Here is a 72,089-nt window from a genome sequence, read left to right on the forward strand (position 1 = left end):
CTTTAGAGAAGCCAACCATTCTACTATTTTTTGGGGTTTTTGAAAGAATGAGAAATGCTAATAGAACCTAAATAAAGATCATAAGGCAATGTGTCGAGATTGTAGGAGTGATCAACCTCCCAAGACTTGCAAACAACTATAAACCTTCACATGAGAGAAAATATGCTTTACCAATAGATGTTTGTATTGAGATTGAGATATTTATATAATGTATATAAACCTCCTTGTATAGGGAAGGCAAGAGAGGTGAGCACCAATAAGGTGCGAGGGTAAGTATAACTACTTGCCAACTAATGGCACAAAATACTAAAAGTAGGTAACTAATAAAATAATATCAACCTTACCTAACACCTAGGAGATGGTAATTTTACTAAGTAAACTTAAGCTATGAGAAAATATAATTTACCCTAACAGCCCCCCTTAAGTACAATTTAGGGAGAAGATTATTATGCAATATGAGTAAGATGCAAGATGGGTCTCAGCTACAAATCCATTTTAGGTACCCATGTACAAATGCAAATAGAATGCAATGAAATGAATCTCTCATAATTTATGGAGAAAAGGAGAAAGCCAAATGGGGAAAGCTCCTCTCCAAAAGAGAGAAAATAAACTAGATGCATGGATGGAGGACTCAATCCCACCCCCCAAGGACTACATACATCATGTATATACAATCAACGATCCCCCCTTAGGAAGGAAATAAAGAGAATACATAGCCCCCCATAATGGGTAATATCCTATAGAAATGGTGAGTGCTTAGAGACAAAACATAGTCCAATGCCTACAAACTACATTTCTCCCCTTGGGAAAAAGATAAACCAAGCACAAATGCAAGAATGATTCCCAATCTAAATAGGAATTAGGAAGTGGAATCCAAATGTAGAATGATGAAGTCTATAAAATATCCTCATATGTTGCTTTTTCCTTGGAAGATGATATCACAAACCAATTAGGTGCATATCCAATCATAATATAAGGTGGCAAATTGTAACGTTGAAAAATGGGATCAAGTAGTTTAGGACCTAACCCTACTTTCCTCCACACATTAGAGTATGAAAGCTCCTAAGGAGATGATTCAATTTGACCACTTATTGAGAGAGAAAGATAGGCTCAAGGAATATCTTTAGGGTTTCTATTCCTTTACTACAAATGAAGAGGAGATGTACAAAATAGGATGCAATGATCAACTATGCTAGGAGATGAACAAGGAAGCAAGTATAAATTAAAAATGCAGAAACTGAATGAACTAAAACTTAGAAACTGAGCATAGAGTAGGAAGGAGAATTCTGATGTGTACTTGAGATTGAAATTGGGGCCTGACTGAGCAAGACCAAGGCATAATGCCTTGGTCCCTGATGTTACAGAGGGCTAAACTTCTGGATCTGAGATTTTGAGACACGGAAAATGCAGAACTACCAAAAATTGATGCAAAATAGGGAGGACCAGGTCGCCATGCCCTGGTCCCTAGAAATTGGGATATATCTTTGAGACCGAGTCTGCACCTATGTGTTCTATCAGTCCCTAAATTCGACATTCATTGAATTTATATACCTACACCTGCAACTTGAAAAGTGATGACTAGGTGGCTATAGGCTTTTGCCTTAGTCAAACCCCTTGTTTTGGTGGTTTCCACCTCCACAAATACCTGATAATGTATTGAAAATGCGTGTGCAAGAATCTTGTGTGTATGCAAGATCCTAAATGAAAGTGATAAAGAATCTAGAGTTCTACCCTACACTTTGGAGAGCAAACCCTAAACACTTGTAAATGCAAATGTAAATAGTTAAAATCACAAATGAAATAATGGATCTAAAGCATGATAGTAAATCTGAAAATGAATGTTGTGAAACTCATACAAAGACATAAAAATAAAATGAAACCATACCAAACCCTAAGGGAGAGGTACTAGCCAATCAACAGTCTGTGATCTCCTATTATTCTTCAATGTCTTCAAAGCTCCTAATTGATGTTGAAGATGATTGATGTAGACTTGATAAATGCTTGATTTGCTTATTGTAGACTCCACATAACCTATACTTTCACTTCATAAGAGGCTCCTTCAATTCCTTGTATATGGATCCTTCAAATGAGGAAAGGAAAGGCTATATGTATAAAACCCTAACTTTGATTTTGACTTTAGGCCGACCTAGAATCAATATTTTTTCACAATCTTGGGATTTAATAATTTAAAATACTGCCAAAACATGCTCCCAAAATTCAGGGAGAAAAAGTCAAGACCAAGTAGCTAGCTATCTAGTCTGAGCACATGGTCTGACCAACTTTTCATCAATTTTTTTAGGATGTAAGATATTGTGATTTTAGAGCTAATTCCAAGAGTATGTTAAAATTCATGATGTCTAGATGTGCAAAATCAGGCCTTGAAGGTCGAAATATGACATAATTAGGGCTTTTGACGAAATAATTAATTGGAAGAATAAAATAAAAGGGGGCACACTTAGGGTTAAGGGCCCATTTTTATGATGTGTGGAGAGATAAAAGAAGACTTTAGATTTAATTAAATTAATTAATTAAATGCTTAAAGAGAATTTTAAATGCAAGATGCAAACACACTAAGGTGGGTGCTAACCTAAGTGTGGAATTGTACCACCCAATTAAGGGTGTACAATTTACAATGCTACACAAACAAGGAACCAATGGTAACTGATCTCAAGCAAGCTCCAAAGACAAAGATGAATTGATAACACTAGTGCCACTACTATCATCAAATAGGAGAGATGCCTCTGAAAATTGAATATAAGTGTCCAAGCACAAATAACCCTCCACATACTTATGATCAAACTCAATCAAGGAATGTGAGAAAGAAAGTGAATGAGGAAACTCATGAATATCAATCTCCCAAGTTGAATCATCAAAGAGAATGGACATCCCCTCAAATGTGTCCTCCAAATCTGAAATGTGAGACTCGACAAAAAAATGAACCAGGGTGAACTCACAATACTGGTTCCCACTTTTTGACCAACTTTGACACTTAGATGAACATTTTGCAAAAAACCTTCACTTTCTGACACCTATAACTTTTAAATCGTTAAGAATTTGAAGATGATGTAAACTAGTGATTTGTAACATCCTTTTTGTAGATTCTAAATATATTTTTTTCAAATTTTTTTGAATAAAATTTTATTGATTTTTCCATCTCCCTCAAAAGTAGTTTTTTACAAAAAACAACATTTTTTAAGAGTGATGTGCATCCCGAAACGTATAAATTTTTTCTATAAATGATAAAAACTTATCTCTTTTAAATTTTGGTTTGTAACATCAATACCCAGGGCATGCAGTTGGTTTGATAGTGATATGTTGAATATTTTTTATTTTATTAAGTTTTGAAGTCCGACTAATTATAATTTAGATATAGGTGTACGTTTGAACACATAACTTGCTCTATATATATCAAAATTAAGTTTTATTTTTTTTGTTAGAAAGAAGACATCAATACCTAGGGCATAGATATTTTTTAGAATTTTTTTGAATTAGTTTGCTATTTTTCCCAATGCATTGAACAAAGAAGTTCATGGTCGGTGAAAAACCTACATTCATAAAAAATAAAATAAAAATATATTAATAAACTTAAATATATTAAAAATTATACTATTTGGAAAGCTTATAATAAGGACTAAATCCTCAAGAAAACAAAACTTCTAAGTGAATTCGTTTGACCCCTCAAAAGCGAATGTAAAATTGGTTTTTTGTCAACATTTGATAGATGCAAAGGAGACTCCATTTCAAGTATGATTTAGAAGTAGAGAGGTTCTATCCAAGAAATTTTGATCTAAGAGCCTTTGATCTAACTCTCTTCAATTAATTACTTCAAATGGGACCTCTTAAAGCTTAAATAATTATATTTTCCAAAAAATGTATGATTTCAGCAAAAATCAGGATGTACCAAAAAGTGGGAACCAGCTTTGTGAGTTCACCCACCAATGTTTGACAAATAGGAACCCCAACTAGGATACCAATTGTTGAGGAATGATAAAAGTCTCTAGTGAAGGCGAATAAACTACCTCCAATGAGGAATCAAGAACCTCTAAAGAATCTGCAACCTCATCTAAAAAATTTAAATCCTCTAAATAAACACAAACATGAGTTATTAGCTCTAAAGAATGAAGGGGTACACGAGAATCAAAATGAGGGGCATCAAGAGATTGAAGAGTATCATCATCACCATATAATTCCCAAATATGTCCAAAGATAATTGAATAAACAACTCTAAAATGTCATCATTTACATTTTGAAAAATAACTCTAAAAACTCTAGCCCTAAAGCCTTCCCAAATTCTATACTCACAAGGTGTGCTAGGATGAGGAATTTCATTATACAAATATGGCAATAGATTACACTCACTAAGACAAGTGATAATAAAATCATGCCATTGTTGATAATTCCCCCTCTCCAAAAAAAGAAAAACCCATTATAGAAATTCTTCAAAATATTGAAAATAATGCCATCACAAATAGCTTCAAAAAAATGATAAACCTAATATGTATTAGAATGATGGTGGGGTCAAATGACAAAAAAAAATATATTGGTGGTTACATGCATCAACTATCCAATAATCTCCACTAAGAAACAAATATCAAGCAAGTTTCAAGTCACCATGAAGCACAATGTACACACAAGAAGAGAAGCACAATGTACACACAAGAAGAGGCATAACACCATGAGAGCCTAAGATTATGATATATAAAATGACAGACCAAACTATAAATATTGTATAGTTCCCAAGAACAATGGATATGGGACTAAAGTCACAAGGAAAGCCTCCCAAGCCCTACCAATTGCTTTGCCCAATAGTGGAAAGAAAAAGCCTAGCACAGAATGAAATATTTTGCACAATACTTTATAAAGTGATAAAGTACATACCAAATACAAATAGTAATTAGCCAATAACCAACAAAAAATGTTTGCAAAATATACAAGAAGGGAATGCCTCCAAATGTTTGAAAAGTAGTAGCCTTGGTCAAGGGATATTTGTGATGGTGTACAAACAAGCTTGGTAATCAATGAAACTAGCTTGGCACTAGTCCACCACTTGCAAAGTTTGCAACTTGTTGATCAACACCAAGTCTCAAAGGGAATGAACCAATAATTTCCAATGAAGGAAGAACCGCTGGTGAACAAAAATTGATCACGAGTACCCTTTGAACATGCATTGTGAGTAATGATGACAACAGAAACCACTGATCTGAATGTATTAAGGCTCAAACAAATCAGATACAATCTACTAGTCAAGATAAATAGTGTTGATCTAAAGTTGAATGCCAATAAAGAAAATGAGAACCAAACAAAGGTTGATCTGCTAATTACAAAAACTCCACATAAACCAACAATAAAAATGGGAGCCCACGGTAGAAGACAAATCCATGGCAGCTAGATGAAAACTTCAAGCAACCAAATTGAAGAAAAACACTTCAAATAATGTTATCAATCAATTTGAAATCACGGTCTCCAGAAACAAGTGAACCACTCAAATAGGAAAGACAGTCATCCAAATAGGACTTCAATGCTAAATAAATATCGAAATCCACCAGGAGAAATAGAAAATTTTCAAATGTCGGTAATCAAAAAATCAAGAAGAAAGTATTAGATCTCCAATTGATTTGGGGGCATGAACGCTTCAACTACATATCCACTTTCCTCAGATCTGACCTCAAAACCTCTTGATGAAAATCCTCAAGATTGGAAGGAGTCGCTAGATGTTAGCTCTAACACCATGTAGGAGTGATCAACCTCCCAAACAAGAGAAAATATATTTCACCAATAGATAATTGTATTGAGATTGAGATGATTATACAATGTATATAAGACTGCTTATATAGTCAAGACAAGAGAGGTAAGCACCAATAAGGTGTGAGGGTAGGTATAACTACCTACCAACTAATGGCACAAAATACTAAATGTAGGTAACTAATTAAATAATATTAACCTTACCTAAACCTAGGAAATGGTAATTTGCCTATGTAAACTTAAGCTATAAGTAAATATAATTTACTCCAACAACGATTAAATTGAGATTCCTCTAACAAAAACATAATGTAATCCATAAAAACCATTGAATTAATAGCAATCTTAAAGGAGCATAAGAATAATTTAAAATTTTGATTAATATTGAGGCTAAAACTTAAACAACAAAGAACAAATGATTTGAGATAAATTGAGCACAAAGCACCACAAACTCTTCATTAATGGAAGGATAAAACAATACAAAAGTCCATGATGGCATAGAGTACAATATTCAAATCCTCCCATGAGAAACACTCGTTAGGGATTGTTGGAATTAAAGTTTCTATTATCTCTCAAAAAACTAGAATGTTATTAATCCCCTATTACATTAAAAACACATCATTTTATAGACCAAACAATGTTATCGTTTTGGTAGAGATATTAAGTGAATTAGGGACTCGACTAAAAATTCACATTGCTTTTGAAAGAATAGGCAAACATTTAGTTTAAACCACTATCAAAACTCTTAGTTGTCTTTCCCTTGATTGAGGCATGTGTCATGTAGAAACCATAAAACAAAAGAATTAATTGTGCAACTCCAAGGAACTATCAAATCCTTCTTCACTCCCAAGGAGTGATATGTTGACACAAATCTTCTTGTGTTTCATTCTATGGTGATCCCACTTGTTAGCTCTTTGAACTATTGCAAATGGGAAGTTGCTTGATGTATCAGTATGGTTGTCATTGATCTCAATGTAGTGATTCTATGTTTCAGTAATTGGTTTTTCTCTGCATTTCTGATTTGTTGCAGATATTATCATGATGTGGTTACATGTTGTTGGATATTGCCTTGAGATTCTACTTTTATATTTTGTATTTGTGTTATTCATGCATGTATCCCTATTATTCTGATTTGGCACGTGTCGGTGTGCTCTGGAAATATATTTTTAGCTATCTTCTTTCTCGGTTTAGTAGATTCTAGATGCTCTGTCTTTTGGTTTGGTGATTATGGTGTTTGGGTAATGTGTTGTTGAATTGTGGTGAGGTCCACTTCTCATTCCTTTCCACTATGGGAATGCTTAGTGAAAACCTATTTTTAATTGTGTTTTATTATTGTTGGCTTTAGATTTCCATTGATGTCAACAATTGAGAAGATGCAGTGGAGAGATAAGATAAGATGAAATGGACATTCAAATTGACAGGTTGGCAAAAGTATCGTATCACACCGTGTTATATGCACAAGGAGATACAAGAGGATTGCATGAAGCATGTCATTATGGCATGAAAATGGACAAGGAGGACACAAACAATTGTGTTGGAAATGTACTATGAAATCTAGTTTGACTCTGAAAAAGTTAGTTGCAGATGTCAGTAACATGTAGATTATCACATGTAGTTACAGGGAGTATCAATCGCAGTTGTCAATAACACATAGGTTATCGCTATCTACAAAGCTGCAAAATGTGACTGTAGATGTCAATATCATGATAGGTTAGTTGTGTTGGTCTATCGAGATGTCAATAACATGACGGTTATGTGGCCCCCACTATCCCGCAGCAAGAAACACTTAAGGCAAAACACTCTGCGGGCTAGTCGCTAAAGTGTGACAAAGATATTAATAACACGCAAGTTATGCTACTCATCTTATCCCACGACATGTTATTCACTATTAGATAACCTTCCAAGTTAACACTTAAGTGAAGCAAATAGTGAACCTCGTTATCCCGTGGCATGTTATTTGTTGTAAGATAACCTTGCAAGGTAAAAATAAACAAAGGTAAATAAGGCACCCTGTTATCCTGCATTGTGCAAACTTGGAGAGAGATGGTTGTGTGGGGTAAAAATATCAAAGGGAATAGATGGATCTTGTTATCCCATGTGGTAAGAAGGTCTAAGAGGAAATGATGCAAGATAAGGAAATTGGTGGAAAGTGCATTATCCTTCCAACTCACAGGAAGGTTTGGTTGTTTCACGATGCGTATAACACATGTGTTATATGACCTACGGAACTCATTTGCACAACTCATGAATCCAATGTGGATTTTCTTTCACACGTGGATCCTTTGTGAGATGAGATTTTTGTTAATGGGTCCCACCATTCACCAAGTGGATGAGTGACAAGTAAATGTTAGGTGGAAAATAAAATATTTTTGATTGGTCGATGAAGTAAAACCATACGTATCAGATAAGATTTTCTAGTCTGAGCAGCACACAGAAACAAAAATTAATGCTGGGAAGAGTGGTAACTGAGGATATGATTGTCAAAATGGGGGGGTTGAGTGCATAATCAAATCTGATTGCAAAGATTATGGTACTCTCAAACAAATATGAAGAGACACAGGCATTTAATGTAGACACATACTATAGAAGGTGGATTAGCTCCAAAATCATCTAGAAATATTTGAATGGATTGGAAAATTCAAGATTACTAAAAATAGAAATCCATGCCCAAAGATACAATCTGATTTCTAAAGGATTCCAAGGGGATCATTTATTATTCACGACTAGTTGTCTGGAGAGAATGTTCAAAGGATCAAATCAACTGGCAGATTGGTTTTCTTAGAGGTCAAGAAGATTAATTTTTAGTTCATTTTCTTGGAGGGGAAATCTTGTTGTATGAAGATTTCTACCAAGTGAAATAAGCGTGAAGTTGAAGTGATTGTTGAGTGTGAGGAGGAGGTGTGTAGATAGTGGAGCTCTACAAAAATAGAGAAGGTGGGAACATAAAGTAAAAAAGAAGGTAGCAGAAAGGTGTTTTCCGCAGGTGTCAATAACATTACAGAAAATATTGCTAACAAAATACTCAGAAGTTAAAGAGAAGATAAGTGGTAGCAAAAGGTCTATGTAGAGAGAAAAAATAAAGGATTAAGAAGGTGAAGTAGACAAGGCAGAAAGGTATAGCAAAGAGGTGAAGAAATTAGAACTAGAAAAGGGAAAAGGTATACAAAAGTAGAAAATTCATAGCAACATCCTAACACAGTAGCAGAACATGCATAACATTTTGTGAGTAGGCAGCTAGAAATTTGTAAGGTGTTACAAAGATCATTTGTAACAAGGTCTCTATAGTATCAAATTGTTTATTGAATCATTGTAAATCTCTGAGTGGGTGCTCAAAGAAGGGGTAGGTTCTCCTTTGAGTAGGTGCTCATAAAATCAAGGGTAGGTTCTCCTTTGAGTAGGTGCTCATAAAATGAGGGGTTGGTGCTCCTTGGGTTGGTGTCCTAAGACATATTGTAATAAGTTTTTCATTATGAGGCTGGATTGAAGCAGTAGTCTCCAGCAACATTTCTCATCGAGGTTTTTCCCCACCGTGGGTTTTCCTCGTATATCTATGTTATGTGTCTGCATCTTGTTTGCAAGTGCTTTGATTAGTTCTCTTATTTGTGATAGCGCAATCTGTTTTAAAGTTTTAAATTTCTTATTATCACTGATTCACCCCCCCTCTCAGTGATCATTTGTGTTCTTCAATTGGTATCAAATCACTAGGTTCCCTTGTAGTTAAATCTTTCTCTATCTTGGGTAGATCCTTCTTTGTGAACACAATGGCTATAAATGAATCCTCTGCTAATGCACCAAAGTTTGATGACACCAATTAAGCCTTCTAGAGTAGAAGAATGGAGACCTACTTATCTTCCCTTGGATTTGATGTCTGGATGTCTGTGGTGAATGGATACATTGTTCTAGCAACTCCTCCTACCGATCCAAATTCCAAGAAGGATTATGAATAAAATACCAAAGAAAAGAATGCTATTCTTAGTGGTCTATCAGAAACATAATTTCTCAAAGTTATGCATTGCAAATCTGCCAAAGAAACTTGGGACAAGCTGCAAAGAATATATGAAGGAGATGTCAAAGTGAAGGAAGCTAAGCTGCAAAATCTTAGAGCTCAGTTTGAAGGTCTGAAAAATGAAGGAAGAAGAGAAGATAACAGATTATTTGTAAAGGGTAGACTAGACTATTAATACCATAAGATAACTCAGAGAAGAAGTCAAAGGTGAAGTTATTGTCAAAAAGGTACTCAGATCTCTCAATCCAAAGTATGAAACAAAGGTCTCTATTATTGAGGAAGCTAAAGATTTAAAAACCTTCTCTATGGATGAATTATTTAGTTCCTTATCAACATATGCAATGAGGATGGTAGGCATTGAATCTTCAAAGAGAGAGGCTACATTTACTTCCACAAAGAAAGCGAAAGCACAAACTACCAATGAGGAAGAAGATGAATTAGATGTTGCTAAAGTTAACTTTTTTAGAAATCTCAAGAAAGGATCAGGCAAGTATAGATGAAAACTACCTTTCAAATGCTTTGACTATGGTAAAATAGGACATTTTGCTGCTAAGTGTCCCTATAAGAAGAAGGAAAATAATAATGTGGAAGGTGTCAAGGATAAGGGTAAAAGGTTTTATAAACCAAGAAGAAGAAACTTTGAAAAGAAGAAAGTTCTTTACTCAATTGATAGTGATGTCTCTGATGATGAAAGTTAGTCAATTGAGGAATATAGTGAAGATGAAAAACAAACTAATGTCTTCATCGCTCAAGAGATCCATAATGAGAAATATAGTCGTGGTCAATATGAAAATTTAGATGACAATGAGGAAGAAGATGCAGATGTTGTGGTTGAACTTGAAGGAGAATTGGTTTGTGCTCTTGAAGAACTTGACAAAGTAAGAAAAGAGTTCAATAAATACAAGGAGTTTGTCATAAAAGAGCATGACTTACTAAACAAGAATATTGAAGAATCAAATAGCAATCTTGCTGCCATATTTACTCAATTGAAAGAAACCAAAAGAATGTATGAAGTGACAAAATTAGATTTAGAAAACAAAGAGACGGAGTATCAAAAGATAGAGAAAGAAATTGTGAATCTTAGAAAGGAACTTGAAAAGTGCAAAGATGAACTCAAGGTGAGAATCAAGTATGAGGGCAGCACTGAGGCATTGGACAAAATCTTGGACAAGCAAAAGTACTCAAAGGATATAGAAGGAGTTGGATTTAATGTTGATCAATGTTCTACTAGTAAGGACTCAACAAATAAATAGATACATTTTGTCTCTTCAAGTAAGCATGGAAATTCACTATCAGCAAGCCCACTGAGAAGAAAACATATGTTGTTGTTACAAAGAGTAGTCATGTTGATCCAAAAGGAAAATCCAAGATGGATGATGGAGGTTTCACAAGAGTCAAGGATACAAGCAAGAGATTGAGAAGATCGACATATGCTTCTCCAAGAAGACCAATGAGAAATAACTTCAACAATGATTAGTATGTACCTCAGTTCCATGGCTAATGTTATAAATGCAATACTTATGGTCATAGAATTGTAGAATGTAGACTTATGCGTAGGTCCCCTCCTAGTTATAAAAGTAGACATGTAAATGTCATTTTCTTTCACTGCAATGGTGTTGGTCATAGGAGCTATGAATGTAGGAGAAATGTATCTCAATCCTACAATAATTTTTCAAATTCATCATTCAATTTAAATTTAAAATGCTATTTGTTTCATGCTTAAAAATTATTAATGTAGAAATAGGAAATAAGGACGAATCACCAAATCCTTAACTATCAAAGCAATTTCAAACATAAACCAATAGAAATTAACACAAGATAAGAATAAATTCAAATAAATGAAACTCCCTCATCCTGCATCTTTCCTTCCATTGTGCTTCTTTGAATTGTGTTTGTAGGTGGCTCTCAAGTATTGCACTGGGATTCCTACATAGATTAGACAATTGTTTGAAGACTGTGATTCTATCTTGATTCAGAAAATGATGTTGTTTATATAGATTTTCAACACAGAGGAGGTGAGAAATAGAACTCAAGTCTTGATTGATAGTAAACTGAGATTGATTGATTAGTGAACTAGTCATCATTGATTTGTTAACTCATTTGATTGATCTGTTAACAGGATTGATTGGAGAGTGAACTCAATTGATTAACTAGTAGATTGAATAGACTAGCTAGTTTACTGAATTGATGGATTAGTCATAAAAAGCTAATTTGGAGTGGAAAGGGGTGATTGAAGAGTTAACTGAGTTAACTAATTAGTCAACTAATTTGATCATTCAGTTATGATTTCAACATGTGTTGTAGGATTTTGAAATTGAATTTTATTTTCATTTTCAATTTGGATTTGAATTTGGACTTTCGAATGCTGAAATGCACATGAAATTAACTGAAATTCAAATTTAGTGAAATGTGAATTTGATGATTTGGATTTAGATGAAAATAATTGAAATTTGAATTTGGGGAAATATGAATTTGAGAGAAATGAAATTAGATGGAATTATTTGAAATTTGAATTTGGGGATTTGGAAGAATAATTTAATTAATTTAAATAATTTAAATAAAATTATGTAAACATTAGAAATGAGCTTAATTAAATAATAACGATTATTTAGCTAAGGAATAAATCACAATTAATTAAATATTAATATTTAATTAATATATGAAATAGGGTTAACTGGTTAAAATGATTTGAGAATAGAAATAGAATAATTAGAACTGTTGAAGGGTGATGATTAGAAGAAATAGTTAGTTTAATCAAATAATTAAAGAATTACTTAATTAATTAGAAGAATAATTATATATGATTCAAGAGACATTTTTAGGTGTCTACATTTTCCCCTCTTTGAGAAAATATCAAAATGACGTTGTTTCAAAGAAAACAAAAAAGTTTTCCCTAGTATGCCTTGGTAACACTGGGGTATAATGCCCCCTTGAGAGATTGTTTGTGCATTGAAGGCATAAATGATCTCTCAAAAGAAGAATAATGTTAGATGAAAGATAAAGAATGGTTAACTTGATGACAGGAATGAGTTTGATTATAGAAATATGGTTGAAGTGATTTGTAGATTGATTGATTTGATAGGATTGAACTGATTGATCTAATAAAGATAAAGTCTGGTTTCAGGAAGGACACATCTTGTATAAAACAAAAATGTTCAAAACCTCTGGTTTCGAGAAAGATACATCTTGTATAAGATTGATCTATCTGGTTTCAGGAAGGATACATCCTGCATAAGACAGAGATAGATGATCATGTCTAGTTTCAGGAAGGATACATCATGTATAAGATGAAGATAGATAAAAATTGGATGAATGATAAAATATGATGAAGGTGAGGAATAATTGATTGATAGATAGAATAGTTGATGTGAGGAAATGAAAGAATCATAGATGAAAATATTAGAATTAAGTGATGAGAGAGATCATGTTAGATGAAAGAATGATAGAAAGAATCATCAAGTTGATCGAAGAAAAGATGCTTGATGAGAGAGTGATCTTGATTGATACAATTAGCATGATGAGATCAAAAACAATTGGTATGAGTTGAAATGATTGATGATGAATAGTCTTCTTGTCTTTATTCATAGTGCAACACATTATCATCATTGAACCTTGTTATGTAACAATGAAGCTTAGTACACCAGGGTATAAGGAACCAAGATGTATAGATATCTCATTGCAAAGAAACAAACACGTAGCAGACAAGGAGTGAACCCAAACCCTCCATTCTAGGAATAACAATAGGGGTCGAGGTATGTGTGGTAGTCACAAGCATAGTTATCCTTTATGGGATACTTTTCGAATGAACGTACCAATCATAGACACCCACTGGAACTATTGCCTTAGAACTTAATTGGTTTACACCACAAATAGAGAACAAAGAAAAGGATCATGCCTATCACGACTTCTCTAGTCACTTGTTGGACATCCTTGAGTAGCTAAAAGCAATGATCTTCGCCAATTTGATAAAAGGATAAAACCAACTAGAACAAAAATGTAGCAGTCATACCGATTTGTGTCTTTTCTTTGAAATGTTTGATGTGATTTTGATAATGTCTAGTTTCAGAAGTTTTGGACCTCATTTAAGACTAACCTATCTGGTTTCAAGTATACAGATTCTGTTTAAGACAATATGTCAATCACCTTGATAGTTTGATAGTGATTCGATAGACTAGACAATTGATCAGCTTGATTGCAGTTGTTTTGACAAGATAGTTGTATCCTTTGTTTAACTTCATGCGAAGTGTTTTTTGGATATCTGCTAGGTTGTTGGATTCTTGTGAGGCAAATTATTGCAAGTTTTTTATGTTTTATAATTTTTTAGTTTGTTTTTGAAGAGCTTTTCGATCTTTAGGGGTTTTTGGTATTTTCTCAATATTTTTGTATTTGATTTTGAGTTTTTTCGATGTTTTTTTTAAAGACTTTTTCGAATGTTTTGGTATTTTTATGGTTTTCAAAAGTTTTTAGTATTGATGAAACATGACCTGCCATTAATTGATAAAGATAAGACTAGCTTGGACAAAATCCAGAATATACTAATCTATGTCAATGTTTTGATTTGTGTGATCATTGATAGGAATGTTTGGTTTCAAAGAGTGAGTACCCCATATAAGACTAATCTGTCTGGTTTCGAGTGCACCCTTCCTTGTATAAGACATGTTTATGTTTGATAGAGTTTGATCAATAGATTTTTTAACAAGACATGTGATCAGTTTGATTGTAGACTTTGAGAGTTTGTCTATTATTGATTTGATTTGATGGATGGCCCATTTTTTCTTGCTTTGATTTTTTTATTTTTTAAATTTTTTTATGACATTTTGTGAATGTTTTTGATTGATTTTTTCATGACTTTATCTATTTATTTTTTATTGATTTTTTCTGGACTTTTTATGATTTTTAGATTTTTTTTCAGTTATGCCCCCAAGTATGTAGACCTGTGATGATAACATGATGATGCATAATGTGGTGGAGACAATGAAATTTTTATATGAGTTATGCTAATGCAGGATACATGACAAAAATACAGTTCCTATTCAAACAAGGATGAGTATGTGTGTCTTTCATTTTGAAAGGCACTAATTGGATTAAAGGTGTGAAACATTTCAAAGATAAGAGTTCAATCCATTCTCAAAAGACTTAGACCATCCAACCTAACACACTATGTAACCAAGATTTATGAATGGAGGCACGGAAAAATTCCCATCAATTCTTGAAATTTTGATCTTCTTTTGCCCATGTGTATGCAATTGAGTTCATTATAACTTTTATAACCATCAAAGACACTTGGAATACTATGTGGCTAGCTACATGAGTTATTCTAACTTCAAAAGAAACCTAGATAGAGCCTCGCTGCTAGCAAGCTTTTAGGGCTCCGGTGAGGTTATGCACTATAATCTCTCAAACATTGCTCCATTTCCACTAGGCATCCATAACCCTGATGGAGTTACTTGTATGTTCCCATAGTCAATCTTTTTTTTGTCACACTTGTATACGTGATATTTCAGTAATATATCATTCTTTTTGTTTTGCCTTGAGATTGACATAACACTTTTTTCTTTTATTTTCTTGCCTTGACTTGTAAGTAATGAAACCTACTTGGGTATGACAATTATAGTGGCACTGAAGCATAATATTGGATTTTTCACTAGCCACATGACCAACTAGGTATCTGTAATGACTTGGAGCTTTTGATTAATGTTTGAGATATATCAATTGATAGATTTTGGGTAGCAAGAATTGATAGTGAAACTTCTACCCAACCAAGGATAAAGCTTAATCACAATGTGACATTGAAGATGAATGACTAAAGGCCTCCTAAAGACTTCATGAACAAGTATCTAGGAAATGAGACAACCTTCATTCCTTCTAGTGGAGACAGGTGAATAACTCAGACAATCATCATGTTTTATTGATGCAACTATATGAGAAAGAAATAATGATATGCAACTAGATGTTGTGCAATGGTGATATGCAAGCAACTATATGATGCACTCTGAAATGGAGATATGTAATGCAATAAAAAAATATGAAAATGCAGTTCTAAAAATTGAAATGAACCCACCCTTAGATTTAATGTCTTTTTAGGTGCATGTTGTTGGCAAATGCACACTCCAATGAGACATTGTAGATGATTGAAGGTTTTGTCATTGATGGCAACCTTATGATCCCATGACACCGGCAAGGCATTCCACCAGAACTAGCAAGATCAAACTCTACACCGACACTCAGGCCACTGGCACCAGCAGAGAAAGGAAGCATACCGGCATAGAGGCTGATAAGATTTTTGTTGTAATATATTTTGTTTATTATTGTAAAATCATTGTAAGCCGACTTGGCAAGTTGTAAAATGACTCTTATATAAGAGAGATCATTGTAGAACATTTAGTGACAAACAAAAGAAAATATATAGGTGAAATAAGGCAGACCTATTATGCGAATTATAGGTTGGGTTTATGTAAGAAGTAGAGCAAAAACCGGTACTGGATCTGGCATTATAGATGCTATTTTAAAGCAGTACAAGATACTAGATTTATATAATCCATTTTGTAAGTCAGTGAGACTTCCTATTTTGTAATTGAGCAGTGAGCCTTAGGCTCTTGGCCTTCCTGCATGTACAGGCCCCTATTGTAGCAGTAATATTCTCTTATTGGCTAGTAGATGAATATTGTGGGTCACAAATCCCAAAGAGGTTTTTTCCACATCGGGTTTCCTCATTAAAATATTGTGTTATGGTGTGCCTTTCATGTGGTTTTTGTTATCTCTATTTATTTCATTACTTTATATTTACCAGTATACAGTATTAATATGTTCAGCATGTTTTAAGTTAAGAAATTGCTCTAACTGGTCAGATACTGATTCACCCCCCCTCTCAATATCTGTGGAAATCCTAACAATTGGTATCATAGTGTGGTCCTCTATTTTCAGAAGCCTAACAGCTTGAGGAAGATCTTGACATCGGTGGAGATGGAAAACTTGATGAAGCAACTTGAAGTAGCTCTCTTAGACTATGATGGAGAAAAATTGAAAAATATCAAACTTGAAGATGATCTAAAAAAAGCTCAGGATATTATTCAAGCACTTCAAGAAAATCTTACTATTGCAAGAAACAAGAGAAGAGAACTTTGTGAAAAGATGCAATTTGAGAATTATGAAAAGGAAACTCTTAATGATATGATAAACAAGTTGAAGAAAGAGAACATGACAACAAATAATGAGATGTAGGACATGACTATGAGATTTTGTAAGGAAATGGAAGATAGAAAGAAGAATGAAGAAGATTTGACTAGAAGACTAAGTGATGCTGCAAATGAAAACACAAGACTTAGCTATGAAAATTATTTGTTGAAGACAAATCTGATGCACACATAGAATGACTCAAATGAACTGATGAGGTAGAAAGAAGTCTTAGAAAGAGAACTAGATACTGCAAATTAGCATAAAGAGAAATTCGAGAAAAGGTCAGAAGAACTTGGTAACTTGTTGAAGAATCAAAAACCTAAAGGTGACACTTGTGGAATTGGCTTTGAAGTTGGAGAAAGCTCTGGTACTACAAACACACAGGATCATAGCAAATCGGTAAGACAACCTACTGCTTATAAATTCAATGGAAAATGCTTTAACTGTAACAAGTATGGTCATAGAGAAAATCAATGTAGATGTAGAAGTAATCAGAATACTAATGCACCCACCGGTCAATGTTCAAAATGCAACAAAATTGGTCATAACTCTGAAAAATTGCAGAATGAATGTAAGCTATTATGTTTGTGGAAGATTTGGACAGTTATCTAATCAATATAGAACACAAACCAGCATAGGTTATGGGAAGGCTATTCAAAAAAATAATGTGACTTGTTATGCTTGTAACAAGATTGGACATATTGCAAAATTCTGCAGAAGTAAGGCACCACCGACAAACAACAAAGGTTCTAGTTTGAAAGGAAAAGAAAAAGTTGAAGAAGTTAAGCAAGAATTCTCAAAACAATGGATTAGAAAGTCAGACCTAAATGGTGTTGGGAATACTCCTCCACCCGTAGAACCAAGCAACACTCCACCAACAAAATAGAGTAGCACTCCACCGGCAGGAGTCTCTTCATCTAATTGAAGAAAATTCTTTTGAGGGTTTAGCAATCAAATGTGAAATATGCTATTATTCCCTCGGTTGATGGTGAGAAGTAGAAAATACTTCTATACCGGCAAATAAAGTTAAGTGACTACTTAACTAGCATGCATTAAATGTGGTAGTTGGTGAATTAACATTATAAATTAGTGATTTTGGCTCCATTTTACTTCACCAAGCATTCAAACATTCGAAGAGCGCAAAATTTCTAGAGCTAAGGCATTTCAAGCAAAGAGGCAAAGCATTTCAACAATCAAACTTTCCAAAGGCATAATAAGGTATTTATAATCATGGCATCCTCTTCTGTACCTAAATTCATAGCAAACACTACTATAGTTGAGGTAATCAAATGCCCTAGGCCCATATTTTAGCTAGTTCCCGAGATAGTTAAAAAGGATGATAATGTTGGTGCATTTTCCCAAATCCCCAAAGGAGTTGTTTTTGCAAAAGACCCTAGAATGTACATCCATTGCCACATAGAAGAATTAGGTGATGAGGAAATCAAGAACATGTACAAGACTATTATATGTGATGATTTCGGTAATGTGAAACCTGAACACAAAATTATTGAAACCCTAGGATTCACTAAAATCCTCAGCATTTCGGATTTCCCTAAGGAAGTTATTAGGATAGTATTGAGCAGGGTACATGGCGCATTCTTTTGGCTAGATTCGGTTCATAAAATTACCAAGGAAGCTATGAAAGCTATAACAGGGTTACCTTCCACCGATAACAGACCAGACAAGACAAAGAAGGTCTCAAATGACCTGGTAATGAACCTAATAGGTGCAACATCTGACAAAAGGTCTTTAAGGGTGAATGATGTAACTGACATAAATGTGAGATTCATTAGCATGACTCTAGGTTACAAAATAACTCATGCAAATAGACTTAACTCAGTTTCCAGCTTATGCATAAAAAGTGCTCATGATATGGTTAAAGATAATGTGAAAATTGATGTATGTGAATGGTTAAAGGATGAACTTATTAACAATCTAGGAAAGATCAAGAAGGATAAGAAAGGGACATTTAAGTTTGGCAATTTACTTTCATGTTTATTGCTACATATAACAAAACAGGTGCTCGGTATAGGCAACAAGAATCTTGGATTTGACATACTGGTAGGGAAATAGTTATCTGACTTATTGAACAATATGGGTGAAAACAAAGAGAAGAATATCAATGAGTATTTTCTAGCATTGAAGGCCCAGATGAATGCTAGAGTCAAACTGTCACAGGAAATTGTAAATAAATACAAGGATGAGATATGTTTTTTCATCAAGAAGGATGAGATTTGGATGGAAGTAGTTATCCCAAGAATAATTTGGGTTACTGAAATGGGTTATGAGACCGACGACCACATCATTGAAACATATGCAAAAGCCCTTCTGGAAGCACCCAAGGAACCTAAGGAAGAGGTATTCGGTAGTGCTGAAACCATTGAAAAATAGATCCAATCAAAGAAAAATGTAAAGAAGGTTGAGGCAACAGTAAGAAGGGGATCCTGGTAGGCAAAGGCTATAAAGGAAGATGTACTCAAGAAAACTGACATCACTGAAGATGAGTTAGAAGCACTGCAGCCTGAAACTCACCTTTCACCGATAGCTACTTCTTCAAAGAGTGATATGCCTGCAACATTTAAAAGAGTTGTAAGGAAAAGGGAACCTTCACCAGTATCCACTCCTTCACCTAGAAGAACCAGGCAAAAACAACAGGCAATGAGGCCCCCGGTCAAGAAGTCTACTCCTAAGAAGAAGAAGTTGACACCAAAGAAAAGGACTCAACAAAATATTACTCTGATTGACAGACTGTTGGATGAAATCACAGAAGAAGACAAACTTACAAATATCAACAAACTATATGACTCACTATCAGTTGATGATAAAGAAAAGGTTGAAAACAGTGTTATTTTACACTTGGATATCTACAAAAAGTTCTTGATGCAAGTTGTAGATGAACTACCAGATGAACTATTCAAGAGACTGGAAGCAAGAAGAAAAGCTATTGTAGAGCTTGACAAGAAAATAAAAGTTGAAAAATTTCTTGTTGTCTACCTAGTTAACTCTCCGAAAGAAATAAATGATCTAATTGCAAAGGCTAACCGGTCAGTATTCTCTACTCCACACCGGCATATTGCACTAATGGTTGGAAGAGTAAATGAGGTTGCAGAGGAAACTAAAAATGCATCGGACATATTCCTTGTTGAGAAAGAAAAATAGGAAGAGTATAGAAACCCTAAACCAATCAAGGTATATTAGAAAAACAAGGATAAGGGAAAAGGAAAGGTTGGTGGACCTCCAAGCATCAAAATAAGAGATAATTTATCCCCACTGCCTCTGGTTACTCCACCGGTAACAACAATTGAAGATCAATTGACTGATGAGAGTATGGATTTATCACAAGAGGATAAAAATCCTAATTTTGAGGTACTATACATAGTTGATGTTGATACTCAGAAAGTCAACATTATGATAGACAAGGACACAACCGGTATGACAAATATGGCTAGTGAGTCATCAGTAAATAATGAAACAGATAACACACAAGGAAAACCAATAGATGGTAACATAGAGCGATAGGCTCCCTCTCAGCAACAGGTTCATGTCGAAATAGTGCCACCAGCAACAAGAGAACAACAAAAACCTTTTCTTAAGGATATGGAAACACAAACTAACCTACCAGAGGTCACTACAAGCAAGGATATTGCTCCCACTGGCGGAATTCAGAGTGTTGACCCTTCAACTATAGGATCTAAATCAACAAATGTAACTAAAGTTCTTTTACATTCTATAAAAAGAATGTAGTACCCCTACCCTAGTCATCTTTGTAAAATTGGTTTGACCTTGGTTGACTTTCTATGTGGCAATCTTGAATGGTTGAATTACCATGAGGTAATGTTTAGTCAGATATTATGATTATTGTGCATATCTATTAATGTGCTTTCGCATTGATTCTTATGTAAGTTTAAACTGTCCTCTTGATTCTTGTTATTAATCTCAAGCTAACATCTTCATTATATATATATATATATATATATATATATATATATATATATATATATATATATATATATATATATATATATATATATATATGTATGCTTGTCTGACTCTTGGTTGCAGGAGATTGTAGGTATAGTACCCCCTAGGTGTAAGGTTCGTCTTCACCTGGATTCACAAGGTTGAGTATACCTCTTTCATCCTTAGAATTTGGGTTAGGTGGTCGTAAAACCTTCAGTTTACCCTAGTCATACTCAAATGAGCGTCGCTTGTGTTCCGTCAGTTTTCTTTTCATTTGGGTTTGCGGGTCGAGTAATTGGTTGGCCTACTTGGTTTGCGTGCTTGGTGTGTGGTAAAAAGAGTATTTAACCATAAGTATTTATTTTGATTTAATGTGTTTATTTACGCATTAGTAATTGAGGAATTAAAATAAATAGGTTTCTTTTATGTAATTAATCATTAATTAAAAAGATCGCCCTATTTATGTTTGTAGTGAGTTTAATTTAATGGTTAATTTTAAATAACGAATTTATTCAGTTTATGCATTTTAAAAAGGAAAGATTTATATTTATTCGAAATAGAAATAATTTAATCTCTTTTGCTTTTTGGAATAAAAAGATTAATTTTAATTATTTAAGAAAATCAATTTTGATTAGAAAAGTGAGTTTTATTCATATTTATTTTATATAGTGTGTAAGATTGATTTTGAGAATTTAATTTAATTAAAAATATTTTACACTCATTAATATTGTGAAATGCAACTATTAGCTTTGTTAATTAAAAATTAAATGAGGGAGAAAAGCATTTCTTTTAATTAACTAAATTTATAATCTCAATGCATAAACAATTCAACTATGAGATAATTCCATAAACTTAATTAATTAATTAATTAAATTAAGTTGCAAGCTACATGATATTAGAAATATATTTTTATTTAAATTTTAGTGGAAAAATAAATTAGATTAATTATAGTTATTGTTCCTAGAATTTTAAATAAATAAATAAAAGAATAAATAAATAAATAAATAAAAGAATAAATTAATAAAAAAAATGAATAAAAGAATTAATTGGAATTAAAGATTGTTTTAATTCTTTATTTAGAAAATTAATTAATTTGCATGAGATTAGAAAAGAAAGAATGATGATTTTTAATTATTGCATGTTAGCTTATCTTTTGTTATAAAATTAGAAAATAAAATAAAAGTACTTTTATTCTAAATTTAGGTTTTTTGAGAAAAAGCTATTGAACCTAGAATTTTAGTTTAAATAGGGAATAGGTCTTTATTTTAGATACATAGGAAACAGGTCAGGAATTTAGGTGAAGAAATTTATTGGAAGTTTATTGAAAAGATTAGGGCTCTTTTATAGATTTCTTCCAAGAAAGCTATACTAGGTTGGGTGGCTTCTTTGATTTGTTGGTTTTTTAAGAAAATAATTCTATTTTTCTCTGAATGGTGTGTGTGTAAATTATTTATCAGGTCCAAAACCCTCTTCTGGTTAATTTAGGTTTTGATTTAAAATTCTCGCCTGATGTTAATTTTCTAGTTAATGGAAGCAATTTAATTTTGAGAAAATTAGGGAAATTATTATGAAAAAAATTATTCTCTCTTGTTGATTTGTTTTGAAAATCCTTTAAATAAATCTATGTGAAATTAGTTGATTTCTTTATAAATAAATTTAATTGTGAATTAAATTTATTGGTTTATCTAGTTTAAAGAAAAAGTAATTGGAATAAAATTCTGTGAATGAATTTTATTGAGTTGGGAATTTTATTTTTATGTAAATTTTGTCAAAGGGGTTTTAATGAATTTGTAAATTATTTACATGTTTTAAAAGATAATAATAATAATAATTAAAAATAAATAAATAAATAAATAATAATAATAAAAATATATATTATAACATATTAAATTTAAAGTGGGTTTTAAAATGTTTAATTGTTTTATTAAATATTAATTAATATATTTGATTATTATATGTTAATTATTAATTATTAATTAATATATATTTTAAATATATTTTAATCATGATAATTTATATATTAATATATATTAATTAATACTTAATTCGTTAATATTGTGTATTATTAAATTATTAATTATTTATATTTTGGGGGGATAAATAAATATATAATAATTAATATTTAATTTTGGTATCTGTTTTATTGAGGAATTATGTTTTTAGGAAAAAAGATAAAATATTATTTTATTTGGAAAATTGTTGAAATGAAATATATTTATTAAATTGATAATTTTTAAATAATATTTTATTTAGGAATATATTATACGATATGCTATTGGAATTATTGGAAATTTAATAATGTATCATTTGGAAAATTGGTAAGTTAATGAGATTTTCATTTAGTAAAATAAATGGTTAGTTTATATTTTTTCTCTGTATTGAGACATAGACAAATGGACTATTGCAATTGTGGTATTGTATTCCCCTCATTATGGTGATTTTTCTGTTAATGTATTTTGAAAACTTAGATCATTTAGAAAACTTGATCGACTTTTATTGTTTAAACCAATAGGAAAGAAGATTGTCCTTTTTTGGTTATTGCCTATGCAAGTTTAATTTTTGTATTCGCTTTTGTTTAAAGTAATGGCAAGGCCTTGATATGTTTGTTTGGACCTTGTCATTTGGTTGATATGGGGTACCTGTTTATGTCTTCAGTTTCTAGTTTGGTTGTTGCCTTGTGATGGTGTTTTAACTAGTCTTGTCCTTTATGCGGGTGTCAAGTGGTGATTTGTGGTTGGCCATAGCGGGTCAGGTCTCTAGTTAGAGTACTATTGGGCAATGGACCTTGTATTAGCTTTTGATATGTTCAGTTCGATCCGTTTCTTTGTAGGGATCATTTATGTAATTATTGACCGATGTGGTCGGTTGTTTGTTGGTATGATTCGCCTTGATGGCAGGGATGTAAATGATATGAAACTTATGTACCCTTAACTTATTTAATTATTAGAGGGGTCTTGCAGTTGAGCAGACCCGGAGATGTAGCCATCTAGGGTTGAACTCCGAGATCATTTTGGTGTTATGTGTTGCTTTTGTTCTTATGTTTCATGTTTTAGTGTTAGCATGTATGGATGGAATTTTGATAGAATGTGTAAGTGGATTAGATGAAATTAATTGTAAAGCATGTTTTCAGTCGTCTCTTTATGCAGTAATGTGGTTCATGAAAGAGTGTAGTTGATTTGTAGAATGTATTCTATAATTGTTAAGGAAATTAAGTATGCATGGAAAGATCTCATTAGTTTATGATGAAATTCAAGTGTGTTATTAAATTGGATGCAAGACTAAAATTTTAATGAAAAGTATGGATGAAGGCTATGAATAAACCTTAATGGATGAAATTTATCTTGTGATCTATATTTTGTCTTGCTGAAAGAAATTATCCTTGTTTAAGAATTTTCTTGTTATTAAGACAATCGGCTTATTGGATTAATTAGTATAAGTTAAGTTAAATGTGGAATTAAGTAATCGCGTTGGGAAAACTCTTTAGGTGATAGTTGATGTCTTCCGCTGTGTAATATGTACTTTGATATCTTATTGTATCTTTATGTTGTGTCTTATTTCAAAAAAAATTGTTGCACTCCATTTGTTTGTTTTAGCTTTATCCCTTTGGGGTTTCCTGGCGGGGCATTACAGAGAATAACAGATTGTAGTTCATGGGCATATAAAGCTATAGATGACACAATTTCAATTTTGAAGATGATAGCTCCAAAATGCAATGTAGATAATAAGGATTCTTTGAGTCAACTTGACACTTTGTCTAAATATATTACTAACAACACAATGAGAGTTGAGAAAATAAAGGAAGAAGCATTCAAAGGGAGGTTAGAAAAAGAAAAACAAAAATTCTTTGAGGAACAAATAAAGAAGTGTATAAGGTAGTTTGACACACTTCTACCAGAACTATGCAGCACACTTAAGGAGTTCAAAACTTTGTACAGAGACACTTGTAAGAAAAACTTTTTGACAGTTGACATAGACAAGAAAATGAGCAAGATACAGGAAGAAATTAATAAACTAGCTGACAATTTTATTAATTCATCTGATTCATTATCATTTTTTGAGCAAAAGATAACAATTTTTGAGGAAGAGTTACTAAAGCTAGAAAGAGAAAAGGAAAAAATAAAAAAGTAAGGCTAAGGATCTGAAATGGAGATTAAGTCCAAAGTTGGACTACCTCACAGGTTTAAGGAAAGAAATATCTGATGCATTAGTTCAAGGACAGAAAACACCGGCAGAGAAAATGCAACACCTCACTGGTACAACTCAAAGAGTAGAGGCAACAATAAAAGACAGTAAAAAGTTTCTTGAAAGCCTAAATTTGGTTTGGGGGATCTTTTTCAAATTATAACCACCTGGTTACAAGGTTGAAACAGGAAATCATACTCTATTGACACTTTGACAACCTTTGTCATTGATGCCAAAGGGGGAGTAGTGGTATGAGAAAATAATTAGCTAAAGACTCATCTGCTCAGGGGGAGTTCACACATTTTAGTTCACACATTTTTAGTTCACACATTTTTGGTTCACACATTTTTGGTAACATATTTTTGGACTACACTTTTTGAATTTTCTCATGAGTGTTGCCATCAATGCCAAAGGGGGAGATTGTTGGCAAATTCACACTCCAATGAGACATTGTAGATGATTGAAGGTTTTGTCATTGATGGCAACCTTACAATCCCATGACACCGGCAAGGCATTCCACTGGCACTAGAAAGATCAGACTCTACACCAACACTCAGACCACTGGCACCGACAGAGAAAGGAAGCATATCGACACAGAGGCCGACGGGATTTTTGTTGTAATATATTTTGTTTATTATTGTAAAATCATTGTAAGCTGACTTGGCAAGTTGTAAAATGACTCTTATATAAGAGAGATCATTGTAGAACATTTAGTGACAGACAAAAGAAAATATATAGGTGAAATAAAGTAGACCTATTATGCGAATTATAGGTTAAGGGTTTATGTAAGAAGCAAAGCAGAAACTGGTACTGGATCTGGCATTATAGATGCTATTTTAAAGTAGTACAAGACACTGGATTTATATAATCCATTTTGTAAGTCAGTGAGACTTCCTATTTTGTATTTGAGCAGTGAGCTCTAGGCACTTGGCCTTCCTACATGTGCAGGCCCCTATTGTAGCAGTAATATTCTCTTATTGGCTAGTAAGTGAATATTGTGGGTTATAAATCCCACTAAGGTTTTTCCACACCGGGTTTCCTCATTAAAATATTGCGTTATGGTGTGCCTTTCATGTGGTTGTTGTTATCTCTATTTATTGCATTACTTTCTATTTACCAGTATACAGTATTAATATGTTCAGCATGTTTTAAGTTAAGAAATTGCTCTAACCGATCAGATACTGATTCACCCCCCCTCTCTGTATCTATGGAAATCCTAACACATGTTGTTATTGAGTTGGTATGAACTTTGTGTAGATAAATCATTGGTCTTTGTTTGAAGAGTTGGATGAACCTGTCTTTTTCAATAGGATATGCAACTGGGAGTCTTTCATGTACAGTTTCTGCTATAGCCTCTTTATTTTCAAACCAATTCAGTCATGGTAAATATTCTTGCCCCCAGTCTTTCAAGTGTGGGTGTATGAGAAAAATATATTTTGGTTTCGAAGTTGTCACATGAGTGGGTGCTATGCCTATTTTTATTGATGTACTTGAAGAGTATGATGAAGCCAACCAAGTGTTGATCTCACTAGCTTGTGTTAAGCTTATGCTTGAAGAAGATGATGTAACAATATGGGTGTTGATTTCATTAGCTAGTGTTATGCTTGTTTCTGTTATGACATTGGCATTTGATGATGTTGCACATACCATTGTTGACAAGTTGTCATGTGTAGTATGATCTAGATTGTTGATTTTATTGATAAGGGGTTCATGAACAACTTGTGTATTGGAATCATGAGAGAGACAAGGAGAAATGATTATGGGATCTTGTTTAGGAGGTGGATGTTGGATGGTACTTGAAAGAACATCTTGTTGTTGAGAAACAACGGTGTTATTATGAGTGGAAAATAAAAGAATGAGGGGATCATCATAAGATTATTAATAGGTGGAGTCTTCATAAAAGACTGGGTAGGATGAAAAGGTTTGTTCTTGGTCTTGATTTATTTCATGACTGATTTCTTTTGATTTTGGATTGTCCTCCTAACATAGGGAAGGAGTTTGGATATTCATGGGAGATTCTTGGAAGGTTTCAACCTTCTGATTTGATGAGAAAGGATCTTGAATGAGACTCTTTGAATCATGACTTGGATTAGATTGGATTTATGCTATTGGATGATAGCATGGATTGGTCTTGTGTAACCTTAAGGGATGATGAAATGGTGGATAGATGTGGTTGATTTGGACTTTGGTTGAAAGGGATTTGATTTTGGTTGAAAGGAGTATGATTATGATTGAAAGAGGTTTGGTTTTGGTTGAATGAGTTTTGACTTGGACTTTGTTTGAAAGGGTGATTTTTGTTGAAAGGAGTTTGAATGTTGGGTTGGTGTGAATTTTGATTTGAACTTTGGTTGAATGGTGTTTGATTTTGGTTGAAAGAGGTTTGATTTTGGTTGAAAGGAGTTTGATTTTGGTTGAAAGAGGCTTATTTTTGGTTGAAAAGGTTTGATTTTGGTTTAAAAAGGTACTTTGAATGTTGGGTTGATATGATTGGTATGATTGATATGTTGGGTTGAAAGAAGGTTGCCATGACTCTAATGTTGGTTGAACCGAGGTAGGAATGATTTTGTTGAAGAATGAAGGTTGGCATGTTTGAATGGTCTCACAAGAAGAAGAAGGTTGGCTTGATAATGATTCCCTCATGGTTATCACCTCCCTCATCATATTTTTTAACCAACCCCTATGGTTGCTAGGACTAGTCATGTCTCTCATTTGTTGTTGCAAAGTATTGATTTGTTGAGCTAATGTTTCTATGGATGGCGATGGAATAGGAATGAAAGAGATGAATTCTTCACCTTCCCTATGAAATGAATTATGCCAATCCATGATGTTTGCTTGATTGGTTTGAACCTAAGAACACAACATGTAAGATGTTTTCTTCATTTCTAGAATGTTGCAAAAGTTTGATTTGATGTTGATGTTGACAAGCTTATTTGCTGGAGGGTTTTGATCTTGTTGATATTGAAACTTGACTTTGTTGAGGGATTTGATCTTGTTGATGTTTTTGACAAAACTTTGGTTGAGATTCCACTTTGTTTTTGGTATTTTCTAAATGTTTGAACTTGGTGAAATGTAGAAAAGGACATAACAGACACATCAAAAAGAATAAAATCATGAAAAGAATACTTGTTTAAGGAACTTTTTTCGAATTCCCATGAATGTTGGAGTCTTTTTCAAGACCCCATTTTGTTTTTGTTATATTTGGGCAATTCGATATCACATCAAGTAGACTATCCTAAGGTCAAAAGGTCACAAGTATTATCACATCCCACATCTTGATACTCCATTAGCTCAAACAACCCTGTCACACCCTAAGGTGTGCCCCTTTTTTTGCCTTTTTCTAGAAATTAGACCAAAGAAGATTGCTCCTCAATTGGCTCATTATCCTGGGAGATATATGGTGAGTGTCTTGGGGGCGGATTCTTCCCCACCTTTGCATTGTGATAATTCAATTGTTTGGTTACTGACTTAGTTGGGCTTCTAATTCCTAAGGTGTTTAGAAAGGGTTTTGTTCGAGTTGTCACAATCAATATAATTTTACACTCCATTGAGGGAGGTCTCCCAGTCTGTAGATGTTACTCTCTATAGATTTTAACGTACTGTATAGGCACTGAGGGAGGTACAACGTTGTTGTGACAGCATGTAACATTCATTGCATATGATTTTCATCACATATGAATTTATTTATAGTGGCTTGGATTACTTATCTTTAGTCATTGCCACTTAGGTCATTCCCCTCTCATAGGCCTTAATGGTGCCCTAAGGGCAACTCGAGAAGGCAGGCCTTCTAAAGGATGTAAGTACAAAAATTTATTGAAAGCATAAAAGAAGAGAGTTTGGTTTTCTGATCACCCATTGAAGGGGATAGAATAATACCTATCCCTTCGAAGACACAAAAAATAAACTTCTTTTATCCTTCCATTGCAATGATTTTCTATTCTAAGTGAAGATTTTGCTCCACACAGGCATGGTGTTCATTATTAACCTTCATAGCAATTTGTGAAATAAAACATGTTGTTTGTGGTTTATTTTACTTGCACCAAATTGAAGTGTTTCTAAGCTACCCCTGCAAGCAAATCAGAAAATGTTAGTTGACATGTGGTGGGCTTTCCAGCCTAATTTTTCAATTACAAAGCTCTATCTTTTTACAGAAAGAGAGAAATTCTGATAAAAACTAGAACTAAACTAAAACAGAATGAAAAAAATCTAATCTAACAATTGCAACTTACCTACTGAGCAAATGTGAATTGATGTCAAATCAATTGTTAATTATTGTTTAAGCAATTGCAATGTGATGACTAATATATTGAGAAATAATATAAGATCAACTACTCATTAGTAAAAAAAAAATTTTAAAAATTGAATTTAAAGAAACAATAAAAAAAGACAGAAGATAGAAGGATTATTTTGCAATGATACTACACCACTCGAGCCATCACATAAATGTCATCATAAAATTTGTACTTGGCAATGAATTGGTGGATGCTTCTATGGTATTGGTTGATTGCTTCTTTTTCTTCAATTTTGTGAAGATCTCTTTCTTCTTTTAGGAGTCTTTGGTATGCTCTTTGTTCTATCCTATGTTGTCTTTCTTTCCTTGCACCTGAGATTTTGATCTTATCTTCCCTACAAGAAAATTGTTACCAAGTTCTGGGGTCTTTATCAAACGAAGGACAAGTTGTAGAGGGTAGGTTAGTCATACTAATAATAGCCCAAAATTATTGATAGAAAACATGATTTAAGACATCCTCGAGTGGATTCCTTATGATTTTCTCATATATTTAATAAAAATCTTACTAAAAGATCATCTGGTATGCAAAAGACATGAGAAAATGAGGTTTAAACAAGAAGGTATGACTTTAGACAAATTTTCCAATTTTTTTTTATGATAGATATGAAAAATTAATCATACAAATTGATAGGGCATCAAATCAGATTTTTGACACATTTTGAAGTTCGAAATTCCGATATGTTATGCAAAAGTTATGCCCGTTTTTGTAAAAGCAGTTTTTTTTTACAATCAAATGCAAATTATTTATGACAAATGCGAATTAATTATGACAAATACGAATCTTTAATGACAATTGTGCATTACTTGTGAAAATTGTGAATTATTTATGGCAAATGCAAATTACCTAAAGCAATTGTGCATTGTTATGAATGATTGTGAATTACTGTGTGAGCAATTGCACAACACTTCCTGAAGCATCCGTACAGAACCTGCAAATCATGAAAAATCATGCTAGAAGGTTAGAAAAAAAATTGATTTCACGTTAGGTTCACCAAATGTTTCATTCTTAAAAATCATTAATGTAGAAATAGGAAATAAGGACGAATCACCAAATCCTTAACTATCAAAGCAATTTCAAGCATAAACCAATAGAAATTAACACAAGATAAGAATAAATTCAAATAAATGAAACTCTCTCATCCTGCATCTTTACTTCCATTGTGCTTCTCCCAATTGTGCTTGTAGGTGGCTCTCAGATATTGCACAAGGATTCCTGCATAGATTAGACAATTGTTTCAAGACTGTGATTCTAGCTTGACTAAGAAAATGATGTTGTTTATATAGATTTTCAACACAGAGGAGGTGAGAAATAGAACTCAAGTCCTGATTGATAGAAAATTGAGATTGATTGATCAGTGAACTAGTCATGATTTATTTGTTAAATCATTTAATTGATCTATTAACATGATTGATTGGAGGGTGAACTCGATTGATTAACACGTAGAGTGAATAGACTAGCTTGTTGATTGAATTGATGGATTAGTCATAAAAAGCTTATTTGGAGTGGAAAGGGGTGATTGAAGAGTTAACCGAGTTAACTAATTAGTCAACTGATTTGATCATTTAGTTATGATTTCAACATGTGTTGTAGGATTTTGACATTAAATTTGATTTTCATTTTCAATTTGGATTTGAATTTGGACTTTCAAATGCTGAAATGCACATGAAATTAACTGTAATTCAGATTTGGTGAAATGTGAATTTGATGATTTGAAATTAGATGAAATTAATTGAAATTCGAATTTAGGGAAATATGAATTTGAGAGAAATGAAATTAGATGAAATTATTTGAAATTTAAATTTGGGGATTTTCAAGAATAATCTAAATAATTTAAATAAAATTATTAAAACATTAGAAATGAGCTTAATTAAATAATAAAAATTATTTAACTAAGGAATAAATCATAATTAATTAAATAATTAATATTTGAAATAGGTTTAACTGATTAAAATGATTTGACATTAGAAATAGAATAATTAGAAGTGTTGAAGGGTGATGATTAGAAAAAATAGTTAGTTTAATCAAATAATTAAAGAATTACTTAATTAATTAGACAAATAATTATATACGATTAAAGAGACATTTTTAGGTGTCTACACTATTATTGTCAAAACTTGGGCCACATTACAAAATATTGTAAGATTAGAGATGCCAAACAAAATAAGAAAATGTCACCTTTGGAACCAAAGACAAAATCATATCAGAATGTGACAGTAAAGAAGAAGCAAGAATCAAAACAAGTTTGGGTAGAAAAAGAAAAGGACAAAACCAAGTCAATTTTGATTGTTCAAACTGCCCTACATGTTGAAAGGAAAAACTTATGGGTAGTAGACAGTGGCTGCTCCATTCACATGACTGGTGATAAGAAGAAATTTATCAAATTAGAAGACAAGAATGGTGGCTTAGTGAGGTTTGGAGACAACTTTTCAATCAAGATAAAAGGAAAGGGTACACTAAACATTGATGGAAAATTAAAAGTTCATGATGTATATTATGTGGAAGGTTTAAAACACAATTTATTGAGTGTAAGTCAAATGTGTGACAAAGGATACATGTTCACTTTTGACTCAAGAGGATGTGAAATCAGAAAGGAAAACACTGGAAAACTTGTTGCTAAAGGCAAAAGGACAGATGGAAATGTGTACAACTTGAATGAATGCTTTGAGTCCCAATGCATGATGGGACAAGTTGATGAAAGTTGGTTGTGCCATAGAAGGCTTGGTCACATAAATTTTGATAACCTTATTAAGGTGAGTAAAAGAGGGTATGTTAGGAACATACCTCATATTATCAAACCAGTAAGAACTTTTTGTGATGGGTGTCAAAGAGGAAAACAAACTAAAGAGAACCACCAGACTAAAGAATACTCAACTACAAGGCCAATAGAGCTTGTGCATATAGACTTGTGTGGGCCTACAAGAATAAGAGCCCTAAATGGAGAAAGATACTTCATGTTGCTCATAGATGATTTTTCAAGAATGACATGGGTCACCTTCCTGCAAGACAAGTCTCAAGCCTTTCAAAGATTTAAAATCTTTAGGAAGATGGTTGAAAAGGAAAGTGGTTACAAGCTAAAATGTCTAAGATCAAACCATGGAGGAGAGTTCACATCTAATAAATTTGAAGACTACTATGAGAGACATGGAATAAGAAGACAATACTCTGCCCCTAGAACACCACAACAAAATGGTGTTGTTGAAAGGAAAAATAGGACAGTCAAAGAGATGCCAAGAACAATGTTAAATGAAGTGAATATGCCCGATGTATATTGGAAAGAGGCAGTCTATACCACTATATATACATTAAATGGAGTAAAACTAAGAGTGAACAACAAAATGACACCTTATGAGTTATGGTATGATAGAAAACCTCTAGCCAAGTACTTCAAGGTGTTTGGTAGCAAATGCTCTATCAAAAGAGATAAGGATGGATTAGGTAGTTTTGAGTCAAGATGTGATGAAGGCATCTTCTTGGGGTACTCTACTCATAGCAAGGCTTATAAATATTACAACAAAAGACTAAAGATAGTGGTTGAGAGTGTGAATGTTAGAATTGATGAGGATATGCTCAAAGGAAGGCAAAATATTGTAAATCAGATTGAGGAACCATATATGGAAGAGGATGTACAAACTGAAAGTGAACAAGAGGAAGAGGCACCAAGCAAAGCTCCAAATAAGTATGTTCAAAAACATCACCCTAAAGATTGGATTATAGGCAACAAGAATGATGGTGTGAAAAAAAGGAGAACAAGGAACAATGAATAAGTAATTTTCTGCCTTATGACCGAGATGGAACCCAAGACATATGATGAAGCTAGCAAGAGTGAGAAGTGGATGAAGGCCATGGAAGAAGAGTTGCAGCAAATAGAGAAGAACAAGACTTGGGATTTGATTCCTAGGCCAGCAGACAAGAATGTTATTGGCACCAAATGGGTCTATAGGAACAAGATGAATGAAGAAGGCAAGGTAATAAGGAACAAGGCAAGGCTTGTATGTAAGGGATATGCTCAGGTAGAGGGCATAGATGTCACAAACCATATTCTTGATAATGTGTATTTAATGTAAGTTTTTATCTATGCATTGAAATTGAAACATAAATGAGAATTTATTTTTATGATAATTTAGTTGTGAGAAAATGATGTATGCATTTTATTCATGCAATTTATATGTAATTCGATATCTATTATGGGGATTGTCAATGCTAATGAATTCTCGAGTGCAAGTGATGCAGGAATAGGTGAACGAAGTTGAAGGTGAGAACATGACTCAGGTGGAGTTGTTTTTGACTAAAGACATCGGTAGACTAAGGGAATCACACACACCACATTAGTGAAGTTATGCATAAACATTTATGTCTGCATTGATGAATGATTTTGAGTCATGAATGGAATTTTGTGAGTAAAGGCAAATGTTATGTTTTATTTATCTATGAAGGGTGAAAAATTGTTAATAATTTGAATTAAATAGTGACTCTATGATTTATTGTCCTTTGTGTAGAAGTATGTAAATTATTGAAACTATATTTAATGTTTGCTTTTCAAAATTATACTATAATTATACGTATTTTATATGTATATTAGGACTCGATCATATATATATATATATATATATATATATATATATATATATATATATATATATATATATATATATATATATATATATATATATATATATATATACGTAGGTAATTATGGTTCATGTGTAATTATATTGATTACTCTTAATATGATTATTTATAAGTTGAATAATTTGGAATTATGCTTATGTGATTTTTATTTTTATATACAAACATGATTATTCATAGTAATGTATTAATAAATATACATTTATAAAACTATGATTATATATTATATCTAAAAACGTTTAAGTTAGACTTACCTTGCAAACTTATTATGAAGTCACTTATTATATATTTATATATATTAAGCAAGGTGGTGGGTTTTAGTGAGACAAAGGATAGTGACTATGTCACATGATAGATAGGAGTCGATAGGGTGGTTGACTAAGCAAAGACCATCGATTAAACACAAGACCTAGAAGTTGTATTGATGTGGAGATCATGACTATCGACTTGGCAACGAGAGCAATAATCTCGCTCATGACAAACACTTAAGTGTTTGTAATTATATTTCACTTTGTCGACCCCTCCACCAAGCAAACAATATTCCACGAGATAGTAGACACTTCTCTAACGGTGACTGCAGACTCATTGATTAGCATACGCTTCTCACTGTAGATAACTCCCTCATTTCACAAACTCGTGGTGATAAATTGGAAGTAGTTTATGATATGTGGCATATAACTGTAGAAAGAAATGAATTAACATGCACGTGTGCCCTGGTATTAGGAATATCCATGATAAGAAGATGTTGCGTAGTCGACTCATGCACTTAAACTACAAAAAATATAACTAGAATTGCCATCTATGTTAGATGTGTAGACTTGAGAGAGAGAGAGAGTTAAATGGAAGACTCAACGTATGCAAAAGAAGACTTCAAATCAACAACCATAACTGAGCCTCTAAATGGGGAGAGATCATAGGAGAATTTAGGATAAATAGAGATGTAGGATAGAAAGATGAACACACACAAGGAGAATCACGATAGACACAAGGAGGGAAGAAGAAAATAGTAGAGAAAATAGAGAAGATATTCAGATTGTATAGAAGAGAGAAAGGAAAGAGAGTTGTTTAAGAATAGAGTGAGAAGATAGATCGGTGATAGTTTTGTAAGAATTCAAGGAAGGCGTAGATCTATTTGGAGAAAGCACACCAGAGATCTTTTGAACTAGCTTCAAGCGAAAAGAGGTCAAAATCTCTTTATTTTGGTAATTATTTGAAATAAGGAAGTGATAAATTAAAAGTTTTATATATAGTGTACGATTTCTTATATGATTTTCCATATGTTATTTGTTTATTGAATATGTGTTATTAATCTTTTGAAAAGATGAAAGGAATTCATAGGAGAAATATATAGTTAATTTAATTGCTTAAAAATTGATATTTGTTAAAATGATTAGTTTATATTTTCAATTAAAGAACGTGTTCGCATACCTTATGTCTTATATGAAAGAAAAATCATACTTGTGTTACACCTTCTTTTACATTGTATCTGTAGACATCTAAAAATGGTCAACGCTTGCGGAGTCATACTTTAACATTTGTGCATTGCCTTATTTTACGGTTTTTGCATCGCATTAACATTTCTTCTATGTTGCGCACTTCATCTTTATCATTTGCGAGCATTCAGTCCTTCTTCTACATTCTTCATTTATCTCGCTTTCGAATTTGGTCTTGTCGATAATAATCTTCAGTCATGGTTTTGGTCGATCTTATCCTGTCACATCAATGTGCGTGCTCATTTGGCATATTTTGACATCATCAATTTGATTTCATTTTGGACATCGTCAATCCTAATTGATGATAGAATTAGGGTTTTGTCCTCTGGTTAATCTTCTCATTTTGTGATCGATTTGTCATCGATCGTTGTCATTTTCAATCTTGTCATTTTGCGATCGATTTGACATCAATCGTCATCCTTCTCAATCATGTCAATTGGCACATTTATCAATCTTGGTCAATTTGTCAACCAATCTCAATCATTTATCAGCATTGGTCTTTTATCAAGTCAGAATCATCATCAAATCGATCTTACATCAAGACCTAATTGTCGTCCTTGCATTTCTAATTCATCTTCTAGGGTTTTATGATTTATTCATTTAACCTTGTTTGTCATTTTCCCTCTAGGTTAAATAATTTATTTATTTATCCTAAGTCTTCTTGTCGCAATTAAATATTTATTTAATTGGCTAATTAATTCCTCCTCTTTTTGTAAATTAATTAATGAATGAAAAATTATTAATTAATTTACCTAATTTCCTCATTTTCTAATTTCCTAATTTCAATTTCCACCTAATTAATTTCTCTCTAGTCTCTCCCTATTTTTGTGCTTCGGTGGAAGCATGAATTTCTCATGCTCATACTATTGGCATAGCAAGATGTCATAGGCTTTTAGTCCTCTAACCTTTGCATTGGCAATATGTCATAATTCATGACATAGAAGGTGTCATAACCTTCTTCCTTCAACTCAATTTTGCCATTTTGAAATAAATTGCCTCTAATATCAATTTCATGCTAATCTTATCTTTTCTCCAATTTGTCTATAAATTGGGTGAATTTCTTCAATGATAGGATCCATCTAATCACATTTTCAAATCCCCGAATCAATCACGCTTCTAGTATTCTTGTGCTACCATCTTGTCAATCTTGCTTTCACATTATGCTTATGCACTTGTAGGTGAGATCCACAAAACAAAGAAATTTGAAGGAGAAAGAAGGACAATGGAGAATCATGGAGGAGACATTCACATTTGTGATGGTTTGCATTTGAATTGAATGTTTGTAGGTTTTCTTATCATTGCAATTGAGTTTTCGTGATTGAGCTAGTTTAAATATCTATTTGCTTTGATGATTTTCAAATTCCTATCTACATTAATTGGTGAACTTGACGTGAACTAACCCCTTAACCATGTTTTGATTGCTTTTGAGCTGTTTGCAGGTAAAAAAACTCAAGAAACAGAGCAACTCAGAGCTTTCTGGGCACTTTTGCGCCTGTGTAAGGTACATAGGCACATCTTGATGGGTTTTGCACCTATGTTGAGGTATTCTACACCTATGTAATAATAATTAAAAAAAAAAAAAAAAATTGCGCCTATGTAGAAGGGATCTATGCCTGTGTAAGGTATCCTGCACCTGTGTAAGCTATCCTGCACCTATGTAAGGTATTTTGCACCTATGTAAGACATTCTACACCTGTGTAAGGCAAGAAACAAGGGTAAAACCAGTGTTTTACATGCAAATTACTTTGTTTTGCATTCTGTTCTTATATTCTAGTTTTCTTTGGTACTGATTCTCTGTGCAGCACCTTAGCATTATGTGTGACGAAGACTAAGAATGAAACTACTAACAAATCTTATGCAGGTTCACTAGTCAAAGACCAAGAAAATCAAACTCCTAACTTAGTGATTTTGTAGGTTGCCTTATATTCCAACCAAACTTTGTGTTTGCAATTTTTAATTAGGCACCTAGTATGTTTGCTAAGTAGGATTGAATGAACATGTCTTCACTTGTTTGTTGAGTTTGACATTGGAGTAGGAGAGTATGCTCTCATCCTTCTTAGGGTGATCAGAAATCCAGATCTTTGATACCATTCTCATGTTTTGGATTGTTTGTTACCTTTAGAGGGCCTACCTTCCCAACCATTTGCTTTCTTTTGCAAGCAAGTGACAATCGTGAGAAGGGAACGACCCAAAGTGAGCACAGCTAGAGTACCTTGGCATTCTAACTCACTATAAATAAATACCTGATGGGTGAAAGAATTTGAAGGAAGGGTTACGTGGGAATTGTAGTTACTTAGGATGTGATGACCCTTGGACTCTTTCTCATATCAGCATCTAAGTAGGGCCTCACGGTCTAAATCGTGCTTGTGCAACTACATTTGTTTGGTATCTTGGTGGGCCTGTGTCTCAATCACGCTTGTGTGACACCAAGGAGTAGCACTTAACAAAAATCCTTATTAAACACCTTGTATTTAGAGGCCAAAATCCTTCTAGTTGCCTGAGAAGGATGAGTTTGGATACTTGGAAGAGATACTAAGTTTTCCATGGGGAGATTTCCATGGGGACTGATGCTTGGCTGCCCTGAGAAGTGAGTGTCATGGAGGGGAGCCCATGGGGTCAAGCATCTATGTATTCTCCTTGAATCTCATAACAAGTCTACCTCTCAAGTACCTACTGTCTTTACCTACCATAAGAAATGTGTGAATGAGCATGATTGTCTTGAGTCTAAGTTAAAATATCGTGTCTTCTTTGCTTGTCAAAAGTTGAGTTGTGTCTCATTTCAAAAACAAGATAAATTGATTCAAAACAAGGTTAAACACAAGAGTATTCCATCCAACAAAATTCAAAACACCTTCAAACATGGTTGTCAAACATTTTTCAAAATCTTGTCTCAACATTCATGTCACTTAGATTTAGGTTCATCCTAGGTTTGCATTTTGCAAATTCATTGTCAAGTACCAAGGTTAGGTTTCACCTAGGTCATACTCCTTTGCATATCAATAAGGGTCATCCATTTGCATGTGTCCTCTTGCATTAGAGTAATACCATTTCCTAATTCAACCTTTGGTTTTGTCTTAGGTTGACATTGTCATACATTTGTATTTACATCTTTGTCCTCATAACATTAGGTCACATTTGCATACCCTAGGTCTCTTCATTAAGCTTGGGTCATTATCATATCATATTAGGGTCATTTGAATAGTAATTGTCCCTTTACATATAGTGTCAAAACTAGGTTTTGTCATACTTGAGTAATGCAAATCTTTGATAAGACCCTAAGTTATTGTTAGGAAGTCTAGACCTTATCAAACTTTTTTCTTTTTGTCATCACTTTCATTTGGTCAAACCTAGCTTAGTATCCAAGCATATAGGGGAGACATTGTCATTTTGTCCTTTTGTCACTTGGTCCTTTTGTCCTTTGAGGTCTAGACATCATTTCAATTTCCTAAGGGTCTCATTTTTAGAATTGCATTCATGAGTTTGTCAAAATCTTGAAAAAAGAACAAAAACATAGGTTGCATTCTTGCCATAAATTGCATTTTCATCTAGTTAGTTTGCATTTAGTTGCATATCATATATTATCCTTGAGAAAATCCCATTAGTTGCATTGCATAGTGACATGTTTGTTGAAATGAGGTCTCAACCTTCTTACAAAGCCATATCATCACAATTGAGCAATCAATCATGTCAATCCAATCTCTACATGTCTCAGAACTTGGATCAAACTTATCATGATGATGTAAATGTCCAAATACAAAAACTAGAGGAGAAACTAGCTCAAGAAAATGAGATATTGGAACAAAGAGTGAAAAACATTGAGAAGAATAGATCACAAATGTCCAAAATGTTTCAAAAATTTCTAGGTCAAAATCCAAAGATTGAGCCAATTGATGTAAGATCTCTTCTTGAACAATCAAACATACTAGCTCTCCTCTCCCAAATAGAGATGATGAAACAATTTCAAGAAAAGAGACAACATCAATTTCAACATTACGTGCCTCCACAACAAGAACAAGAATGTGTTTACTATCAATCAGATTTTCAACCATCACAACCAATGGTTCAACCAATTGTTCAACATATACAACCCATACAACCAATGGTCCAATTTCAACAATATGTCCAACCAACTATATAATGTCCACAAATGGTTCAACCAATGGTGGAATATCAATGTCAACAACCACAACCAAACATTCAAAAACAAAGGTTGCAACACACACCAACCCAAGTTTCAAACATGTCAGAACAATTGAACCAAGTCCAATATCGAAACATGACATCGGATCAGAACCAACTCCTTGCCAAACAAGTTTAAATTCTAGATACAACTATGTCAAAACCTCGAAAGAAAGGTGGCTTTATTGCAATGATCTTAAGGAAACTACCAAGTGAGTTCTTTGAGGAAGATCAAGATAATACAATTATGTCTAGCAATGCCTCATCCCCCCACAAACAAATTGACTCTCCAGTGGCATCTATCCCTACACTTTTAGAAGTTTCACAAGAATCTTCTATATTGTCCTCATCAAACAATACACCCAAGGATGCAATTATCCAAGGGCTATCCATAATTGATTGCCATGATAATCCAATTCATGATGCACATCCTTGTCATGTTTCAGAAATACAAGACCCAATGCCACCATGCACTTTATTGCCATTACCTATTTTAGAAGACCCCATTTGAAGTCCCTCTTCCTCATGTTCAAGCATTGATTCCTTGCCAAAATCCATCACAAATGTTCAAAGTGCATTTCCTTCATGCCAAACCATTAATCCCTTGCCAAAATCCCCCATGCATATCCAAAGTCCAACCCCATGTCAAGAGGATAATTTAGAGCATGAAGAAACGTGTCTTGAAATAGATCAAGATCAAGATCCTGAAACCTTATCGTCCCATCCAATTGTTGACCAAGATCCCATTTCCCCAGACACTCGCAATGATTCCATTATTCTTGTCCATTCTATCCAAGAACACAACACCTTTTCAAATCCCATTGACATTCCACTTCCAAAGAAATATCAAGATATCTCTTCCATCCTTTCCGATGATCCCAATAAAAGTCAAGAGCAAAGCACCTTTAAAGAGGATTCCAATGATCTTCCTCCTTGTCAAGATCAAATTATTCCTTTAAATCCTCTACAAGATCCTTTTGTTCCTCCATCTCCTTGTCTTAATGCTCCATATACACTCCAAGATCGCATTTCTTTTGATGATCCCATTATTTCTCCCATTCCATCTCTTGAAGAGCCTGTCATTGAACAATGTCCACTACACAATCCTAGTCCCCCTCATGATCCTAATCCCCCTCATGATTCTAATGTGTCAGTGCAAGATGTTCATGAACCCTCAACATGCATAATGGGTTCTTCCACTTTGGTGCAATCTGATCCACTTCAAGATCTCATTATTTCTCTCATATCATATCCACCTCATAATGGACTCACTTCCTCTTCCCAAAGAAAAGAGTATCCTACAAGTCAAGATATTCATAAAGGCAAAGGAGTAGATCTCCATAAGAAAGAATCCCTTCATGTTAAATAAAATATTAAGGGTTATGGCCTTAGTGAAATTCCTCAAGACGTGGGTACCCCTACTAAATCCAACATCCCTTCAAAATCCAAACATATCCCTTCCCCATCATACTTTCCATCCATCCTAGGTCCTTATATCCCTTTGTCCTCTATGCAAGATCAGCAAAAGCACACATCCTTGAGTAAATTCCATCCATCCAAAATAACTCCATTTCATTCATATCCATCCATGCATTCCTTTCCCCCTCCAAGCAATTTGGATGCCAAGTATAAAAGTCATAAGTCTAAAAATCCATATGTATTCAAGGATCAACATGTCCAATATAGTCGACATGTCAAAACAAAGAACAATATGATCTATAAAGAAAAAGAAAAATCCAAAAGGTCACAAAGGCCCACTAAGAAAAATAAATCAAAGTCAAAACATATATGGGTTCCTAAATCCCTTCTTTTAGCAATGCACTCCAAGGAACCACAAAAGCATGAAAAATCAAAAACTATGTGGATCCCTAAGCGGCTCCTTGAAGCACAAAAGCCTAAAGAAACATCCAACTTGGCATCCAAAATTTCTATTCCTCCATCCAACCCTCTCAAATTTGTCCCTCCGTCACCTTCTTCATCCATTTTGGGCCCTTATGTCTCAAAATCCCAAGCTATTCCTCCATCAAAATCTCCATATCCAAAACCCACTCTTCCTCCATCAGTCCATCACCCATCAAGGTGTGTGCCAATGTTGATCTTGCCTTCATTTCCATCCAGTGAAGCCCAATTATTCCAATACCCTATCCATTATCCAATGCATATTTTTCATCCTTCAATCCCTTTGGTCCAATCCTTTGCATTAATCCTTGCCTTAGTTTCATCTCATTTTCCATGTCCTTTGAGCATACTTTTAAAGGTCATGGTCCATTTTTTTCAAGGCTACTATCCAAACAAAAAAAGAAGCTTGAGTCCTTCTTCCATCCCCTATCATGTGTCCATCTTCTATTGAAAAAGTCAAAATACAAAAAAAAAGGGAAAAAAAAAAAGTGAAAAATGTGAAAAAAAAAAGTGAAAAAAAAAAGACAAAAGAAAAAAGTAAAGCAAAAATAATTCGTCCACTAGTGAAAACCTAGCAAACAGACGCCTTGGGCAAGTATCATAATGAAAATCTAGCAAATAGGCGTCATGCGTAATCTATGAACTTCTTGCACACCACACTTGGGGGCAGGTTTCCTCCTTCATATCCTATTGCCCTTCATTATCCTATCATACCATGTCATTACCCTTCATATCCTATTGTCCCTCATGTCCAGTTTCCTCTTTCCACCTTTGATCTTGACAAGGCTAAGGATCATCATGAGCATCATGCATCTTGTTTGCAACTTTCAGTCTATCATAGCTTTTGGTCATTTATCCATTTGCTTATTATAACCTTTCATCCATATTCCCTGTCTTATTGCAACTTTCTGCTACTATCCCGTATCCTACCCCAACCTTCAGTCCATGTCCCTTATCCATTCTTGGTCTTGCTTATCCTATCCATATCTTATCACTATCCATACACTCTTTTTCATTCCTTGATCTTGATCTGACATAAGGACGCAAAATTTAAACATAGTTTCAAACACCTCTTGACATGTCCCTCATGCCATGTCACTGCTTTACATTGTCATATCCAGTCTCTTGTCCCATCATGCAATAGCCCTTGAAAATTCCATCTGTATTGTCTCCATGATAAAATGCCTTTGTCTTCCTTCTATCCACCAACATTTCAGCAAGATTGTTTATTCACCTATCATATTCCTTGCCTTGCTAGACACTGGAGGCAAAATCCCTAAAAAATCAAATAATGTCCTGAAAAAAAATCCAAAAAAATAAAATAATGTCCTGAAAAAATCCAAAAAAATCAAATAATGTCCTGAAAAAATCCCAAAACATCAAATAATGTCCTGAAAAAATCCAAAAAAATCAAATAATGTCCTAAAAAAAATTTAAAAAATCAAATAATGTTCTGAAAAAAAAAATCCAAAAAAAATCAACTAATGTCCTAAAGAAACTCCAAATCCAAAAACAAGCATTTTGCATTTTGTCAATAAATGATCCCTTTGTGCATAGACAGATCGCTGAGCATACATCCAATGACAATCAATCAAACATTGTGCTTTCATGAAATCACGCATTAACACATGAACTGTTCGACCAAGCAAGCATTCAACCTGATCATAGTTGTCACATCAATCAAAATAGCATCAATCTCCTTTGTCCTTGTCACTATTATCATGGGTCTTATACTGGGTGTGGTATACTCAAAACCAGACTGTGTCCTGTCTTAGATAGGGTACTCCATTCCCTGAAACCAGACAAAATGATCATTCTTCTTTTCCACTTTTGACAATGACAATCAAACTGTTTGTTTGACTTGGTCGAATTTGTGCATCTTATTTTTATTTTTTTTACTAATTTATCTTTGGCTTTGATCATATTCCTATGTTGCTCGATGATGTCACTAAGTGATTTAGAGTGACTGGGATGGTTCATGGTCTCTTTGTTTTTTTGTTATGTTTGCTGTTTGTAGAATGTTTGTCACAAACTGGGGCAACTATATCATTGGGTGTCTATGATACGTACGTTCTCTTTGTGAATGCCACACATATCTCGACCCTTGATGTATGCACCCTAGGATGCTTCACTCATTCCTTGTGTGTGATGTGTCTATCTTCTGCAAATGGGGTTGTGTTTCATCTCTGGCCTTCAATGCCATGATGCTCTGCATCCGCTTTGCTACATTAAATAAAGGTTCTCACCTACTTCTGTGCATTTGTGAAAGCAATATTTTCTTCATCTCTAACTGTCCTTTATCTAATTTCTTCTTACTAACATTTCTTCCATCAGTCTTGGCAGTCCGTTCGATCCTATCATTTTCTATCATTCTTATCGATGAATTGGCCTCTTTTCTGGATGTTTCCGGACAATTCCTCGAGGGGGCATGCGTATGTCATTGTCATTGTCTGGGGTATTTTCATTATTGTTCTTTGAAACAACGCTTAGAATTGCATTGTCTCAAAGAGGGGCAAAATGTAGACATCTAAAAATGGTCAACGCTTGCGGAGTCATACTTTAACATTTGCGCATTGCCTTATTTTAGGGTTTTTGCATCGCATTAACATTTCTTCTATGTCGTGCACTTGGTCTTTATCATTTGCGAGCATTGAGTCCTTCTTCATTCTTCATTTATCTCGCTTTTGAATTTGGTCTTGTCGATAATAATCTTCAGTCATGATTTTGGTCGATCTTATCCTATCACATTGATGTGCGTGCTCATTTGGCATATTTTGACATCATCAATTCAATTTCATTTTGGACATCGTCAATCCTAATTGATGATAGAATTAGGGTTTTCTCCTCTGGTTAATCTTGTCGTTTTGTGATCGATTTGTCATCGATCATTGTCATTTTCAATCTTGTTATTTTGTGATCGATTTGACATCGATCGTCGTCCTTCTCAATCATGTCAATTGGCGCATTTATCAATCTTGGTCAATTTGTCAACCAATCTCAATTGTTTATCAGCATTGGTCTTTTATCAAGTCAGAATCATCATCAAATCGATCTTACATCAAGACCTAATTGTCGTCCTTGCATTTTTAATTCATCTTCTAGGGTTTTATGATTTATTCATTTAACCTTGTTTGTCATTTCCCCTCTAGGTTAAATAATTTATTTATTTATCCTAAGTCTTCTTGTCGCAATTAAATATTTATTTAATTGGCTAATTAATTCCTCCTCTTTTTGTAAATTAATTAATGAATGAAAAATTATTAATTAATTTACCTAATTTCCTCATTTTCTAATTTCCTAATTTCAATTTCCACCTAGTTAATTTCTCTCTAGTCTCTCCCTATTTTTGTGCGTCGGTGGAAGCATGAATTTCTCATGCGTCATACTATTGGCATAGCAAGATGTCATAGGCTTTTAGTCCTCTAACCTTTGCATTGGAAATATGTCATAATTCATGACATAGAAGGTGTCATAACCTTCTTCCTTCAACTCAATTTTGCCATTTTGAAATCAATTGCCTCTAATATCAATTTCATGCTAATCTTATCTTTTCTCCAATTTATCTATAAATTGGATGAATTTCTTCAATGAAAGGATCCATCTAATCACATTTTCGAATCCCCAAATCAATCACGCTTCTAGTATTCTTGCGCTATCATCTTGTCAATCTTGATTTCACATTATGCTTATGCACTTGTAGGTGGGATCCACAAAACAAAGCAATTTGAAGGAGAAAGAAGGACAATGGAGAATCATGGAGGAGACATTCACATTTGTGATGGTTTGCGTTTGAATTGAATGTTTTATTTTCATATCTCTATTGAATGTTTGTAGGTTTTCTTATCATTGCAATTGAGTTTTCGTGATTGAGCTAGTTTAAATATCTGTTTTCTTTGATGATTTCCAGATTCCTATCTATAGTATCTTTTCGAAAAATTGCTTATGAAATTTTATTGTTTTCCAAAAATTTGAAAGATTGTCTTCAATTAGATGAAATAGTGTTTATAGGGAAGATGTTATTCTATTTTTTTTAAAAGATTGTATTCTCAATTGTATTCTTGTTTGTGGAAACCAAGCTATGGATAGGCTTGTGTATAGAAAGTTACCTTCCGGGATGGGTGTCGAATGTGGATTCTTAGAGAGAATAGTTGCATTTTCCAACTATTTTTCTGCTATGCATGGCATTATACTCAGCCAAGTAATTATTTGAATTATCGATAGAAATAGATGGAATTCTTTATTTTATTCTCTCTACCATATCCTTGATTGATAGTGAATACTTTTTTTTTGAATGAATTAAAAAAATGAAAATACTTGTATCATCTAAGCATGCACTAGATTCCCTCTTGCCTTTCGAATTCTTTAGTTAAAACAGTTCATGCAGGGTTGGGTATTCTTGATTCACCAAGAATTCTGAGGAAGTGTAAGCTTCAAGGTTGGGCAGAAAAAGTGCCTGAATCTTGTTCTCGTCTTCATTCAAAGGACTGAAAGGAAGCGACTCAGAATGGAGATCAACGGATGTATCTCACCTTCTTTCTATATGTATATTACTTAAGGCAATATGAAAGCCTAAGTAGGGAATAAGGATTTATATATTGAGAAATTTGTATCTTTCATTTTACATGAAAATTGTATATCTATGATTCTTCTATCAACATATTGATATTTCCTTATTGAATGTATGAAATAGATGTTAGGTCCTGGAGACAACTGAGAGGGGGTGCTGAATCAGTTGTCAAATAAATTCAAACCAAAAACAACTTAACCAACTTAATGCTTAATACCAGTAAACCAGTTGAGTATGTTGGTAGACAGTTTTTATTGTTAATTTTTATACTGGTAAAGATTAATGCATGAAACATAAACACAAAGTCATCCACAACACATGACACCAATATTTGTATGTGGAAACCCTATAAGGGGAAAAACCACGGTGGGAAACCTTACCCACAATCAGATGATACTACTACAGATAGTAAGTGTACATAAATGGGGTTTGCACATGCAGAAAGGCCAACAGCCTAGAGCTCACTGCTCAATCACAAAATGGGAGTCACACTGACTATAGTTGGATGGTTAAATCCAATAAGAATGTACTGCACAAAATAGCATCTTCATATGCTGGATTTAGTACTGGTGTGATGCTGATATACTTTCACAGAAACCTAGCTTCACCTTCAAATGATGTCTACCTATATTGCACTGCTTAATCTCACATATACCTTCACACAATTCATTTTTTCATTCCACACTTGATCTTTCAAATAAGATCTTACATTTATACCATAACCTAGGACCAATTTTATAGTTCGGCTCTACAAGATATTAAAATAAAAACATTTTACAAAAAATATAATATCCGATACAATAACCAATTGAACATGTCAGCTTAATGCATTTACAACAACAATTAATCATCTCCATAGCATGCCATGCTGATCTGGAAAAGATAAACCTGTCGGTGTAACCCTAGATAACCCTAGACCTATTTGTCTATAAAATCAAATATGCAAATATGAATATACCAATGATTAATTCATTAAGGTAAGATGTCCACACGATGTCTTTGATATTACCAAGTGTCTTCCATATCATTCCAACTGTCGGTGATCATTATATCCTGTCGGTGAACCATATACCAGTAACTATGCAATAGTTACTTGCTTGTCGGTGAATGCTGCTGGATCTCCAAAGTGCTAGTGTTTTAGTAGGTGTTGACATCAATGATAAAACCATACCAAAATACCAACAATCTCCCCCTTTGGCATTGATGGTAACACAAGATGGAAAAACCATCAAAGTGCCAAAAAAGAAATGCCAAATACCAAAAACCAACAATCTCCAAAAAATCATAACCAGAAATCAAAATACATACAGAGAGTAATAGTCTCTCCCAAACAACAATCTCTCCCCAAAAGATAATGTGTTTTTCCATAGATATCTCTCCCCCTTTGACATCCAATGCCAAAGTTACAATAATACCAATTTCATATACAAAACACTAATCAATTCAATATACCAACTACTGCCCTTAAGAAGTAGCGTCCTATTCAAAGACCGGAGTAAAAGATTTGTCTGTTAATTCTACCGGTTGATGACAATCATCAACTGTCTAAGTCTCTATCGATGGTGGTATGACTCCAAGCTGATCTCTAAGATATTCAAAAGTCTCCCTAGGCAAAGGTTTTGTAAAGATATCTACAAGCTGTTCTTTAGTATTCACATAAACTAGTTTTATCTCCTTTTCTTCAACTTTTTCCATTAGAAAATTTAGTTTGATAGAAACATGTTTTGTTTTAGAATGTAATACCAGATTCTTAGATATATCAATTGCTGTAGTGTTATCACAATATATAGTAATAGGTTTTGGCATATGGACACTCCAATAAGACATTGTGTGTGATTGAAGGTTTTGTCATTGATGGCAACCTTGCAATCCTATGGCACCAGCAAGACTTCATACCTGCAAAGCATTACACAAGCAAGACAGTGCACCGACATCAACAAGATCACTCTACACCAGCACTGGCACCGGCACAGGCACAGAAGAAAAGATGTATATCGGCATAAAGACCGACATGATTTTTGATATGTAATATTTTGTTTATTATTGTAAGCTGACTTGGCAAATTGTAAAATGACTCTTGTATATAAAGGAGATCATTGTAGACATTTAGAGAAGTGAGGTAGCGAGCATAAAAGAAAATTATTAGGTAGACCTAATGTGCGAATTATAGGTCAAGGGTATATGTAAAGAATAGAGTTAGAACCGGTACTGAATCTGGCATTGGAGATGCTATTATAAAGCAATAGAGATCTTTGGATTAGTATAATCCTCATTGTAAGTCAGTGTGACTTCTCATTGAGCAGTGAGCTCTAGGCAGTTGGCCTTCCTGCATGTGCAGGCCCCTATTGTAAGTAATATTCTCTTATTGGCCAGTGAGTGAATATTGTGGGTCACAAATCCCACCGAGGTTTTTCCCACACCAAGTTTCCTTGTTAAACATCTTATGTTATGGTGTTCTTTTCATGTGGATGTTTCTGATTTTGTTTATTATATTAATTCTTGCATACTGGTATACTGCTATTTTATGTTCTGCATGTCTTAACTTAAGAAATTCTTATCACCAGTTAGATACTGATTCACCCCCCACCCCTCTCAGTATCTGTGGGAATCCTAACAATTGGTATCAGAGCTTGGTCCTCTATTTTCAAAAGCCTAATAGCTTGAGGAAGATCTTAACACCAGTAAAGATGAAAAATCTGATGAAGCAACTTGAAGGAGCTCTTACTGACTATGATGCAGAGAAGTTGAAAAATATCAAATTAGAAGATGATTTAAGAGCAGCTCAAGATATTATTCAAGCACTTCAAGAAAATCTTACTATTACAAGAAATAAAAGAAGAACTTTGTGAAAAATTGCAAAATGAGAATGATGAAAAGGAATCTCTTAATGATATGATAAGCAAGCTAAAATAAGAGATCATGACAACAAAAAATGAAATGCAGGATATGACTATGAGATTTTGCAAAGAGATTGAGGATAGAAAGAAGAATGAAGAAGAATTGACCAGAAGACTAAGTGATGTAGCAAATGAGAACACAAGACTTAGCTATGAAAATGACATGTTGAAGACAGATCTGATGCATACTCAGAATGACTCAAATGAACTAATGAGACAAAAAGAAATCCTGGAAAGGGAATTGGAAACTGCAAATCAACATAAAGAAAAATTCAAGAAAAGCTCAGAAGAACTTGGTACCTTATTGAAGAATAAAAAACCTGAAGGTGACACCTCTGGAATTGGCTTTGAAGTTGGAGAAACCTCTGGTACTGCAAATACTCAGGATCATAGCAAACCGATAAGACCACCTAATGCTTATAAATTCAATGGAAAATACTTTAACTGTAATAAGTATGGTCATAGGGCAAATGAATGTAGATCTAGGAATTATCAGAATATCAATACACCGACCGGTCAATGTTCTAAATGCAACAAAGTTGGTCATAACTCTGAAAACTACAGAATGAATGTGAGATGTTATGTTTGTGGAAGATTTGGACATTTATCTAATCAATGTCGAACACAAACTGGCATAGGTTATGGGAAAGGTATTTAGAAAAATAATGTAACTTGTTATGCATGTAACAAGATTGGGCATATTGCTAAATTTTGTAGAAGTAAAAGTACACTAGTAGACAACAAAAGTGCTAGCTTGAAAGGAAAAGAAAAAGTTGAAGAGGTTAAGCAAGAATTCTCAAAGCAATGGATTAGAAAAGCTGATCTAAACATTGGGAATACTCGTCAACTGGTACAACCAACAAATGCTTCACTGGCAGGACAAAGTGATGCTTCACCAGCAGGACAGAGCAGTGCTACACTGATAGGAAGTTCTTCATCTAATTGAAGAAAATTTCCTTGAGGGTTTGGCAATCTAATGACACATGTGCTATTATTCCCTCAATTATAAGAAGTTGAAAATTACTTAACCGGCAAACAATGTTAAGTGAATACTTAACTGGCATGCAATTAATGTGGTAGATAGTGAAAAAGACTTTATAAAATAAGGTTTTGTCTCCAATTTATTTCACCGTGATTTCAAACTTTCAAAGAGCGCGAAGATTCTGAGCTAAGGCATTTCGAGCAAGAAGCAAGCACACTCCAAGCAATTGTTCATCCAAGACAGAAAAAGCTATTTAATCATGGCATCCACCTCTGCAATTGAATACATAGCGAACCCTACTGTTGTGGAAGTAATTAAAAGACCTAGGCCCGTGTTTCAGTTAGTCCTTGAAATAGCAAAGAAGGATGATACCTTAGGTGCATTTTCTCAAATTCCTAAAGGTGTTGTATATGCTGAAGACCCTAGAATGTACATCCACTACAATATTGAAGAGTTAGGAGATGAGGAAATCAAAACCATGTATAAAACCAAGATATGTGATGATACCGACAATGTTAAAGTTGAACACAAGCTTATTGAAACCCTAAGATTCATAGAAATCCTTAGCATTCCTGAATTTCCTAAAGATGTGATTAGGATAGTGTTAAGCAGAGTTCATGGAGAATTTTTCTAGTTAGATGCAATTCATAAGATCACCAAGGAAGTGGTAAAGGCTGTCACAGGGTTACCGACCACCGATAAAAGACCAGACAAAAACAAGAAGGTTTCAAATGATTTAGTCATAGACCTAATAGGTGCAACATTTGATAAAATATCTCTAAGGGTTAATGATGTAAAGGATACAAATGTGAGATTCTTAAGTATGATATTAGGTTACAAAGCCACTCATGCTAATAGACTTAACTTAGTTTCAAGTTTATGCATTAAGAGTGCTTATGATATGATAATAGACAATGCAAAAATTGACATCTGTGAATGGTTAAAGGATGAACTAATAGACAACCTTGGAAAGATAAAGAAGGATAAGAAAGCAACTTTCAAATTTGGAAATCTGTTAGTATGCCTAATGCTTCATATAACAAAACAGGTTCCCAGTATAGGATATAAAGAACTAGGATATGACATACCAGTAGGAAAGCAATTGACAAAACTGTTTAATACCATGGGTGAGAACAAGGAAAACAACATTCATGACTTTTTCCCAGCATTAAAGACAAAAATGAAGGAAAGGATAAGGTTATCTCATAAAATTGTAGATAAATACAAAGATGATATATGCTTTGCTATTAAAAAGGATGAAATATGGATGGAAGTAGTCATCCCAAGGACAATCTGGGTAACAAAAATGGGCTATGAGACAGATGACCACATAGTTGAAACTTATGCCAAAGCACTTCTGGAAGCCCCCAATGAACCTAAGGAAGAAGTATTTGGTAGTGCTAAAACCATAGAAAGCCAAATACAGTCCAAGAAAAGAGTGAAGAAGGTAGAGGCATTTGTGAGGAAGGGATCCAGACAAGCAAAGGCCATTAAGGAAGATGTATTAAAGAAAACTGGCATAACTGAACATGAGTTGGCTGTCCCACAGCTTGAAGCTCATCTATCACTGGTAGGTACTTCTTCAGAAGGTGACATGCTAGCAACTTTTAAAAGAGTTGTTAGGAAAATAGATCCCTCACTGGGAACCACTCCTTCACCTAGAAGGACAAGGCAGAAGAAACAAGCTATGAGATCTCCAGTCAGAAAGGTCACACCTAAAAGGAAGCTAACTCCTAAGAAAAAGAAAAAGACAAAAACTAACTTGGCACCTCTAGACATATTGCTAAATGAGATCACAGAGGAAGGAAAACTGAAAAACATAGGGAAAATTTATGACACCCTATCTGTTGATGAGAAAGGGCAAGTTGAGGAGAGTGTAATACTACATATGGACATGTTCAAAAAGTTTTTGATGGAAGTTATCAATGAAATACCTGATGATTTATACAAAAGACTTGAGGCCAAACAGCAAGGAGTGATTGAATTAGACAAGAAAATAAAAATAGAAAAACTAGTTGTTGTATATCCGGTAAACTCCCCAAAGGAAATTGATGATCTAATTGCTCAGGCAAATCAGACTGTTTTCTCCACTGCACACCAGCATATTTCAATGATGGCAGGAAGAGTTATAGAAGTTACAGAGGAAACAAAAGATGGTTCGGACATATTCTTGGTTGAAAAGGAAAAACAAGAAAAATACAGGAATCCCAAGCCTATTAAGGTATATTAGAAGGATAAGGACAAAGGGAAAGGCAAAGTTGGTGGACCTCCAAGCATAAAGGTTAAAGACAACCTACCTCCACCTATGAAAATCACAACTCCTAAAGACCAACCAACAGCAGAAAGCATGGATGTAGAGGATAGTAATCCAAATCTTGAAGTCCTATACACTTTAAATGTTGATACCCAAAAGATCAACATAACAGTTGACAAAGATACAACTGAAAAGTCAGATATGGCTAAAAAGCCTCCAGTAATAGAAGATACAGAGCAACCGGCAGAGGATACAGGAAAAAAGATGGAATCTGAGGCACAAACAGAGAAACCAACAGAGCTAAAGGCTCCAGAATAGGCTCACAAGGAAACAATGCCACCGGTAAGCAATGAAGCAAGAAAACCTGTGCTAAAAGAAATACAAACACAAACTGACCTACCAAAGGTCAATACAAGCATGGTCACTTCCACCGGTACTCAGACTCTTGGATCATCATCAACATTCAAGTCAACTAATGTGACTGAGGTATTGCTTGAATCCATTAAGAAAATAACTGACTGTAACTCACAGGCTTACAAAGCAATAGATGATTCAATACCAATTTTGAAGATAATTGCTCCTGATTGTAATATAGATAATAAAGATTCTTTAGGATAGTTGGATACATTATGTAAATACATTTCTGGAAATATTGATAAAATAAAGGAAGAATCAATAAAGGACATAGTAGAAAAGGAGAAACAGAAATTCTTTGAAGAAGAAATAAAGAAGTGTAACAGAGACTTTGACACACTTCTACCGGAACTACACACTTCTACTGGAACTGTGTAGTTTGTTGAAAGAATATAAAAATCTGTATAAAGACACATGCAAAACAAACTTATTGACTGTAGATATTGACAAGAAAATAAGCAAGACACGGGATGAGATAAATAAGCTTGCAGACAATTTTGTCAACTCACCGGATTCACTATCTGTTTTTGAAGATAAGTTAGCAAATTTTGAGGAAGAATTGCTTAAATAGGAAAGAGATAAAGAGAGAATAATAAACAAGGCAAAACACTTGAGATCCAAACTAAGTCCAAGATTGGACTATCTAGCATTTTTGCGAAAGGAAATCTCAGAGGCATTAGCACAGGGAAGTAAAACACCGGCAGAGCAATTACAACATCTCACCGGTACTGTGAAGACGACTGAAACAACAATAAAAGATAGCAAAAAGTTTATGGATAGTATAAACTTAAGTTTGGGTGATCTTTTTCAGATAATAACTACCCAACTACAAGGTTGAGGATATGACTACAAACTCTACTAACATCTTGACAACCTTTGTCATTGATGCCAAAGGGGGAGTAGTAGGATGAGAAAGTTCAAAGATAGGACTCATATGCTCAGGGGGAGCCCTTCATATTTTTTGTAAACATTCTTTTTGGTAAAAAAAATTTTGGACTACACATTTTGGACACTTTTTCAAATTTCTCATGAGTGTTGCCATCAATGCCAAAGGGGGAGATTGTTGGCATATGGACACTCCAATGAGACATTGTGTGTGATTGAAGGTTTTGTCATTGATGGCAACCTTGCAATCCTATGGCACCAGCAAGACTTCATACCGGCAAAGCATTACACAAGCAAGACAGTGCATCGGCATCAACAAGATCACTCTACACTGGCACCGGCACCGGCATAAAGGCTGATAGGATTTTTGATAAGTAATATTTTGTTTATTATTGTAAGTTGACTTGGAAAATTGTAAAATGACTCTTGTATATAAAGGAGATCATTGTAGACATTTAGAGAAGTGAGGTAGCGAGCATAAAAGAAAATTATTAGGCAGACCTAATGTGCGAATTATAGGTCAAGGGTATATGTAAAGAATAGAGTTAGAACCGGTACTGAATCAGGAATTGGAGATGCTATTGTAAAGCAGTAGAGATCTTTGGATTAGTATAATCCTCACTGTAAGTCAGTGTGACTTCTCATTGAGCAGTGAGCTCTAGGCAGTTGGCCTTCCTGCATGTGCAGGCCCCTATTGTAAGTAATATTCTCTTATTGGCCAGTGAGTGAATATTGTGGGTCACAAATCCCACTAAGTTTTTTCCCACAATGGGTTTCCTCATTAAACATCTTATGTTATGGTGTTCTTTTCATGTGGATGTTTCTGATTCTATTTATTGCATTAATTCTTGCATACCGGTATGCTACTATTTTATGTTCCGCATGTTTTAACTTAAGAAATTCTTATCACCAGTTAGATACTGATTCATCCCCCCCTCTTAGTATCTGTGGGAGTCCTAACAATAGGTTCCTTGCATTTTACCTTTATGTCTTTCAACATTTGCTTAAGCCATAGTACCTGTGTATAGTTAGTTGTTGTTGCAACATATTATGATTCTGCTATTGATAAAGATGTACAACTTTGTTTCTTACTCAACCAAGAAACTAGTCTGTTTCCAAGAAAGAATGGTCCACTGGTGGTTCTTTTTCTATCATCCACATCTCCCACCCAATTTGCATCTGTGTATGCACATAATTAAAAAATTTCATCTCTATGATACCATAATCCAAGATTTATAGTGCCTTGTAAGTACTGAAAAATCCTTTTTACTGCTGATTCATGATTTTCTCTAGGATTACTTTGAAATCTTGAAACAATACATACTGCATTCACAATATTAGGTCTAGTTTGTGTTAAATACAGTAAACCTCTTATCATAGATTTGTATCTAGTTGGATTAACAGGTGTAGATTCATCCCTTTGAGATAATTTGTCATTTGTAGTCATAGGTGTGCTTACCGGGTTAGAGTTCTCCATCCCAAATTTCTTTAGTGACTCTTTCAAGTATTTGGATTGACTCAATAATATACCTTTGTCAGTCTGTGAAATTTGTAATCCAAAAAAGAATTTTATTTCTCCAATCATAGACATTTCAAATTCTTGTTGCATTTTAATAGAAAATTCCTTACATAAACCATCTTCTCCTCCAAAGATTATATCATCAACAAATACTTCTATAATCAAGATGTCATCATTAGTTATTTTGTAATATAAATTATTGTCTGCATTTTCTTTAGTAAAACCAATCTTTAAAAGATACTTATCCAATTTTGCATACCAAGCTCTTAGAGCTTGTTTTAATCCATACAGAGCTTTTCTTAACCTGCAACCCATATCATTGTCATCTGTCAAAGAAAATCCATTAGTTTTTTCAATGTATACTTCCTCTTCAAGATCTCCATTCAAAAATACACATTTAATATCCATTTGATAAAGTTTGTAGTTCTTGTGTGCTGCAAAAGCCAAGAACAATTTGACTGCCTCAATTCTAGCTACCGGTGCAAAGGTTTCATTGTAGTCAACTCCTTCCTTCTGAGAATATCCCTTACACACTAGTCTTGCTTTATTTCTGACAACCTTACCATCTTCATTAAGTTTTTTTTTGAATACCCATTTGGTTCCAATTACATTTTTATCTTTAGGCTGGGGAACTAATGTCCAAGTGTTATTTTTCTCAATTTGTTCTAATTCTTCTTCCATAGCTTTAATCCAAAATTTATCTTCACATTCGTCATTAATAGATGATGGTTCAATTTGAGAAATAAGACATACCTCTTCATTTTCCAATCTTCCTCTTGTCATAACTCCTTTAAATTTATTTCCAATTATCTGATCTTCAGAATGATTCAATCTTACATACCAGGGTGTCTTTGTTTGCTGTTGTTCTTCAATTATTGTGGAATCCTCAGATGGCACTAGGATAACTGGATCTTCATTCTATACCAGTGGATTTACAATTTTTGTTGCTGGTTCAGAGTCTATATACCTTGAAGTTCCTTTGAATTGTTCATCAATATTTACATTTGTACTTTCAACAATTTTCTGCAATCTCTTGTTAAAACATCTATATGCCTTGCTCTTAAATGAATAACCAAGAAATATTCCTTCATCACTTCTAGGATCAAATTTGCCAATATACTCATCTCTTCTAATATAACATTTACTTCCAAAAATTCTGAAATACTTAAGAGTAGGAGTATTACCAAACCATAGTTCATGAGGGGTCTTATCGGTTTCACCTTTGATGTGAACTTTGTTGAATGTATAGACCATTGTACTGACTGCTTCTCTCCAATACACGTGGTAAATTTTCTTCTGACAACATACTTCTTGTTGCATCCAAGATAGTTCTATTTTTCCTTTCAACAACTCCATTCTGCTATGGTGTCCGAGGTGTTGATAGTTGTCCTTTGCTTCTATTTACTTCACAGAATATATTAAAGTCCTTAGATGTGAGTTCTCCTCCTTCATCTGATCTTAAGCATTTTATTTTCTTACCGGTTTCATTTTCAACCATTGCTTTGAACAGTTTGAACTTTCCAAGTGCTTCTAATTTTTCTCTGAGAAAAGTAACACAACACATTCTAGAATAGTCATCAATGATTAGCATGAAATATCTATCACCTTGTAAGATTTTAGTTTTAGCTGGATCACATAAATCAGTGTGAATCAAATCAAGAGAATTATTGGATTTTTCTAGAATACTTTTGAAACTAGCTCTAACTTGTTTTCCAAATTGACATTCCTTACATACTGTATTCTGAGGTTTGACAATTTTAGGTAAATCTCTAACTGCCTTAGTAGTACTTATCTTTACCATGCAATCAAAGTTTACATGACAGAGTCTCTTATGCCATAACCAAATTTCATCTATATGTGCAATCGAGAATGTCTTTTCACTATTATTCAAATGAAAGATATTACCTCTAGTCTGATTACCGGTTGCAATTTCCAAACCAGTTCTATTCATGATTTTGCATTTTCCATTTTGAAATTGTAACTAAAATCCTTTCTCAACTAATTGACCAACACTTTAAAGATTATGCTTTAATCCTTCAACATAGTAAACATTGTCAGTGTTATGCTTACCATCAAGAGATATTGTACCCTTACCTTTGATTGAATAGGCTTTGTCATCTCCAAATCTTACTAAACCTCCATTGTATTCTTGAAAGTTCAAGAATTTACCTTTATCTCTTGTCATATGATGTGAGCATCCTGAGTCAATGATCCATTCATCCTTTACTGCAACTTTAGCTGCTAGGGCTTGTTCTACCGGTTGAGCAGTAGGCGTCGGATGATCTTATGTTATAGTAACAAAAACCCATCCATTGTCTATCAGATCCTCATCAGAATCATCAGTCACACCTTCATCAACAATGTAACAAGATTTGTCTTTGTTCTACTTAAATCTGTATCTCTAATATTTAGGATTAGGCTTGTATGTTCTTCTAGCTTCTTCTCTTAGTCTAGCATGTCTATCAGGGCATCTCGATGCTTTAAAGGCTAAATCTGTCTTAATAGTATCAACAGGACCAAATTCCTCAATTTCAAAAGCTGAAATTTTTCCAATCAATGTATCCCTAGTAACTGATGTATTAGGCATTGTTCTCAACTCATTTATAGTAGTAACCTTCATTTTATATGCCGGTGTCAATCCTCTTAAAACTTTTGAAACAATTTCATCCTCACTTAAGGTTCCTCCACAACATTTAATACCCAAAACAATTTCATTTACTGTTTCCATAAAAGAAGAAATCCTTTCATCTTCTTCCATTTTCAAATGTTCATACCTGATCTAGAAGCTTCCAAGTTTTGCAATTTTGACTGTGGAATCTCCTTCATTCAGTGTTTCCAAATGATCCCAAATAGCTTTAGTAGTAGGCCTATCTGATAGTCCCATGATTTGTTGATCTGATAATGCGCTCAAAAGTGCTTCTCTTGCTTTGCAATCATTTTCTTCATCTTTTGTCAAGTTAGCTGGATTGGGCTGGTACAGCAGTAGTATAACCATTCTTTGTAACTTCCTAGATATCTTTTCCAATGCAATTCAAATGTGTCTCCATTCTGATCTTCCATATGCCATAGTTGGTTCCATCAAGTTTCAGACTATCCTTCCTGAAATAGTTAGTAGACATTGGATCTCCTCAAGCTGTTAAACTTCTGCAAAAGAGGACTAGGCTCTAATACCAATTGTTAGGTCTCGGAGACAACTGAGAGGGGGAGTGAATCAGTTGTCAAATAAATTCAAACCAAAAATAACTGAACCAACTAAATTCTTAATACCGGTAAACCAGTTGAGTATGTCGGTAGATAGTTTTAATTGTTAATTGTTATACCGGTAAATATTAATGCTTGAAACATAAACACAAAGTCATCCACAACACATGACACCAATATTTATATGTGGAAACCCTGTAAGGGGAAAAACCACGGTGGGAAACCTTACCCACAATCAGATGATACTACTACAGATAGTAAGTGTACATAAATGGGGTTTGCACATGCAGAAAGGCCAATAGCCTAGAGCTCACTACTCAATCACAAAATGGGAGTCACACTAACTACAGTTGGATGGTTAAATCCAATAAGAATGTACTGCACAAAATAGCATCTTCATATGCTGGATTCAGTACCAGTGTAATGCTTATATGCTTTCACAAAAACCTAGTTTCACCTTCAAATGATGTCTTCGTGTATTGTACTGCTTAATCTCGCATATACCTTCACATAATTCTTTTCACATTCCACCCTTGATCTTTCAAATAAAATCTTACATTTATACCATAACCTAAGACCAATTTTAGTAGGTCGGCTCTACAAGATATTACAATAAAACATTTTACAAACAATATATATCTGATGCAATAACTGATTGAACATGTCATCTTAATGCATTTACAACAATAATTAATCATCTACATACCATGCCATGCTGATCTGGAAAAGATAAACATGTCGGTGTAACCATAGATAACCATGGACCTATTTGCCGGTAAAAGCAAATATGCAAATATGAATATACCAATAATTAATTCATTAAGATAAGATGTCCACATGATGTCTTTGATATTACCAAGTGTCTTCCATATCATTCCAAGTGTCGATGATCATTATATCCTACCGGTGAACCATATACCAGTAACTATACAATAGTTGCTTGCTGGTGAATGTTGTTGGATCTCCAAAGTGCTAGTGTTTTAGTAGGTGTTGACATCAATGACAAAACCATACCAAAATGCCAACAATAGACTTTTTAATTGACATATGAGTTTATTTATGAATAAAGAGTAGATTATGTCTAATAGATAATTTTACGTCTTTACATTTTGGTATCAGAGCTTCTAGGTTTTATAACACTAGGACCTATGAGTCACTTCGCAAGTTGAATTTGGAGATTAATAGTTTTGTGTTGAAACTTACAGATGGTGCGTATTAAGAAGATAGCTCGTAAGTCCGTAGCTGGGTATACTCACTATCTGAGGGTCAAGAAGGATCCTATATCTCCTAACAAGCCTGTTTGAATAACCATACAAGTAGAGGATGGATTAGTGAAGAGGAAAATGTTCCTCCTATTGTGAAACCAGTTGCTAAAGATAAAGAAAGTGTTGAGATAGTAAGAGACCCTACTAAATCGCTTACTAAAAAGACCATTCCTATAGAGGAAGAAGAGCCTGAGTTAGAGTACTCTCCTATAAGGCCAATTGTGATAAGTTTCAATGAGTCTGAGGAATATACTCCTCTGAGTGATAATGAATCTGAGGGATATACCCCACTAAGTGATAATGAATTTGAAGATTATACTCCCCTAAGTTCTAGTGATTCTGAAGGATATGCTTCCATGGCTCCTCCAGAAGAGTGATATATTATGTAATAACACTTTTATTATCAATAAATAAAGATGTCTTCCTTTCTATAATAAATTTGAGTTGAATGTTATGTTTTTTTTTTAACTCTAACTTATGTTATAACTTGAATGAAGTAGATTTGTAAATTATCTAATTATGTCTTATTATAGTTCTACATTGTTTCCTTCTAGTAGTAAATAGGGGTATTTAATCTCTATAGTTATATTATAAGGATAGATGTTAGGGAGCATTGATAGAAGTTACAGAAGTCATAACTTTGCAAATATATTCTTCTTTTCGTTAAGAAATATCAACATTTCCCTGATGCATAAATTGTTGAATAAAAATGGCCTCAAGAACCACAAGGCCTAGGCCTAGTAATGGTAGTGAAAGGCTGGACCAAATCCTTGATTTATTGAACCAGCAGAGTGCCAGAATAAATGAACTCAAACAAGAGGTTTGAAGGGTCAGAGAAGTCCGACAGGAAGCTCCAAGGGTTGAAGAGTAGCTAGATAACCAGGCCAGGATTGAAGAAGAGCTGTCAAAGGATTTAAAAACAATAGCCCCAACAAAGTTTGATGGAAAAAATATTGGTGATGGTGTAGCGGCATGGGTGATAGAAATGGAGAAATATTTTGGTCTCCGCAACATGTCCAACGAAACCAAGGCAGTTTGGGCTGCTTATCAGCTATCTAGCGAAGCTGCTACTTGGTGGGATAATGAAAAGTCTAAAAGGAAATTACAACCAAGAGATATCACATGGGAATTGTTATTGCAATCCTTTAGGAAGGTGGTGGCTTCCTCAGTTATTCTTTGATAAGAAGATGACTAAATTTCAGAACCTAACTCAAGGTAGTATGTCGGTAACTCAATATTGGGAGAAGTTTACCAACCTCCTTAAGTATATTCCACAATATCGAATGGATGAGAAATTTCGTATCCAGAAGTTCATTTTGGGTTTGATAACCCATATAGGAGTGAAAGTGGATGTTCATAATCCACTAACTATGGAGGAGGTATTTGAGAAAGCAACCAAGCAAGAGCAAAAGTTGCAGCAGTTGGGGAACTTTTGTAAAAATGTGAATAACTGACCAAATTTTGGGAATAGGAACTTCCAAAGGAACAATAATGGCAACAATCAGTAGATAAGAAATCTTAAGAGGGGACCCAACACTCAAGAAAGAGGAAGAGTGAATCAAGATGGAAACAAGAGAGCAAATAATAACACTAATGCCTAACAGAATATGGACAAAGGAAGGTCAAGTGGCCATCCCAGACCTAGGGATGGGTGTTACAATTATGGAGGGAGTCATTACGTCTTAAATTGTCCACAACGTACTCCTACATAGAAAGGAGAAAATCAGCAAGGAGCCCCTCAACATCAAATTCATGTTGCAGTCGACAACCATCAAGCTGATTTCCAAGCCTCACCTATTCAGATGACGGGTAAGCTTTTTGGACAATCAATTTCTATTTTAATAGATACAAGAACTACTAAATGTTTTATTGATCCAAAAGTAGTTTCTAAAATATCTATTAGACATGGTTATATTTCAAATACATGGATGGTTCAATATGGAAATCGAGCAGAACTGAGGGTAGATACTTGTCTATTTTGCCATGAATTAGAACTTCCCAGTTTCCAAACCCAAGTTAACCTTTATGTTGCACCACTAGGATCACATGATGTGATCTTAGGTATCAACTGGTTGAGTGAACATAAATCCATAGTGAACTGTGAAGATAAGGTCATCAGTTGCATTGATGATTTAGGGAATTCTGTTGAAATTTTAGGGTCTCAAAATCCTCTTGAATTGAGATACATTTTGGCAATGCAACTCAAGAAGGACCAAAGAAAAGGATGTTCCATCATTGTTGTCATGGTTAATGATTTGAATAATGTAGAGAAAAGTCCTAAAGATTATCCTGTCCTTGCAGAGTTTCTAGATGTCTTTCCAGAATATCTTACCAATTTACCACCTAAGAGAGAGTTTGATTTTCTATAGAACTCTTACCTGGAACCGAGCCACAATCAAAGGCTCCATATAGAATGACAATAACATAACTATATGAGCTTAAGGATCAATTGCAAGAGTTGCTTAGGCAAGGTTTTACTAGACCAAGTGTATCCCCATGGGGTACACTGGTGATCTTTGTAAAGAAGAAAGATGGTACTTTGAGATTATGCATTGATTATAGGATGTTGAACAAAGTAACTATCAAAAATAGATATCCTCTACCAAGGATAGATGAATTATTTGATCAAATGAAAGGTGCATCGATATCCTCTAATATTTATCTTTGATCAAGATATCATCAGTTAAGGATTAAGGATGAAGACATTCCTAAGACTACATTCCGGACATGGTATGAGCACTATGAATTCATAGTTGTACCATTTGGTTTAACCAATGCCCCAGCAGCATTCATGAACCTCATGAATAGTATTTTTAGAGAATACTTGGATGATTTTGTTTTAATATTCATTGATGACATTTTGATCTACTCTAAGAATGAAGAAGAACATAAGAAGCACCTGAGGATAGTTTTGCAATGGTTGAGAGATCGTAAGCTTTTTGGGAAATTCTCTAAGTGTGCCTTCTTTCAAGAAAAGGTGCATTACTTAGGTCATGTAATATCCACTGAAGGAATTTTAGTTGATCCTACAAAGATAGAAGCAATAGCATAATGGCCAACACCTCAGAATGTTTCTGAAGTACAGAGTTTTATGGGACTTGCAGGATATTATAGAGAATACGTGGAAGAATTTTCCAGGATAGCAGCACCTATTACTTCACTTCAGAAAAAGGAAAAAAGGTTTGAATGGACTGAGAAGTGTGAGGAATCATTTCAACTCTTGAAGTACACATTGACAACAGTACTAGTATTAACTATACTAGATCCCAATGGACATTTTGTAGTAATTACAGATGCCTTGAGTGAAGGTGTGGGAGCAGTGTTGATGTAGGAAGGAAAGGTGGTTGCATCTGAATCATAAAAGTTAAAGTAATATGAGATGAATTATCCTCCACATGATTTAGAACTTATAGCCATTGTGCATGCATTACAGATGTGGAGGCATTACCTCTTAGGGAAGCCTTTTGAGCTAAAAATGGACCATTTAGGATTAAAGTATATCTTTACACAGCCTAACTTAAATGCAAGACAGACAAGGTGGCTTGAATTTCTAAGTGAGTATGACTTTGGTATTGAATATATCAAAGGGAAGGAAAATAGAGTAGCTGATGCTCTCAGTAGAAGAAGACACCTATCTACTATGGTTACAACAATGACAAACTTAAAATAACAAATGTTGCAGAATCTTCCAGAAGATGAACATTACCTAAGGGTTAAACAAGCCTTGGAAAGAGATTCTACAAATCATCATTATGATGGATATGAGATAGAACCTAAAGGTATTTTAAGGTACCAAGGAAGGATGTACATACCTGAAGGGGGAGAGTTGAGGAAGTTAATATTGCATGAGATGCACAATACACCTTATTGAGGACACCCTGGAATAACAAAGATGGTAGATGATTTGAAATCTTTGTATTTCTAGCCTAAACTCAGAAAAGAAGTGGTTGAGTATGTAGCACAATGTTTGGAATGTCAAAGAGTGAAAGATGAACATGTTCATCTAGCAGCACTTCTATTCCAACATGTTATACCAGAATACAAGTGGCAGGTAATCAGTATGGATTTTATCCAAGGATTACCAATGAGCAAAAATAAACATGAAACTATCTTAGTAGTGGTGGATAAGTTGACTAAAGTTTCACATTTCATACCTAGGAATGTCAAAGATGGATCATTTGTTCTTGCCAAGAAATTTGTGAAAGAATTTTTTTGGTTACATGGTGTTCCAGAAACCATAATATCTGATAGGGATACTAGGATGACTTCCAAATTTTGGATAACATTGAATGCAGCATTGGGAACAAGACTAAATTTTAGCTCAACATATCATCCTCAGACTGATAGCAAAACAGAAAGGGTTAATCAGGTAGTGGAGGATCTTTTGTGAATCTATTGCATGGATCAGCATTACAAATGGGAGGAGTAATTTCCTTTAGTTTAATTTGCTAATAACAACTCATTTCATGCATCATTAGGGATGACACCTTTTGAAGCACTCTATGGGTGAAAGTGTCACACACCTATTAGTTGGGATAGACTAGAGGATATTGGTCCAGATTTACTTAAGGAGATGGATGACCAAATGGTGTTGATAAAGAGTAGGTTGAAGGAAGCAGCTGACCAACAGAGGAGTTATGCAGATCGAAATAGGACTTACAGACAATTTGTTGTAGGAGATAAAGTCTTTTTGAGAGTCAAACCTCATAAGAGCTCTATCTCATTTGGAAAATCATCAAAATTGGCATCAAGATATGTGGGACCCTTTGATGTACTGGAGGTTATCAATCCAGTTGCTTATAGATTGGCTTTACCCCCTACTCTAGCTCAAATCCACAATGTATTTCATGTTTCTTTATTGAAACCTTATCATGCTGATGCATCTCATATTCTTGATTGGAAATGTTTATAGGTATAGGATCCAAGGGTGGTGCTAGTGGAGCTCATCTAAATCCTAGATCAACATAGTGTGAAGCTACGTCGTAGAGATTTCACTCAGTATAAGGTCCAGTGGGACCAATATTCTGAGGATAGTGCTACATGGGAAGATTCTGAGATGATTGACTATCATTTTCCTCATTTGCTTTCTTAGGAAATAGTTGCTTATTATTTGGGATATCTTTGAAACAGTGATTTTAACTTTATGATGTAAACTTGGATAGCATGTGTGCTATTATTATTATTATTATTATTTGAAATTTGAAGTATGGTTGACATTTTATGAGATATAATTGTTATGTTATCATTAATGAGTAGTAAGACATTGAGACGATGTCTCTTCCAAGAGGGGAAGGATGTCACGAACCGTATTCTTGATAATGTGTATTTAATGTAATTTTTTATCTATGCATTGAAATTGAAACATAAATGAGAATTTATTTCTATGATAATTTAGTTGTGAGAAAATGATGTATGCATTTTACTCATGCAATTTATATTTAATTCCATATCTATTATGGGGATTGTCAATGCTGATGAATTCTCGAGTGCAAGTGATGCAGGAACAGGTGAACGAAGTCAAAGGTGAGAACATGACTCAGGTAGAGTTGTTTCTAACTAAAGACTTCGGTAGACTAAGGGAATCTCACACACCACATTAGTAAAGTTATGCATAAACATTTATGTCTGCATTGATGAATGATTTTGAGTCATGAATGGAATTTTGTGACTAAAGGCAAATGTTATGTTTTATTTGTCTATGAAGGGTGAAAAAATGTTAATAATTTGAATTAAATAGTGACTCTATGATTTATCATCCTTTGTGTAGAAGTATATAAATTATTGAAACTATATTTAATGTTTGGTTTTCAAAATTATACTATAATTATATGTATTTTATATGTATAATAGGAATCGATCATATGTTAGGTGCAATATGGAAAGCTAATGTACTGAGAGGGGAGGGGTGAGTTAGTACTTCAAAATATTTCTTCAACAATATCTTTACTATTATGCATAAACCGAATAGTGCAGTAACATAATATAAAGCTAAAACAAATAGATAAAAATCATACATGATTCATTCCATAACACATATATTTTGGTTATGCAGAAACTCTTGGTTAGAGAGAAAAACTGTGGTGGGGATGGCACCCACAACTTCACTACTGCAAAAATAAAGAGTGCTCGGTTAGAGCTACATGTTTAGCTATTTCTGATAGCATACCTTGTTAGGAGTAACAAGATCTATTAGATCTACCTTGCTAAAGGATTTTTCAACACTTCATCTAAATGCTACACCTAGTTAGAGGCTTTACAATTTATAGACTTGATTAGAGTCTTTTACCCTATTCAAGGTTTCTCTTACAACTTCACAATATTACAATAAAATCATTACAAATATCTGCAACTTTACATCTGGAATGTTATAGCAGATTCTATGTGCTCATAATAGATTACCTTGCTTATAGCGTACCTCAGTAACGCATATAGTAACTTGGTAAACCCTTCTGTTTATTCTGTTCTTTGAATGTTCTCTAAAAACCTTCTCGGTGACCTATGTGTCTCTGTAATAGTCATAACACTTAGTGTTTTCACATGTCTTGCTTCATATATCTCTGTATCATCCTTTTTGTCATGCTACATGTATGTTTCTAATCTCAATTCATGTTGTATAAATAGATCTTTATGACGGTGATCCAATTCATTGCTTCAATCTTACAAACATGATTTTTTGAATGAATAACCATGCAAAATATTTCATTAGTTAGATGACCTCAAAATCATATACAATCTTTAAGTGCAATTTCCAATGTGATAACGGTTAGATGTGCCTCGATCTTGTAACACGTTTTCATATGCATGTCTAGGTTCAATGAATCTAGTAACACATTTCACTCGGTGTAAATCAACTCGATGTGTCATATTTGCTGCTCGGTAGACATTTAAAGATACTCGGTAGACAGCTCGGTGTATATTGCGATATGTGACTGCTTTCTTCTGTAACTGACTAGACTGTGCATATCGACTGAATATTTTGGTAATAGATAACCGACTAGAGTATATAGTATAACTTTGATATGAAACTAATGGCAACTTGATAAGTAGTAACAATCTCCCCTTTTGACATTAGTTGAGATGTTTGACAAAAACTACTTTCAAAGTTATAACTCAATAATCTATATACTTGCAAAATTTGACTATGCTGATAGTATATACAATAGTCAATAATAATATATCAGATATACTCCCCTTATCAATATACTGTATAAAATTCTGAGTTTTGCATGCTTGGTGATCTATTCTTGTTCTGTGCTTACTGATCTGTATACTGCTCAGTTCACTGCTCTTTGATACTCTGCTTACTCTGCTCAGTATACTCCCCTTGTATACTATACTCCAAATACTATACCATTCTCTCAATATTGTATCACTCCCCTAGTACTGTAACATATTACTCCCCCTATTTTACAAACATCAAAAACTTAATTACCATTCAAGGGTGGTAACCGGTCAAACATGGATTTGTACTTGGTCCGGGCAATGGTGAGAGTGACAGAGAGTGCATCCTTTACACTATCCATTAAAGAATTTTGTGCTTGAATATCAGCCAATAGTGATATTAAGCCATCTAGGGTGCTTCCCTCTTGAGTAGTAGATAAGTATGTGACTCGGTTGATCTATTCTTGGACCGATGAAAGATGTGGAAGGAATAATGTCTGAAGGGTCATTATGTCCATCCTGATCTTGTGTTCTTCATTTCTTAAGTCCAATTGTTGAGCCATGAGCTATTGTAACCTTGTATAAAAATTTTGAACTGAATTTGGCTCGGTGGTCAACTTATTTGAGGGATCGGTGATCTCTTTCTCAATTGCCTCTATTTTATTCTTAATGTCTTTAATTAATAAAGAAAATGTGCAGAGTTTCTTAAATAAATAATGAATGTGCTTGAGTTGAGGAGTTAACTCGACAATAAATTTGACAGGTTTAACTTTGCCAATAGCTATAGCTTTTTGTACCTCTTCTATCATCTTGGCAGTGAGCTCTTTGTCTTTCAGCTTGCTCAAATACTCCAATGCATCTACTCCAGATGTCTCTATCTTTGTTAGGAGTTCATCCAATTGAATGTGGATGGCTGCATCTGTTGATACTGTACCTTCAAGTACTATATCTATTAGGAGTGCTTTTACCTTTTGAAGTACTTTCTTTTTCTTTTGAATGGCCATTTGCTTCTCTTGTTTGGCCTTTTCTTTGCATAGTTCACCGAAATCAATGAGTGCTTGCCCCTTTAATTTTGATATATCAAAATTGGGCAACACTATTGGTTTTGACAAATCAACTTTAAAACTATGCTTATTCACTTTCTTTTCTTTACCTTTCACCAATGGAACTAAGACAATGGTTTGTGAGGCTTGATGACCCTTGGTAGGTTGCTCGGTAGAGGCAACACTTTGATCGGTTCCTTTAGCCTCTGTAGAGTCCTTCGGTGTCTCGGTACTTGGTGTCTCAGTTGCAACAGCCTCAATGTTAGAAGGTGTGTGAGATGTTTGTTCTTGAGTAGTACCTTCTCCTACTGTAGACTTGTGACCTTCAGTGCCTTGATCTATATCCTGAGGGGTTTCGGTTGAGACAGGTTGCTTGACCAGTGGATAAGGCTGAACTTGTTCCAAGACTGATTCACTAGATACAAGTTTTGCATATGTAGTGCCTTCTATCATTTCCTATTTCGGTGCCTCTGAATCCATGACATCTTCATCTATTTGAATGGTGTCAGCAGGGTCTCGTTCGGTAGCATCAAGACCTTGCTCGGTGACATCAATGATTTCAATTGTAGCATGCTCATCGGCATCCTTGATTTTGAAGATTTCCTGCCACTTTTCTTTTGTCTCCTTTTCAACTTCAATATATAGCCCATTCATTAGTTTTAAGGCTCTTTGTTTGACAAGAAACTTTGAATTGTAGGTTGTCAGATGTTCCTTTGTTTCAGTGACTGACATATCAGGAAAGAGATGGACCAGACTTCTTTCTCTGATTTGTTTCAATGAGTCCATTGCATACTTCCACCTATTATCAATATGCAGATATAGAAGTGACTTAGCTAGTTCCAATGGAGCTAACCGGAACTTAGAAGTGTGCAAATGACAGCTTCTTCAATTTGTCTATTTTCACCATTGTTCCTGGTTTCATACTTAACATATATAAATCCTCCAAATCCACCATATTCTTTCAGATTAGCACAAAAATTTTCAACACTATGTATATTTACCTTCTTGCTCTTCACAACCTGAAATTTGCTTGCATCTTCTGATTCGGTATCACTAGACTCTTTTGCTAAAATGAGTCTCCGATTAGATTTCTTGTATGTCTTTGTTACCTTGGGAATAGTAACACTCTTTGTATTCTTACTCAGTGAAGCTACATGTTAGGGGTCCCACAGATATTGAGAGGGGGGGTGAATCATTATCTAACCAGTAGTAAGAATTTCTTAAGTTAAAACATGTAGAACATAATATAACAGTGTACCGATATGCAAGAAATAATGCAATAAACAGAATCAAGAATATCCACATGAAAAGTACACAATAACACAACATGTTTAATGAGGAAACCTGGTGTGGGAAAAACCTCGGTGGGATTAGTGACCCACAATATTCATTCACTGGCCAATAAGAGAATATTACTTACAATAGGGGCCTGCACATGCAGGAAGGCCAACTGCCTAGAGCTCACTGCTCAATGGGAAGTCACACTGACTTACAATAAGGATTATATTAATCCAATGACTTGTACTGCTTTACAATAGCATCTTCAATGCCAGATTCAGTACTAGTTCTCCCTCTATTCTTTACATATACCCTTGACCTATAATTCGCACATTAGGTCTACCTAATAATTTCCTTTATACTTCTTATATCACTTCTACAAATGTCTACAATGATCTCCTTTATATACAAGAGTCATTTTACAATTTTCCAAGTTGGCTTACAATAATAAACAAAATATTACATAACAAAAATCCTGTCGGCCTCTGTGCCGGTATACATCTTTTCTTCTGTGCCAGTGCTAGTGTCCTTATTGATGTTGGTGCACTATTTTGCCTGTGTAATACTTGTCGGTATGATGTCTTGCCGATGCCATAGGATTGCAAGATTACCATCAATGACAAAACCTTCAATCACATACAATGTCTCATTGGAGTGTCCATATGCCAACACTATAGATGCTCTAATGTTAGGTCACTTTACTGGAGGTTGAGTCAGTGAGGCCTTTGATGTGTCATGTTTCTTTCTCTTCAACATTTTACCCTTAGGTAATTCAGTGCTCAATGTTATAGCTATCTCTTGGGCTTCAGATTCCTCTTCGGTAATGGCAATGGTGCTTTTGATAGGTGTAGAGCAAGAGTCTTCTCCAAATTTCTCTGACAATGCCTTAATCATCTTTGATGCCTTTCTTGTAGCTTTGGGTACTACAATGCTCATTTTTACCTTTTCCTTTACTTCCTCATAGGTACCATACCCCAGCTCAGTAGCATGTCTTGGCAATGTAAGAAATGCATCAATTTGTTGTTTTGTGATGTCAAAATCAATCTTGTAACCCATCGGTGACAAAGATTGAGTCCTCAGTTCCATAGCATTCACATAACAGTAATCGGTGTCAACTTCAAAACATATATCATTTTTGTATTTCTCTACTAGTTGGGGTGGAATCCTATATCTGTTATGCATTTTCTCTTGAAATTAACTGAAGTAATCATCCATGATATCATTGAAATTATCTCCTAACTTCTTAATGAAGTCATTAATCTGATGGGTGATTGGTCGGTGTAGCTCCCAAACAATTTACCGACTAATGGAAAGAATTTTTCAAAGTAGAAAAACATGCATACCAGTAATGATCCAAACTTTAGAGTATTAGTTGAGTTGTTCTTCTTCGGCTTCCTGATGGTGTTCAGATTTTCAAATAGGTTCTTCAGCAACACTTCACATAGGTCAATTTTCATTCCCTTTTTCACAATTTTGTATGCCAAGTCTACTGCTACATAGGGAACACTGTTTTCCCTTGCCGATTGGAAGAAACAGTAGCCCATTACTCTAATGGAAAATTTTAGTTCTTCATCAGTGACATTATTCAGTTTCAATCCTCTACAATTAGATTCCACTCTGGTTAAACTGATCAATTCCTTCTATGATATCATCTTCTGGGCTTGGGCATGATCATAGATAGGGTAACTGGTAATCAGATGAATTATTTCTTTGGTAATCTTAAATGGTTTCTCTTCTAGCGACATGAAATCATCGTGAACTCTGCTCAGAACAAACTTGACCCACTTGGGTTTGAACACACGGGGATAGGTTAGGGCTTCAGTTAATCCTTTGATCTTAATGTGCTCATACTTGTTGTTCAATTTACCATCGGTGCATAGCTCATCATAGGTGTCTTTGATTTCAACATGACCGAGTTCTTCAACATGACATTTGGTGAAGAATCTCACATCTTCGACTAGTAACACTCTGTTTGGGATAAGTGAAAAGGTGGTTTTGTCATCTAGGTCAAAAGTGGCTTTGGGAGTCAAAGAGTATTTTAGTGAGGGCTTTTCTACATTCTTGACAACTATGGGATCTTGGATCTTGGGCGCCATTGTAGATTTCAAATAAAAACTAGCAAAGAGTCCTTAGGGTTTTAGGATTTCAAATGACAGATGCTTTATACTTAGCAGATAATGGCAACTAGATAAGATCGGTAAACAATCTTAATGATGTGTTGAGATTGATGTAAATACCTTGAATTTGCTTTGTTGGAGGTTTTCATTGCCTTTGATTTGCTTTGCTCTATTCTCTCATAAACTTGGTAAGTGTAAATGACTGCGAAAATGCTTTTAAGTACACCATATGCCTTATCGGGCTCTATGCAGGTTAGGTCAAAAACATTAAATACACTTGGTTCCTCTTTAACCAATTTGCTCTCCTTTTTCCATTTTAACCAAGTAACCAAACTTCCTTCATTTACCGACTTGACAGGCTTCCTGTATTCACCGACTTGATAGGTTTCCTGTAAAGTGCTTCAAAAAGACTTTGATAGAATTTCAAACTCACTTTTACATCTTAACTATGTAGATTTTGAATTTATTACATAATATAATAGGAACTGTTATGATTTTAACCTTTAGAGAATGCAGTCCCTTCATACCTTTATTGATTAATTTGGAATAGGAGCACCTAACTCGATAGGTAAGGTGCTTTCTTCATTTGACACAATTTCCTTCTTTTTCCAAATCATCTTTAATTTTTCTTTTATTTCCTCAGTGCCTTTTCTAGGTTGATCTTTGCAATCTCTAGCTAAGTGTCCCACTTTGTGACAATGAAAACATGCCATACCAGGATTTCTCCATGATCTTCGGTTGTTCATCCCAAACCTTATAAAGTAGTTGGCGCTTATATGTCTATATCTCCCACAACATTCACACCATATCCTTGTATTGTAATCGCACGGTACTGCAAAATACTGTCGGTAAGGATCTGTGTGAGTTTGGTAACCTCTAGTATTTGCTCGGTGTGCATACCACATATAGTTCTTTTTCTTAAACCAACACTTCTCGGTACTATGTCCATATCTATTG

Source organism: Cryptomeria japonica, chromosome 6 (assembly GCF_030272615.1).
Source record: "Cryptomeria japonica chromosome 6, Sugi_1.0, whole genome shotgun sequence".
Classification (NCBI taxonomy): Eukaryota; Viridiplantae; Streptophyta; class Pinopsida; order Cupressales; family Cupressaceae; genus Cryptomeria; species Cryptomeria japonica.